At 58.8% G+C, this 68,695-nt stretch overlaps 1 protein-coding gene across 9 annotated transcripts; it reads left to right on the top strand.

The window, feature by feature from the left end:
* The first annotated feature begins 9,518 nt into the window (after positions 1–9,518).
* On the top strand, positions 9,519–44,684 carry BRD1 (bromodomain containing 1). Of its 9 annotated transcripts, none has more exons than XM_049694620.1 (13): positions 9,520–9,858; positions 12,866–14,243; positions 21,834–21,990; positions 26,842–26,973; positions 27,368–27,496; positions 27,833–28,145; positions 29,662–29,865; positions 34,613–35,107; positions 41,166–41,301; positions 41,717–41,844; positions 42,161–42,270; positions 42,457–42,611; positions 43,244–44,684. In XM_049694620.1, exons 2-13 carry the CDS (start codon positions 12,880–12,882, stop codon positions 43,425–43,427), a joined length of 3,507 nt encoding a protein of 1,168 aa, XP_049550577.1. In that variant the 5' UTR covers positions 9,520–9,858; positions 12,866–12,879; the 3' UTR covers positions 43,428–44,684. The 9 variants fall into 9 exon arrangements, 8 of the variants coding, with proteins under 8 accessions (XP_049550577.1, XP_049550576.1, XP_049550579.1 ...); XM_049694619.1 differs by having other exon boundaries at positions 29,662–29,922; XM_049694622.1 differs by having other exon boundaries at positions 9,521–9,858; positions 35,003–35,107.
* The last annotated feature ends 24,011 nt before the right edge of the window (positions 44,685–68,695 follow it).

The following is a 68,695-nucleotide window of genomic DNA, read 5'->3' as shown; positions in this document are numbered from 1 at the left end:
ATTTGTTTTTTTAATGACTTGTTTCTATGCACTAAGATTTTCTATTTTTCTGCTGTTTCAAGATAATTTGTAACTGGTTGTTGAGACATTTTTGTGGTGGCTGCTTTACAATCTCTGTCAGATGATTCCAGGATCTGATTCATCTCACCATTGGCATCTGTTGATGGTTTTTCCTCTCATTTAAATTCTTGGTTTGACAAGTGGTTTCCAAATTGTAATCTAAACAGTTTGGAAGTTATGTTGGGAGCCTCTGGGTCCTATTGAAACATTCTATCTTAGCAGGCAGTCATCCTGCTTGTGTTCAGGTGCAGCACATCCTGGCCTCCTTTTGTGGGTTGTGGTTCCAATGATAATTTAGTTTTCAGAGCCCTTGCATTTCTGTTCTGGTATGTTCTGTTCATCTGTGCCACTGGAGCTTCCACTTAATTCAGCTGGTGCTGCCTGTGGGAACAGAGATTCTCCAGGCTGCCTAGAGCCAGTGGGTGGGGAGTGGGAGAGGCTGCACCCATGGGATGGAGGTGCTTCTGAGACCTGGTACCTCCAGGGCTCCTGCTCCATCTCCGTTGACTTCCCCATGGGAGGATAGATGGACTTCTCCTAGCTGCTGGGTGGGAGGGTGGGGAGACACTGGGCCTGGGCTGCTTTCAGCCACTGGTTGGCCAGGAGTTGCTGGACCTGGGCAGCCTTATACTCCTGGGGGGTGGGGGGATGGGAGACTCCAGGCTGCAGTGTTTTTCCTCAATCCGAGGTCTTCAGCCAGCCTACCTTTCTTTTCCTACCAGAGGTCTATGATTGGTCTCTTGTATTATTTCCCTGTTTTTAAAGTTATATTTAATTGGAGGAGCAGGAAGAGATGAGTCTACATTATCTACTCTCTGGTGTTATTTTTAATTTTTTAATTTATGTAATTATTTATTCAATGTATTTTAAAAACAGGTTTAATGAGATATAATTCACATACCCTACAGTACACTCATTTAAAATGTACAATTCAAGGGACCCTGGCGGTCCAGTTTCTAGGACTCAGCGCTTTCCCTGCTGTGGCCTGGGTTCAATCCCTGGTCAAGGAACTAAGATGCCACAAGCCATGTGGTGTGGCCAAAAAAACAAACAAACAAACAAACAAAAACTAAAATTCAATAGTTTTTAGTATATGCACAGGGTTGTGCAACTCTTACCACAGTCAATTTTAGAACATTTTCCTCATCCCCCAAGAAACCCCACACCCACTTGCAGTCACTCCGCATTCCCTCCCGCTGCCCCAGGATGAAAGCCCACACCCACTTGCAGTCACTCCCCGTTCCCTCCCGCTGCCCCAGGCCCTGGCAACCACTAACCTGCTTTCTGTCTCCATGGATTTTCCTGCTTTGGGCATTTCATATAAATGGCATCATATGATATGTGACCTTTGTCTCCTTCACTTGGCAGGACGTTTTTCAAGATTCATCCCTGTGGTAGCACATTTCAGTACTTCATTTCTTTTTATTGCCAAATAATATTCCATTTATGAATAGACCACATTTTATTTATCCATTGATCAGTCGATGGACATTTGGTTTGTTTTCACCTCTTGGCTATTATGAGCAATACTGCTATGAATGTTCATGTACAAGTTCTGTGTGGACGTGTGTTTTCCTTTCTCTTGGGCACATATCTAGGAGTGGAATTGCTGGGTCACGTGGTTTGCATTTTGAGGGACTGTTCAACTGTTTTCTGAGGCAGCTATACATTTTTCATTCTCACCAGCAATGCAAGAAAGTTCCAGTTTCTCTACATCCTTACCAATACTTGTTATTATCTGACTTTTTTTGGCTGCACTACTTGCCTTGCAAGATCCTAGTTCCCTGACCAGGGATCGAACCCACACCCCAGCATTGGAGTCCTAACCACTGGACCGCCAGGGAATTCCCCTGACTTTTTGATTGTAGGCATCCTAGAGGGTGTGAGGTGATATCTCACTGTGGTTTTGATTTGCATTTCCACGATGGCTGATGATGTCGGGCACCTTTCCCCGTGCTTATTGGCCATCTGTATGTCTTCTTTGGAGAAGTGTTTATTCAAGTCCTTTGCCCATTCTTTAATTTGGTTATTTTTGGGTTATTGAGTTGAGGACTTTGGCTTTTATTCTGAGAGAGATGGGGAGCCATTGGGAGATTCCAAGCACAGGAGTGATAGTATCACGTGGGTTGCTCTGCAGAGAAAAGCTACAGAGATGCCAGGGGGAAGCAGACAGACCAGTCTGGACACCTAGATAATCTAGGTGAGGGATGACAGTGATTGGCCCTGGGGTAGTAACAGGAGGTGGTGACAGAGGGCTGGTTCTGGACATGTTTTGAAGGGGGAGCTATCAGGCTTTGCCGATGGATCAGATGTGAACAGTAGGACTGCCTCTCACTCAGGAAGCATGGCATCACCATTAGCTGAGAAGGTGGGTACCCTGGGAGCCGTGACAAAGTGCCACAGACCCGGCGGCTTCAACCCCAGAGGCGCGTTGTCTCCCAGTCCTGGGGGCTGGATGTCTGAGATCAAGGTGTCGGCAGGGCTGCCTCCCCCTGAAGCCTGTCGGGGAGCATCCTTCCTGCCTCTTCTGGCTCTGGTGGCTGTCACTCTTGGCGTTCCTGGGCTGGCAGCTGCGTCCCTCCAGCCTCTGCCTCTGTTTGTCACATGGCCTTCTCCCTGGAGCCTGTGTCCGAAGTTCCCTCTACTTATAGGGACACCAGCCACTGGGTCAGGGCCCACCCCAGTGAGTTCTTAACCTGCTCACCTGCAGGGACTCTATTTCCAAGTAGGGTCACGTTCACAGGCACCGGGGATTAGGATGCCAACCTGTCTTTTTTTGGGGGGGACACAATTCAACCCGTAACAGATGGGGAAGACAACAGGGGGGCAGTTTGGGGATGGAGGCCAAGAGCTGAGCATCAGACATGTTAAGTTTGGGATGTCCGTCAGCCATCACAGCGGAGATGCTGAGGAGGCAGCGAGATGCAGGAGCTGCCAAAGCATGATTTTCAAAAGCTAAAAATATGGCTGTACGGCTCTAAAGTGAGGATGTGTCCAAGGTTTATTGAAATCATTAACAAGGAAACCAGCGTAATGGTGAGGCTGGTTGAAAACACTGGGGAGAGGGAAGGATTCGTAGTGGCTGAAGAAAAGCTTGCTTGAGTAAGTTCACCAATGTAGATTAAAAGCTGGTTAATGTTCTACAGGGCCGTAAAACTGCAACCTCTTCCAACTAATCTTTTCTACAGAGATAATTTTTGTCACTTACCGCTGGGCAAAGTTCATTTGCATTGCTATCAGACAAGAATCACATTGCCTAGCCATCCATTTTCTACAAGTTAAAATCTACCCTTACCGTGTTATTAAAAATCATAATCAGTAGTAAGTAGGCAGTAAAACAGACGCACACCCTAGAGAATCAAAAAGTGCCCGTGGTGGGTCTGCTGGACCACACTCAGCCTCCCACCGAAAGGACCCACCGCCATCCTCTTACCCATTCACGTTTTGGAAAATTTTTATGAGTCCCCCCACACAGACACACCTTGGGACGAAGGTTGTTCTTCACAGAAAGCTGGTCTTACTGTGTTTGGACCTGATTCATCTACACAGGTGCTGAAAGAAGTGGCAATTAGCACGTCTGAGCCTCCTTGTTGGGCCGGTACAACTAAGCCACGTGGGGTTTCCCAAGGACCAAGGCCGCAAAATCCACTTCTGTCTGGAGACGTCATCATGAGGAATGTACGGCTGAGCCGCTCGCATGTCTGAGGTTCACATTGCTCTTGCCTGCAGCACCTGTGCGTGTAGGTGAGTTTCTCTTTTCACAAGGACCTAGGTGTCTGCCACAGTTCCTGTCTGCCTGACTACTTGTGAAGCTGAGACCTGATACAACGTCGTTCGGGCACTGGTGTGGGTCTGTGGGCACCAGGTCAACGCAGAGGTTACAATCCTTGCTCCGAAGGTGGGTATGTCACCCTGAATCACAGGAGACGTGCTCTCAAATATGACACCCGCTTAAGGCCGCAGCGGCACAATCATTTTGTCTAATTATATACTGGTAAAAAAGAGGATTTCTATTGAACCTATGCAAATAACTAGATTTCTATTAAAATTGAATAGTCAGTAAAAACGATTTTTCCTGAATTCCGAAGTAAGAAAGTACCATTTAAAAACTGTTTCATTTGGGCTTCCCTGGTGGCGCAGTGGTTGAGAATCTGCCTGCCAATGCGGGGGACACGGGTTTGAGCCCTGGTCTGGGAAGATCCCACATGCTGCGGAGCAACTAGGCCCGTGAGCCCCAATTACTGAGCCTGCGTGTCTGGAGCCTGTGCTCCGCAACAAGAGAAGCCGCGATAGTGAGAGGCCCGCGCACCGCGATGATGGGTGGCCCCCACTTGCCGCAACAAGAGAAAGCCCTCGCACAGAAACGAAGACCCAACACAGCCATAAATAAATAAATAAAAAACAGAACTGCAAAAAAAAAAAAAGTTTCATTTGTTTGCAAAAGCACAGTCTACTAAATGTAAGGTTAGAGATAGAAGAAAGAAGGATTTTATCTTACTTCTGCCAGAAAATAGAAACTTACGAAAAAGCACCAATACCTGTGTCCTTGCCTTTGTCAGGCCCAAGCTTTCCGCTGCAGATATAATGGGGTGGGGGTGGGGTTGGGAGGGCTACGGAGCCAGAGGAGGCAGGGACGTCCCCAGAGCTGAGCTCTGGGCTGATGTCTCTAACTGAGGGCCGCGTTGCTTGATGCGTCTGGGGCCAACTGTCTGGCTGCTATAGCCCGACAGACAATCGGGCTGGAGCTACCAGGTGAAAGCATAGAGGCTTCTCCCTGTTGAGTTATAAACATAGAAAGGGGGAAGGACAGAATGAGATCTGTCATGTTAGAACTGAAGCTATCAGTATGAGCTCAAGGCTTGTTTATAGATACCGGAAAAGATACAGGTGTGTGTTTGCGTGTGCCCACACTTATGCACTCCGAGCTCTCTCTGCTGAGTGCAAACGGAATCACACTTTGTATTATCGTTATGACATTATATTTCTCCTGTCCAGCATCACACGTCTGAGATTCAGCCACGTGGATCCAAGTGGTGCAATTCATTCATTTCTATCGCTGCGTGCTAGTCCACTGTGTAGACGTATCTCACTTCATTCATTTTATTGTCCACATACACTTAAGGGTTCCCCCCCAGTAGTTTTGCTATTAAAGACAGCGCTGCTTTGAACGTTGACAGGTCTCCTGATGGGTCAGTGCAGGTTTCTCTGGCATGCAGTAGGCAGAGGATGTACCTAGGAATGTATGTTGGCTTAGCCCTAGAGCTGGGAACAGGTGTGCACATCGAGGCAGCTTGCATTTTCCCAAACGGCCACGGTCACTTCTCCCTGCCACGTGCTCCTCTTAAAATGTGACTCTGACACTTCTTTCCACAGGAACTAGGGGTTGTTGTCCCCCTAGCTACTGAATCTGGACAGGTTTGTGCACAAGTGATGCTACATGATGTCTGAGGCTGTGATATAAAAAGTCATACTGGGCCCACCTGGTTCTCTTGGGACTCTTGCTCTTGGAACCTGGCCACCCTCCCTCGAGGACGTCCCCCAGGCCCTTAGCCCACAGCCTGAAACAGCTTGCCAGCCACATGGGTGCACCATCTTGGATGTGGCCTGTCCAGCCCCCAGTGGAGATGCCCCAGCGGTTGCAGCGTGGAGTAGAGCAGCTGTGCTGCTGAATCTTCCCCAAATAGCAGATCCATGAGTGAAAGAAGTGATTGCTGTGGTTTCGAGCTACAAAGTTTGGGGGGTGGTTTGTTATGCAGCGACAGCTAACTGATGCACACACCCGATTTCTTTGGAGAATGCCATATTGTTTACAAGATAATTGTACCACCTGATGCTCTGGCTAGCAGGGTACGTGTCCAACTTTAACGGTTGTGCTCATTCAGTGTGGTTTTAGTTTGCATTTCCAAAACTGCTAGTGAGGTTATTGGCCCTTTCCGTGTTCTTCTCTGCAAGGAGACTGATTACAGGATTTGTCCATCATTCTTTTGGCGTGTTTGTCTTTTTCCAATGGATTTGGAAGGGTTCTTTATATATCCTGGATACTAATCATTTGCAAGGTGTATGTGTTGCAAATACTTCCTAGCTTTTGGTTCTTCATTCTCTTTATGGTCTTCTGAGGAACATAAGTTGTATGACACATACTTTCCATCCACAGTTTTAGGCGTGTTTCTCGTATTTAACAGTATTTACATTCTAATTAGAGAGTCTCTGTCTTTTTTTTTTTTTTTTTCTTTTTTGTGGTATGTGGGCCTCTCACTGTTGTGGCCTCTCCCGTTGCAGAGCACAGGCTCAGGACGCGCAGGCTCGGTGGCCATGGCTCACGGGCCCAGCTGCTCCGCAGCATGTGGGATCTTCCCAGACCGGGGCACGAACCCACGTCCCCTGCATCGGCAGGCGGACTCTCAAGCACTGCGTCACCAAGGAAGCCCGAGTCTCTGCTTTTAATAGATGAATTTTTAATTCCATCATGTCTCTGATTACTCAAACGTTTGAATTTACTCCTGTCACCTCATGCTGTGTTCTTCATTTATCATGTATTTTTCTTTCTCTCTTTTCTGCTTTTTGTTGGCACTGTCAATCTTTCTTCATTTCAGTTTTCTCCCAGCTGTTTTGAAATCTGTAAATTCTGTTTCCATTTTTCTCATGGAAACTTGGGTATTTCAGACTTCTTTTCTATCGATTCTAAAATCCTCTAGCTATACAAGAACTTCCGTGCGCCTTTCCTTCCTGCTCCTCCTTCCCCTTGCCATACGCCATGTTGAGCTCATGCGGGATTTTCTCTCAAGTTGTTATTTGACTTTCTTTGAGCAGTCTAAGCTAGTTTCTTTGTTGGCGTCCAGGTCTTTCTCTTGGGTTCGCGTCTCATTTTGCTTGGGAATGTCTTTCAGTCCTCTTTGAGACTTAGTGTGTGGGTGTTTTCAGGTTGTGAAGACACCTTTATTTTGTTGTCTCACTTGAATGCTAGTTTCACTGTGTATGGAATTGTAGGTTCAATTCTTTTAGGATGGGCTTCCCTGTTGGCGCAGTGGTTAGGAATCCACCTGCCAATGCAGGGGACATGGGTTCGAGCCCTGGTCTGGGAAGATCCCACATGCAGCGGAGCAACTAAGCCCGTAAGCCACAACTACTGAGCCTGCACTCTAGAGCCCGCAAGCCACAACTACTGAGTCCACGTGCCACAACTACTGAAGCCCGTGTGCATAGAACCCGTGCTCCGCAACAAGAGAAGTCACTGCAATTAGAAGCCCGTGCACTGCAACGAAGAGTAGCCCCGCTCACCGCAACTAGAGAAAGCCAGCGCAGCAATGAAGACCCAACACAGGCAAAAAAAAAAAAATTCTCTTAGGATTTTGACAGTTTCACCCCTTTGCCAACTGACAATCAGGTTCAGTCTGATTAAAGAAGATCCTTCCTCTCTGAAGGGTTTTTAGAAAATAACTTTACTCTTCTTTCCAATTTAATTTTTTTAATTAAAAAATTTATTCATTCATTTGGCTGCACCAGGTCTTAGTTGCAGCGTGTAGGATCTTTTTTTTTTTCCAGTTGCAGCATGCATGTGGGATTAAACCCTGGCCCTCTGCATGGCAGCGCAGAGCCTTACCCACTGGACCACCAGAGAAGTCCCTCTCTGGCGGTTTTTGGGCTAGTCTCTTCATCCTTGGAATTCCAGAAGGCCACTATGGCATGCCGTCGCTGCCCCTGGGCGTCCCCTCGGCTGGTGGAGGAGCCACCCTCTCCGCCTCTCTCCTGTCTCCTGTCTCTCTTCCTTCACAACACGGCCTGCAGCTTCCTGGTTTGCATCTGCCTTGCCTGGGGTGGAGAAGGGTGCAGGCCCCGTGTGCTTGCTCTCCACTGACTCAGACAGCAGACATCTGGAAGAGCGGAGGACATACTTGCGGCTCCTGCCTCTGGTGCAGACGTGGTCGGGGCCCACTGCTGGGCCTGCCTCACCTTGGCTCCAGGGTGTGTCTGGAGGTGGGACCTTGCTCAGGAACTTGACCACTGGGTGACCTTGGCTGAGTGACCCTCCAAGCCGTCACTTTCCTACTTGTACACTGGATGCAATGGGGCACAAGTTCTGGTCAGCAAAGGGCCCCCAGCTAGGACACTTGGGTGGACGTTGCCAGCCTGCTCTCGATAGCGCGTTTGCTGGAAGAGCCTAAGCAGCGGAGCCCGCCCTGCCTGCCCACGCGGGGTAAGGTCTCACCGGCTCAGAAGGACCCAGCCTCTGCCTGGGGGGCATGTTCCTCCTACTGAGGGGCCTCCCCTGCTTGTCGGGGAGGGGGGCACCTGCTGCTCCTTTTCCCCAGGGCTGGGCTCCTTCACGGCCACTGCACTAACCTCAAATCCTCACGGAAACCAAGGAAACATCTAGGTTTCTCCCTCCTCCCAAAGCCCTTCGGGACTAATCTCGGGATGAAAACTGTCATGAAACCTCTGAATTTTGGCGTTGAAGCAAAGGCCACAGTGGAAGCAGCCAGTGGCAGCGACCAAGACTCAGGTCTCTAAACTACTGCTGCGCAGGGGCCCTTTCTGTTCTACCTGGAGCCCAAGCGGGTGGTCCGGACCTATAGGCCCCATCCTAGGCCTGTAACTCCTGCAGGAGGGCCAGCTGGGCCGCCCTGCAGCCCCCATTCCCCACTGTGCCCCGCTGCTTCCCCCACCCCTACCAGCACCCGCTTCCTCTCCACCAGCGAATAATCCTGCCCAGCATGGGCCCCTCGGGCTCCCCCCAATCCCCTGCCTGGCCCAGCCCGACCCCATGGGGCGCCCACTCGGGTCTCCACCACGCTGTGGTCTGGGCTCCCTTTGCCCCACGCCCGGCACTCCCCCAGGTCCCCCGAACACTCAGCCGGGCCTGACCCATCCAGTGCCCCCTTCTCCCGCTCTGGCCCCCACCTCTTCATCCCCTCCCCAGAGGCCTCCCCTCACGCCCTTCCCCCGCCTGGCACCCCCTCAGATGCCTCCAGACCCGGTGTGCGGCACCCCTCCCTCAAATCCCGCGCCCCCTCAGGCGCGCCCCAGCCCCTCTGCCCAGCGCCGGCTGGCCTCTCCCTTGAACGCCGCGCCCCCTCAGGCCTCCAAGCCCCCGTGTCCGGCGCCCCCTTAGATAACCCCCCCAGCCCCGGTGCCGGCGAACCCATCGCCCGCCCGGCGCCCCTCTCCCTTGAACCCCGCGCCACCTCCGATGATCCCCCAGCCCCGGGGTCCGACGCCCCATCGCCCGGCCGGTGGCCCCTCTGGCCGGTCGCCCCTCCCCACCTCTGCCCGTTCGCCCCTCCCCCCAGGCCCTCCCCCCTCCGCTCCGCTCCCCTCCCCTCCCCTCCGCTCCGCTCCCCTCCGCTCCCGTCCCCTCCCCCCGGCCCCGGCGGCGGCCGCGCGTCATGGCGGCGGCGGGCGGGGCGCGTTTCGCACGCAGCGCGCCGGGCGGAGCGCTCGCCGCATTGTTTGCTTCGCTGGGGAGCAAGCGAGCCGGCCCGGGCGTCCGAGCAGCCCCGCGCCAGCGCCCCGTCGCCGCCGCCGTCGCCGCCGCCGCCGCCGCCGCCGCCGCCGCCCGCCGGCCGGGCCCCCGCGCCGGGCCTCCGTCCGGCCCCACCGCCCGCGCGAGCCGCCGCCCGAGAGCCTGCGGCCGCCGAGCCGAGCCGGGCCGGGCCACCGCCGCCAGGAGCCCGCGCCCAGAGCGGCGGCGGGCCGGGCCTGCGCGGCCGTTGGCGGAGGAGCCGCGGGCGCCATTAGCGCCGCCTCGGCCGCGCCGGCCCCCGCGCCCGCCGCCCGGCTCCCGCGGCCGCGGCCCCGAAGGTGAGTGCGCCGGACGGGCCGGGGCCGCCGCCTTGCCCGCCTCTCCCGCGGGCCGCCGCCGCCGGCCTCTCGGTGCTGGTGCCGCCGCCATGTTTGGCGGCCGCCGTGGCGGCGCATTGTCCGCGGGCGGCGGGCGGCGGGGCCGAGGGAGGCCGCGGTGTCAGGGCGGCGGCGGGGAGGCCGGGGAACCGGAAAGGAGAGAGGCCGGCCGAAGGGGAGGCCGGGCTGTCGAGGCGGGGAGGCCGGACCGGGAGGCTGGAAGGCCGGGCCGGGCGGCCGGGTCGGGTTGGGAGGCTGGGCGGCCGGGAAGGAGGGAGGCCGGCCGGTGGGGAGGCCTGGAGGCCGGGCAGGGAGGCTGGAAGGCCGGGGAGGGAGGCCGGACCGGGAGGCTGGGCGGCCGGGGAGGCCGACGGGGAGGGAGGCTAGGCTGGCAGGCGGGAAGCCGGACGGGGAGGGAGTGCGGGCTGTCTGGGCGCTGGGGCCCGTCCCGCCCGCCGCGCCTTCCGCCCGGCCGCCCGGCGAGAAGGGAGCGGGCCTGGGTCTCGGGTCCGCCGGCCGAGCGTTTGCCCGAGGGTCGCGTTATGTAACGGACGCTCTGGGCACGTTGAGCCCGGACGGGAAACTCCCCGTTCCAGGGCCGCGTTTGAAAGACTCGAGGGGCGCGCGGACCCGGGCCGCCGCCCCCTCCTCCCCCAATCCCGCGCTGAGAGCCGGTGGTGGACTCAGCGGCCTCCGGGGCCCTTTGGAAGAAGTAACTTGATTGAGGTGTAATTTACGGAGGATGCGCGCGCTGCGGGTGCGCAGTGGAGTTTTGACGAAAGGCCGCGCCCCCGTGGAGAAGGCGCCCCCGTGGAGAAGGCGCCCACCGCCCGGGAAGGGTCGTGGGTGGAGGGCGCTGCGTGCACTCACCTGCCTGCAGTCCCGTCCCTGCACGAGGGTGTAAGTGGCTTGTCCGAAGCCAGGCGGGAAAGGCACTGATTGAGAAGGTGAGCCGGCCCTGGGTGCCGACTGCCTCTCTTACGGCCACATGGTTTTTCAAGGTGCATCTATCAGTAGGGTCTGGAGAGGCTGCTGATCGCCTTCTCGTGGGTACGCTTGTCCCCGCGCGGAAGGGTCAAGTGTGGGTGGAGCCCGAGGGCCAGAGATCGGGAAGTGATGGCCGGGTGAGGTAGTCTGCAGAGTGACCCGCGCCTCCTTTCGCTGTCACCATCTAGCTTTCAAGTTGCGGAGCTGCACGACCGTTAAGTGCTGTTCTCCGGGTACTAAGTGTCCAGAGCTTCAGTGCCCTCTGGGAGAGCGTGGGTTTTGAAGGGCCGATTTTGCTTAGTACTGTTGGTTCTCTGCTTCCGAGGAGAAAATTACACGTTCGCTTTGCATCTGCTGAGTAACCGACTGCCGCTTCTGCCCCACCCCAGTAAGGACCCCTGAAGCTGTGCGCTGTGCCCTGGCGCACCGGCGTCCCCTCCGTGCAGGCTGCGGTGCTGACAGTGGGGGGGCCGTGCCCCTCTCCCCCAGAAGGGATGGCGGGGCCAGGGCTAGCTGGGCAGCGGCTTGGCTGACCGCACAACAGGAGTCCAGGGCTGCGTGGGCCCCTGGAGACCCCCGAGATGCAGGTGAGCGGCGGGTCGGCTGCTCGTGCTGTTTTCCGTGCCTGTCAAATTGCACGTAAAACGTGGATTTCTGTTTGACAGAAGAGAAAACCACAATCGGAAGGGTCTCTCTTAAAAAGTGCATTTTTAGGGTCCGCTGGGGTTTCTGCTCGGGTTTGAGACAGCGAAGCTGGCCCTGGGAGGGCTTTTCCTGGAGGCCAGGTGGGTCGCTGTGCGGAGGCGCCCCGTGCCGGCTCCTCGGGGCTCCATCCCGTGGTGGGCCTTGGGCTCCACCTTGGAATGTTGTCAGCCAGTCTCTTAAATGTTACTCTGCTTCCTGTTAGTAAAATGTGGTCGTTTGGAGGGAGGAGGGGTCCTTGTCATCAGTTCCTGAGGTGCCACCCTGCTTGGCGGGCAGTGGTCCAGAGTCAGGAGTCATCACACGAGTGAGTCCTGTAGTAGATGCGGTTGGTGGCAGACGGCGGACGTCTGAAAAGAGCAAATGCTCATAAGTCTCTGTGGCCCAGATTTCGGGCACCTGAGCCTGTGCTGGCACCTGAGAATGGGGGGGCTGGGGGCGCCTCTGCGGGCGGCGCAGGGGGTCTTGGGGTGGCCCTTGCTGTGGCAGGAGGCGGGCCCGGCACTGTGGTCAAGCCAGCAGCTGAGAAGTGCTCTGAGGGGCAGGGCAGGTGGCTGGCCCGTGGGGGCTTTTCGTGGTTGCCACTCCTGAGCCCTGTAGAGGCTGGGTGGAGGCCTTCCAGGGGTGAAGCCTGCCCCCAGGCCAGTACGGGGCTTCCCTCTTGAGCCCCGGAGTGGCTGGTGGCCCTGTGCCCTAACACGGTTGTGGAGGACACGTTCCTCGAGAGGATGGACGGGGCTGTGGTCAGGCTGCTGAGGCTTCCAGGCTCCCTAGGGGTGCTGACGGGACCTCCACTTCGGGGCTCAGGGCTCTCTCCTGGGCAGCAGTAGTAGGGGAGCCAGGGGCCAGAGCCTGCCGGGGTCCAGCCCTGTGTGTGTGCTGTCCTGAGCTCAGGGCTGCGACCCCTGCTTGTGAGGGATGTGGCCGTCGGCTCGGTGACCTGTGGATCCAAGAAGGTGACTGGTGAGCAGTGGGCGTCAGCATCCTGGAAGGACTTGTCATCGCGTGTGCCTCTGGGAGCCCCTCTTCACCGCCTGCCCTCTCCTCTGGTCCCGGGAGTCCCTGGGGAGGGGCAGCCTCGGGGCAACGGGCTGTTGAAGGTTGTTGAGATACCATTGTGAGTCCCGGGATGAGTGATTTTGGAAACCTCAGAGATAGGTTTACCGGGAGTTTTGTTTCGATTTAGCACGAGTTGCTTAGGTCTGCCCAAGCGTACCTGGTGGCTTTCGCCTCTCGTGTCCTCTGTGTGGAGTTAACGTGTCCTCTGCGTCCGTTTCAGGGAGTCAGTACCAAATGAGGAGGAAAGGCCGAGGTCATCGCGCTGCAGCGAGGCACCCTTCCTCCCCCGGCAGCACTAAGCACTCCCCCACGCGAGAGACGCTGACCTACGCGCAAGCGCAGAGGATGGTGGAGATCGAGATCGAGGGCCGCCTGCACAGGATCAGTATTTTCGACCCTCTGGAGATCATATTAGAAGATGACCTCACTGCTCAGGAGATGAGCGAGTGCAACAGCAACAAAGAAAACAGCGAGAGGCCGCCCGTGTGCCTGAGAACTAAGCGGCACAAGAACAACAGGGTCAAGAAGAAAAGCGAAGCCCCGCCCAGCGCGCACGGCGCCCCCACCCCGGCCAGCGCGCTCCCCGAGCCCAAGGTGCGCGTGGTGGAGTACAGCCCCCCGGCGGCGCCCCGGCGGCCCCCCGTGTACTACAAGTTCGTGGAGAAGTCAGCCGAGGAGCTGGACGACGAGGTGGAGTACGACATGGACGAGGAGGACTACGCCTGGCTGGAGATCGTCAACGAGAAGCGCAGGGGCGACTGCGTGGCGGCTGTGTCGCAGGGCGCGTTCGAGTTCCTGATGGACCGCTTCGAGAAGGCGTCGCACTGCGAGAAGCAGAAGCAAGGGGAGCAGCAGTGCCTGATTGATGAGGACGCCGTGTGCTGCGTGTGCATGGACGGCGAGTGCCAGAACAGCAACGCCATCCTCTTCTGCGACATGTGCAACCTGGCGGTGCACCAGGAGTGCTACGGCGTGCCGTACATCCCCGAGGGCCAGTGGCTCTGCCGCCACTGCCTGCAGTCCCGGGCCCGGCCGGCTGACTGCGTGCTGTGCCCCAACAAGGGCGGCGCCTTCAAGAAGACGGACGACGACCGCTGGGGCCACGTGGTGTGTGCCCTGTGGATCCCCGAGGTCGGCTTCGCCAACACGGTGTTCATCGAGCCCATCGACGGCGTGCGGAACATTCCCCCCGCCCGCTGGAAGCTGACGTGCTACCTCTGCAAGCAGAAGGGCGTGGGCGCCTGCATCCAGTGCCACAAGGCCAACTGCTACACCGCCTTCCACGTGACGTGCGCCCAGCGGGCCGGCCTCTACATGAAGATGGAGCCCGTGAAGGAGCTGGCCGGCGGCGCGGCCACCTTCTCCGTCAGGAAGACCGCGTACTGTGATGTCCACACGCCCCCGGGCTGCACCCGGCGGCCCCTGAACATTTATGGGGACGTCGAGGTGAAAAACGGCGTCTGCCGGAAGGAGAGCTCAGCCAAAACGGTCAGGTCCACGTCCAAGGTCAGGAAGAAAGCGAAGAAGGCCAAGAAGACGCTCCGCGAGCCCTGTGCGGCCCTGCCGCCTGTGTGCGCGCCCTACATTCCCCCTCAGAGGTAAGCGTGGCGGGCCCGGGCCTGCTGGGAGGGCGCGCAGGGTCTGACCGCGTGCTGTCTGTGCGGCCCTGACGGTCCTCTCCAAGGTGGCCTCCTTCAGTCTCCGCTTCACGGGAGCATGGATGTTGCAAAAGACTTGAGTCTGTGAGACGGGGAAGTCTGTCTGGTTTCCTCGATGCCCGCGCGCGCCCGCGGCCACACCGACTGCAGCCACCCCGGCCTGGGGCCCCGCGGCGCCCCAGGAGTTGTTGTCATTGACGCGACAGAACACCGTTCCTCACCCTGCTCCCTCCCCAAAATTTGGGAATCTTGTGGGATTTTTAAATTTGCTGGAAACTTAAGCAGCGTGGCTGGGTAAGGCTGACCCTGGGGCAAAGATCAGAGTGGGGCGACAGGAGCCGCGAGGCGGGAGGTGCTGGCCTCCTTCCTGTCGTGGGACAGGCTTTCTGGTTTTCCTGGTTGTTCTCTCTTGGTATCGGCATTGCCTGGGCAGTGTTGGGTTCTTTGCCTAGAGCTGTGCGCGGTGGTGGGGTCAGGACCCCGCTGGCCACCCCCATCCCTGGACTTGTTTCCTCCTCTGCTGGTTCTCCTTGGTACTGACTTGTGCTTTTTATCTTGTTGTGCCTGAGAACGCTCTTGTTTGGAGTACGAGGTAAGTGGCTCGATGAACTTCTCTCCGCGTGTGGTTTGGGAGAGACGCAGACACTTGCTTGAGCTTTGAGGAAGTGAAGCCCTGTATGGGAGGGCATGGGTCTCTAGAACAGTCTGGTTAAGAAAACAAAGCATCAGCATGATGAAGGGAAGATGTAAGTGGGTGTCTGCTCCCGAGAGCGGTTCTGGGATGTTGTCAGGTCGTGAGATGTGGTGGGAACTGCTACTGAAGAAGTGTGACCTTTTTCCCAGAATGACATTTTTTTGTCTTTACGGAACAGTACCTCTGTTACAGAATCGGTAAATTCAAAGCGAATACAAAGTGCTTATAATCCCTTTTATCCAGAGAAGCCTTCTGTTAAAATCAAGGTGTCTCTTTGCAAATAAGCCAGTCTCACTTTTAAAAGACAGTTTCACTTGGATTTCTACCTGTAGGTCAAAAAGTATAGGATTTGTATCAAGAGCTTCTATCTAAGAGCCCTAAATTTTCAGCTTTACTGAAATTGAAGTAAATGAAACAAAAAATGTGATCTAGTAAATTGAAAACCCAGAAGTCTGAGGTGCTGCCTTGTCTGTCCAGCCCTGCCTGGTTCCCGGCCCCAGGGTCTGCCAGCCCGTCCGCAGGAGAAAGCATCTGCGGTTGGGAAACATGGGTACCTGGAGTCTGAGATGACCCGGTCTGGTGGAGAGGACGACTTGCTTTGGAGTAAACACTTAAGCTCAGGTGACGGAGCTGATCCACGTGCTGGAGGAGTAGCTGGGCCATGCTCCGTCTTGTCCTTTCCTAATTTAGGAACAAACTGTGACTTCGGTTTGGAGCAGACGTAAACGGCACGCCTGGATGAGTGCTCGCGGCCACAGGCTTTGCTGTCAGTGTTGCCCAGAGTTTCCGGGAGACCCTGACATCAGACCACCCTGTGGCGTGTCGGGGCAGGTGCTGGGAGGCCCAGGCTCACAGCCACTGCTCTCGTCCCGAAGCTGTGGCCTGAGCTGCGGCTGGGCTGCTGGTCCCGTTCTTAGGACCCAGGCACAGTGGCGTGTAGATGGGAGTAAAGCTCCATGCTCTCCACGGCCTCTGGCTCAGGACCCGTCTAGAGCTGCCACCAGGGTGGTGGGCGTTCTGAGCAAGCTTGGGAGCTGGCCCGGGGCAGGGGGGCTGGAGGAGGGGCTCTGGAGATCTAAGAAGAGGAGGATCCCCCTTATTCCCTGCAGAGAGGAAGGAGGGTTGGCTGTGAGAAGGCTGGGGGTGTGGCAGGAACTGTAAGTGATTTTGTGACTTGAGGGGTTTAAAAGCTTTCAAGTAAGAAAGATAACTCAGACCAACTAATTTTGAGATCATAGTCTGTTCTCAACAAGAGGGAGATGGTCGGTTTAATTTGTTTTATCGTTTAGTGTTTCTGAGCTACAAAGATTACTTTTCTTGTCTCTCAATAATAGACTCCGGAACAAAGATGCGGGTGTTCTGAGGCTTCGCCCACCTGTTCGAGGACTCCGAGCCTGTGGTCAGGCCGGCTGGCTGGGGCGGTCGAGGCCTTGCAGGCTGCCGCATGGCCAGGAGTGGCGCGGGCGCGTTGATGGGATGCTGTGCTCTGCCCTGGGCGGGTGGGTTGGGTCCGGCGGGGTCCTCGTGGCCGCTCGGTCCCTTTGCCTGTGAGGGTCCAGCCTTCAGCGAGGATGAGCTGCTCCTGAGCAGTTGTCCCAGTGGCGTGGAGCTGTGCCCGCCTGTCTGTGTCTCTCCTCCTGCACCTGTTCTCAAACCAGAATAATGCTTTTCCCAGCCCAGAAGCAGCATATTTAAAGTTGGGGGAGATACGAAAAGCCAGGGCTGAAGAAGGGAGAACAGGCGCGTGTTCTCCGTTTTCTGGCCTGCGCTGGTGCTGTGCTCTTTCTTTGTTAAGTGTTGCCTTTTCCTCGAGTAGCCGCTCTTCTGATTGGATCCTCTCTGCTTCTTCGTCCGTTTCGTCTGCTTCGTGAGGGGAAGGGCGGGGCCAATGGAGGTGGGCACCGGGGAGGGGCCAGGCCAGGTGAAGGGACTCATGGAGTTGGAGCCACCTGGGTCCCTTGGGGTAATTAACCTGGTCACTGTGCTCTCTCTGGTTGTGCTATGGGTGTCCCAGTGTATCTGGGGAGGAGGGGCCTCGAGGGAGGAGCATCCGGCCATACGCGTGTTCCTGCGTAATGAGCTGTAACCGGAAGTGCGTGATGAGCATGGAGGATCCGGGTCACGGCTCTGTCCCCTTGAGGGCGCCGCTGGGACACCAGGTGAGGACGGCTGGAGAGCGGGTGCTTGGGAGCCGTTGGGCAGACAAATTTAATGCCTGTTGAACTTAACAGCAAGAAGTTTGCACTTGAGTTTTGTATGTCTTTTTTCATGTTTCTGGCAGTTAAGTTTATTACGTGTTATGGAAGTTCTCATGGGTTGTGGCCTGGGGAAATGGGAGAAGCCTGTCAGCCCCTGCAGGTGGGAGCCTGGCTCTGGGCGCCCCGTGCATGTGGGTGCCACCTCTGCTCTGTGGGCGCCGCTGGGCAGCCCTCCCGGGCAGCCCTCCTGCCCGCCTGCCCGGGTCCTCGGGGAAGGGCTGTTTAAGGAGCGACTCCTGGAGAGAAGCCCTGCAAACCCAGCCAGAAGTCAGAAGTGCGGGTCGTGAAACGCACGCGGTGTGGAGAAGCCGGGCCGCGTGTCCCGCTCCTGCAGGTGTCCCTGCTGGTCACGTCGGGCGAGCCCAGCGGAGGCGGCCTTGGCGGCTCGTGCCGCCTGATGTGGGGCCGAGCAGTGTGTCTCCGCAGAGCTGCTCTGAGTGTTCTAGTTCCGACCCTCCTGTGGCTTCGTTGCTTTCCTTGGTTTTGAACTGGGGGCTGGGGGACTGGCGTCACCCCGGGCAGGTCCCCCATCCCGGCTGCCAGCTCCGGCCTCTGCACCTGCGAGGGCCCTCCTGGGGCGGGGCGGGGAGCGTGGGAGCGCAGGGGAGGACTCTGGATGCTTCGCCACGTGTCTCCACTGCGTTGCGGGCTCTCCTGACGCGTGTCAGCCTCGGGGATTCCTGTGTGCGTAGGACTGAAGCGAGTGCTGAGCGTGGTGCCATGGGCCGCGCCCCGTGTCCTTCAGGCGTGCGGCCCCCTGGCTGGTGCCCTGCTCGCTTTACCCCCGCCCCCCTCCTCCTGGTGGTCTCTGCTGGGCCCGGCCCTGGCGTCACCGCCGCTCAGCAGGCCTGCTGTGCTCACTCGTCCCGCAGCCGGGCATCCGGGCGCACAGAGCAGGCCCGGCCCACGGGGAGGGTCTGCCGAGGTCGTGGGATCCGGCAGTTTCTGGTCGCGTTCACCGTATCTGCTTCCGCAGAGATGGGGCGGACGTGCATTGAAGTTCTCTTCCATCCTAGAGCTTGGAGTCGCTGCCTGGAGTGGATGGCGGGATGGGCCTTGGTGCCTTGGGCACCCTCCCCCTCCAAGGCACAGAGACCGGCATTGCATCTCGTCTTGTCTTCATTTCAGTTTCAGTTTTTTGTTCAGAAATAACTTCAAATTTATAAAATGTTGCAAAAGTCGAAAAAAAACCCCACCCAAACGCTCTTTACCCAGAGTCCCCTCTTGCCAATAACCCGTTTACCCTCTTGGGGGTGGTTTCCACGCGCCCCTGCATGTCTCCCAGGGTGGGGCCGGCCTCCCCTGGAGGCTTCCTGCCTCCAGCCGGGACCAGTCCCACTCAGCCTCCTTTGATTTGGGCATCCCCAGACCTCTGTGTCCCCTGCGACAGGCCTTCGCGGCTCACAGAGGTGTGCCTGGGACTGCGGGGCCCTGCGTCCCCGCCCGAAGGGAGTGGCGTCCCCTGCCCCTTGGTGACCGAGGTGTCACCAGTGCCTCTACCGGACGATTTCTGCTCTTGGTTTTTCTGGCGTCGGATCCGGGGTCCGGGGCCCTGGAGGCGACGGCTCCTCTCCACGTGGCCTGTCGCTCTTGTCTTCCTGGCCTTCCTCCCCGCGAGGGCTGGAAGGGAGCATCCCGTCAGCAGGGTCCTTCTCTCCCCGCCGGCGTGGACTGGGAGGTGTGGGTGTCAGAGGGGTCTGCCCTGTGGGCCCGGGCACTGAGGTGGGCAGCTCGAGAGGGGTTTCTCGGGAAAGGAGGCTCTGCCCAGCTGACTGTCACTGTCAACCTGCTTAGTGGTCGAGGGGAGGCCCCCGGGGCGGTCGGCCACCTGGCCTTGGCTGTGTGGCTGTGGCCGTGGCCATGGGTGCTGGTGAGGTCTGGCTGGGAGGTGTGGATGCGGTCCTGGGGCTCCTGCCTATGGTCCATGCGGTCGGGCGGGGGGCACCCCGGAGCCAGTGTGGCCCAGAACCTCTTCCCTCCAGAGGCCGACTCCAGGCTCCTCGGGTCTGGCGGGTGGACTTCACTCATGTGCCCCGACCTCCCAGCTGGCTGAGCAGGTGTTGAGAAGGGAGGGTGGACCCCGCTCCCTGCAGACGCCGGCGGGGTGGCCCAGGTGCTCCTCCAGTGTCTGTGTGTGTCAGGTGGGGATGGCTTTTAATGCCATTTGTGCCTGTTTGTCGTGACTTTTATATAAAGATTTTAAAAACTAGATGGTTACGTTGTTTATCAAATGTAGCCAAAAAAAGAAACAAACGTTAAATGGCCACTCACTTTTGGGACCCCTCCTGTCGCATCAGCCCACCACTCGTCACAGCAACCACTCGTTGTAAATGGGGGTGGGTTCCTCTGGTTTTCCTGCCCTGGGGGCTTGCAGTCTGGGGTGGGCTTGGGCGATGCCCTTGGATGCAGTGCCAGCACACCAGAGTCAGTCCCAGCTCTCCCAGTGGTGGGTCTCTCTCTTCCCGGGCTCAGCTTGTGGGTGGCAGGTTGTTTGGCTGTGCTCATCACGTGTTTTTCCTCAGCTTATCTTCTCATTCTTTTTTTTTGGCTGCATTGGGTCTTCGCTGCTGCGCAGGCTCTCTCTAGTTGCGACGAGCGGGGGCTACTCTTCGTTGCAGTGCGCAGGCTTCTCACTGTGGTGGCTTCACTTGTTGTAGAGCACAGGCCCTAGGCGTGTGGGCTTCAGTAATTGTGGCACGTGGGCTCAGTAGTTGTGGCTCACAGGCTCTAGAGCGTAGGCTCAGTAGCTGTGGCACACGGGCCTAGTTGCTCTGCGGCATGTGGGATCTTCCCGGACCAGGGCTCGAACCCGTGTCCCCTGCACTGGCAGGCGGATTCCTAGCCACTGCGCCACCAGGGAAGCCCCCATTTGTTTCTTTACTAGTCTTTTTAGAGAGCACGGTTCTGGTCTTGTTGAGACTTTCTTGTGTGTTGTTTCCCGTTTCATGATTTTTTGCTGTTTGTCTTTCTTTCCTTCGCTTTATTGAGATTTAATTGACACATAACATTGTAAGTGCGATGATTCGAATCACTTATATGTTGTGAGTGTTTGCAGGATGAGGTCGGTTCGCTCATCCTTCACCTGCCGTACTGTTGCTGTGGTGGGGAGAAAATGGAAGCTCCCCTCAGCAGCCTTCCAGGGCGCTGCGCGGCCTTCGGGCAGTTGCCGCCACCTGTGTGCGGTCCTGGGACCTTCCTGTCTTGTCTTTTCCTGACTTCTTCAGTGGGGTGCTCAGCACATGACGAGTCAGCCTTGTATCTGTGCTGCCCCATTTGACTGTTGCAATAACTGAGTGCGTGTTAGAACACGCGTCTGCGTGTGTAGAGACCCCCGAGCTCTGTGCGTTAAGATGCATGCACTTTGCTGCCCCTCCGTCAAGCCGCTGTCAAAAAGGTGAAAACAGCCCCCAACGGAAGGGCGACTCCGGGGTGCCCAAGGTGAACACAGCCCCGTCCGCAGACGAGGAGCCCTGGGGTCCCCGGTGCCCTCTGCTAGAGCCATCATGGGACAGCGGAGATGCTCTGGCCGCTGCTGGCAGGCATTCCAGCCTTGCCTCTGGTAGCAACGCGTGACCAGGTGTCCCGAGCGGGTGGGCCTGTGGGCACGCTGGGGCTTGGGCTCTGCGTCTGCCTGGCTGCTCTCGCTGACCCCTGGCCTGTGCTTGGTGTGGAGCTGCCCCTTTGGTGGATCTCCCCCGGGCACCCTGGGCAGGGCTGCCCTGTGTGGCGCGTGGCCTTCGGCACCGAGGCTCGAGCCGCATCCACTGCTTGAAGGAGGAGGACCGTCGTGGGTCTGGACGCGGCAGAGCCGAGGGTGTCGGCACAGTTCTGTGCAGCTCAGGATCGTGCTTTTCAAAAAATGTGCTCTTGAAATTCCTTAATTTCTGACCTGAAATGTTGATGTTTGGTGCACAGTGGGGAAGCCTCCTTGTCCTGTCGAGGTTCAGTTCTCGGCTGCCCCGCTCGTCTTCCTGAGGATGTTTCAGCAGCAGGGTGACGGCAGGGACCAGGAAGCTGTCCTGCTGGCTTCCAAGGGTTTTACGCCGTTTTCGCGTCCCCTCGTGCAAGTGTTGTTACAAATCCTTCACGCTTTGCAGTCCTTGAAAGGGTGGAGTGTCGCAGGCAGCTTGGGGACGCTCACGGTCGTTTTGGGGAAGGGTAGCTGCCCCCCTCCGCTGCTTCTGCCTCCATTTATGCCATTGCTTTCCCTCTTGAGGGGACCAGGGCGCCACGGCCCCGAGCCCCGTGAGAGTGGGTGACTCTGCAGGGTCGGCCACACCTGGTGGAGGTCGGTGCGTGTGGATGTGCGACTCAGAGGAAGCGGAAACACCCAGGGCTCCACCCGTTTTTCTTCTTAGACGTGTGCTCCAAGGGCCGCTGGAGTGACCACGGGTGGACGCAGCCTGCGGGTAGGCGGAGAACCAGGGAGGCGGTGGTGGCCGTGAGGGCACCGCCGCTGAGAGGTGCGGTGGGATGCACGCGGTGTGTTAACAGTAACGCTGTGGTTTCTCGTTTCCGTGATGAGAGCGCACCCATGTCTTGCTTTACAGCTAAACTCTGAGTTTTTCCGTGTTCTAGATTAAATAGGATTGCGAATCAGGTGGCCATTCAGCGGAAGAAGCAGTTTGTTGAGCGCGCCCACAGCTACTGGCTCCTCAAAAGGCTGTCGAGGAACGGAGCCCCCCTGCTGCGCAGACTCCAGTCCAGCCTGCAGTCCCACAGAAACACGCAGCAGGTACGTGCCCGCGCCCCTGGTGTCCCTCAGCCTCCAGTGCCTCCGAGGAGCTCGGAGGAGGCAGGCTCAGGTGTGTGGCCGGCCTCTTGGGCCAGGGGACCGCGTGCCGGCGTTAGCCCGGGGGGTGCAGGCAGTGCCTCCGTCTGCCTCTTTCCCGACTCTGCACGCTGGGATGCCTGCCGGGGGTGGAGCGGCAGGGGACAGGGGGCGCCGTGCGGGAGCGATGTAACTTGGGGGCCATGCCGAGGGCGACGAGGGCCAAGACAAGTGAGGGGGGGAGCAAAGAACAAAACCAGACTAGCGCTTACGTCTTAGCGGTTGATCTGCGTTCATAGACCCATCTGGTGTTGTAGAGCGTTTCTCTGAAAGGATGGATTTAGAAAGGAAGGGGTCGACTCTGTGCGATGCCCCAAAACAAGCAAGAGTCGTCTGCCCGTGTGTGCTGAGGGTGCAGCCTTCTAGACTCGGGCGCACAGCGGGGGCCCCCCCAACCGGTTCCCGTTGGATCGCTTTGGCTCCCGCCGCGCCCTGAAGGCTCTGCCGTCTGTCCCTGTGCATCATCAGTCAGAGGGGCCCGGGCGCTGTGTCCGGCATCTGGGTTCCTGGCGTGAAGGGAGCTCCCTCCGCTGAGTTCTGGTCGGGGCAGAACTGCCTGGCAGCTGTGAGGGTCCCCATCCCTGGGGTCCCCACGTTGAGGGAATCAGCCGCTGTTTTCATCCCGGTGTTTCGGGAGTTGCTGCTTCCCGACTGCTGTCGCTTCTCCTTGGTCCCGGCATGAGGCCCGGGCTGAGCGCTGCCCTCTCCACCTCGCCAGCGGCGACGTCCTTGCTAGGGAGCCCCTTCTCTCGATCTTCCCAGTCCTGTCGTGCTCACAGCGTAGGTCATTGAACGTTACTAACACACTTAGACGCTCAGTTTGACGTCTTAAGGCTTTCTGGAATCCAGAGGAACCGTTAAGATCCTGGGCCTCTGTGGGGTGGGCCGTGTCCCCGACCCTCCTCCATCCCTAGGAAAGGAGGCACCGCAAGGCTACAGGGTGTGCTTCTCAGATCCGCTGCCCCCGAGGGTGTGCTGTTGGGGCCGTCTCTCCCCTGGGGGTCCTGGTGCCCGCAGTGCCATCTGAGTCCCCTCCCCCGAGACGTGGCACAGGCCTCTGTGCAGACGCAGTGCTGCCGCCCTTGTTTGCTCGGGTGGACCTTGCACACCAAGCGGCTCCCTGAGCCCTGGGCTGCGGCTACGGTGGACGTGCGCACAGAGGGGCCGGGAGGTGCCGCGTCCTGAGCCCTGCTGGCCTGCCGGGTGCTCAGCTGTCCCGCGCCCGCCTGCCCCCTCCATCCAGCGTCAGGACCGCTGACTGCTTGTGTTGGTCGTGCTGCCGACCCTGCGGGCCGGGGGCGCCCGTGCTCACCGGTGGGGGCCTGGCCCCTGGGGCTCACCCTCAGCCTTCCGTCAGACCCGGGCCTTAGTTAGTGGCGCCCTGCGCGCTCCTCCCTCCTCTGCATCGGGCCTGGAGTTCGGGTCTCGGTCAGGGCTGTGTCGGAACACGTGCCCGTGGGCCGGGAGGGCCAGCTGTGGGCTGGGGGCCGTTCAGGAGGCCGCAGGGCTGGAACCATGGGGACTGAGGTCAGCTGGCTTGCTTGGGTGCTGTCTCGGGAGCTCCAGGAAAGGGGGGCGGGGGCGGGGGCCCAGAGTCTGCAGGCCTCTGGGGTGGCGGGTAAGCAGGTGTCGCAAGATCGGGGCAGCGAGGCAGGACGGAGGGCTTCGTCCTCGCCTGGGTGACGGCAGAGAAATGGGAGACGTGGAGAATGCAGCCCCAGGAGTCTCGTCTCGGGGCCCTGGGGGGGCGCAGGGTGAACTGCGCTGGGAGTGGCGGCCCGGGGCCTATGTGGTTGCCGGTGGGACCTGGGCTGGGTTTGGGGGCAGGAAGCTGGGGGGTTGGAGGCGTGTGCACGCGAGGGGCCTGCCTGCACCTCAGGGGAGCGGGGTGGGGGGTCACTCCTGGTGGAGCATGTGCTCTCAGGAGGCCGGCACGAGGGTTCGAGACCAGTCGTGTTGTATTCCCATCCTGCCCCACACGAGGTAGATTTGTAACGATGGGAGGATTCACCCACAGGAAACGGGAAAGGGAAGCGTCAGCTCTCTTGGCAGAAGGAATTGGGAGGAACCACAGAGATCTGGGTCCTTATGACTTACACTGAGCCCTGAGGTGTACCTTGGCTTGGCCAGGAGAGGGCTCTGACTGGGTCTTACAGAGCCCAGCTGTGTGGCCTGTGTGGGCAGGGACACGGACGCGGGGCGGCCTGCCACCCGCCACGCTGGGGGCGTGAGCTCCCGCTTCGTGGGAAGGACAGGAGGCGGACGGGTGGAAGGGCGGCACCCAGCTCCTTCTTCCATCGCGTTCTAGCAAAGGTTGACTTGTGCGGACGTCCGAAACATTAATGTTCCACACGGGACGTTCAGGGCTTGGTGTGATTTTTGATGTTCTTTGAAACCTTAAAATTACTTGGTATTAGAGGTTAAGCTGACTTATTTAGCCCTGAGCCGGGCTCTGGAAGAGGGCACGTGCAGCCCTTCCCTCCCGTGGCCGCCTTCTGGTTGGGGACAGACAGACAGATGGAATGAGCTGGCCTGGGGCAGACGAGGCGCCTCGGGTTGTTGGGTGCTGCCTCCTCGGTGGTCTGTTGAGAGCGGGTCCCCTTGGCGGTGACCCTCCCTGGAGCCTGTCCTCCGCCATCCTGCAGAGCCTGCTGGGGGTGAGGGCCTGCAGCGAGTGCTGGGGTGGGGTGTGGCTCCTGTCCCTCCTGTCCTGCCTTTGAGTGAGCATGCCCGCCCACTCACCCCAATGCGCCCCCTGGCGGGAGAGCGTCCCCTGTCCGCTCTCTGGTGGCTTTGGGACAACACGGTTGTCCTGCTCTGCTGGGGCAGGGCCACTCGCTGTCTGCCTTGCTGCCGCTGGCGTCAGCTTCAGGGGCCGGGGTGGCTGTCCCTCAGGGTCTTTAGGCCCTTGGTGATGTCTGGGGAGTCGGGTGCGTGTGCCAGGGCCTCACCCCGCAGAGCTGGCCTGCCCTGTGCCTCCAGCACAGGGTTGTGATCCGACCTAGGTGGTCCTGACCCTGGGGGGGGTCTTGGCGTCTCCCTTCCAGGCGGTGGGTGTCCTCCCCTCCTGTGTTGGGTGGACCTCGGCTCAACTGCAAGCCGTCCTCTAAGATCCTCTTTCCTGAGAGTTTTTTGGAACCAGAAATGGCTTCATTACCGCCCCAGTTTATGGAACTTCCCAGGGTTGGTTTTAGGTGAAGTAAGACCACTTGAGCAGAGTCAGAAACTCAGGCCCTTTTGTGCAGAAGAGGCGTGGGCCTCAGTCAGGTCCTGCCAGTGGTTCCTGCGTGGTGGGGCCGTGGTACGCGGGGAGAGCCGCCCTTGGCGGCCCTTCAGCCCTGCAGCCGGGTGGTAGCGGGCAGTGCGCACAGCAGATGGGCACCAGGGGCTTGTTGGGGCTTACCTGCCTTCCTCTCCCTCATTATCAGCTAAACATCCTTTTAGCTGATATTTTCAGTGTCTGTTTCAGACTAACGGACAAGGTGATTTTCAGATGCTCTTGGGGAATTTGGTTTTCTAAGCCCACCTTTCAATGTATTTATTTACTGGCTTTGTTCATACAGCCGATGTTACTGTTAACTCCTGGTTGATGCCTGAGAATTTCAGATAACGTAAAAACAAGCCCAGTGATTGGAATCTGGTGGAGCCTGGAGGACGCCTGGCGGAGAGGAGGCCCAGGGCCAGCCCATGTCCCCGCACCCGGCCTCCTGGGCCTCGCTCTGCTGCGTTTCCCCGTAGAGCGAGAAGAGAGGGCCTTGCAGCTCGTCATTGGTTCTTTGCCTTCAGACTCCAAGGTCCTAGAGGGCAGTGTCAACCCCTGTGTGGTGGCCTCAGGGTTGATCCTCACCGTTTCCGCCCTCGGGGCAGAGCGCCCCCTGCTGCCAGGTTCAGGCTTCGGACTGGGATAGGACTGCGATAAGCGTCGGGGGCCGGACCCCGCCTGCTGGCTGTGCTGTTTCCGCTCTGTCTGGATGGGGGTGGAAACCCGAGGGGCAGAAGGGACCGGGGAGAGAAGAGGGCCTGAGAGTTGTGCCGCGTGTTCCGGCAACAGTGCCGGCGCTGCTGCCTTAGCTGAGGCTGGAGGTGCGTGTGTCCACGACGGCAACAGGGAAGGGGAGCCCCGTGCATGAAGTCGGGCGGGGCTCCGGGACTGCTGCAATCGGGAGGGCCCCGGACACCCGCCGGGAGCTTAGCGGGGCTGGTGTGGGAGGGCGAGGAGCCCGACTGCCCCTTCCTCCCGGAGCTGTGGTCAGGCAAGCCTTCAGCTGAGATGCCGGCACAGGGTGCGCTGAGCCTGGGCACGTGGGCTTCCTGGTGGTGTTGGGCGCAGGCGGTAGAGGGTGGGCGCCTGGGGCTGGGGACGGGCAGCAGTCCTGACCCTCCGGGAGGAGCGCGCTGAGGGCCCGAGCGCCTGCGCAGCGCTGGGGCGGGAAGGAAGTGAGGACGTGTGCGTGGGAGGGCTGGGCGGCCTGGCTGGGCGAGGGTCTTGGGAGCACCTAGCCGAGGCTGCCCGGAGGGCGCGCCGCCCGGGCGGCCAGGTCTCTCCACCGGCGTGCCCTGGTCCCCAGCCCTCGCTGCTCAGCCCCATCCCTCCCCACCAGCGCTGGCCTGGAGATGGGCTGGCAGGGTGCGCACGCGTGTCCCCAGGAAGGACGTGCGCGGGGCCGAGACGCTGGGGAGGTGGCGCCTGGGCCGTGGAGCCCTTCCTCGGCGGGTCTGTGCGGGGGACGAGGCCGACTCCATTCCTCTCTTCAGAGAGAAAACGACGAGGAGATTCAAGCTGCCAAAGAGAAGCTGAAGTACTGGCAGCGGCTGCGGCACGACCTGGAGCGCGCGCGCCTGCTCATTGAGCTCCTGCGCAAGCGCGAGAAGCTCAAGAGGGAGCAGGTGAGGCCGCGGGGGCGGGGCGTCCGGGGGCGGGGCGGGGCGTCCGGGGGCGGGGCGGGGCGTGCAGCTGCTGTCCCCTGGGCCCGCAGTCCTCGCCCCCCTGCCTCCTCCAAGCCGTCCTCCCTGGTGAGGGGTGCAGGCCGGGTGACCGTCGCCCTGGGTGCCAGTGGCTTTGGGGGGGTGGCACTGACCTGTCTTGAAGGAGGCTGGCTGGCCTGGGGTGGTGTGGTGTCCATTGCGGTCCCGGGAAGCACGGGCAGGAAGGGGCGCCGTGTGTGCCCGTAAAGTGGGCCCCGTCGGCCACAGGGCGGTGTTGAGCGCTTGAGGCAGGAATAAGTGGCTTCTCAGTGGGAGGGTCCCCTCGGGCCCTGAGACCGCGTGTGCTGGCCCCCAGGTGAAGCTGGAGCAGGTGGCCCTGGAGCTGCGGCTGACCCCGCTCACCGTGCTGCTGCGCTCCGTGCTGGACCAGCTGCAGGAGAAGGACCCGGCCCGGATATTTGCCCAGCCAGTGAGCCTGAAGGAGGTGGGTGTCCTCGCCCTCGCGTTCCCCGTCCTTCCTCATGTCTGCGGTGACCAAAGGGATGAAGAAAGAGCCCTTCCCAGTGCGTGTCTGCCCGGCCAGGGGACGGGTTCCTGCGTTTGTGCTTTAGGGGCCTTGGCTGGGAGGGTCCTTGGAAGGACCCAGGCTTCAGTTTGGTGTGTCTCACTGCTGCCGCTCGGTACTGTGTGAGCATTGCGTGTGTGCGTGTTCATGTGTGTATGTGCACATGGGGCTGCCTTACGTGGCAGCTGTGCTGGTTACGTAGCACGGATGAATCCTGTTTTGTCTGTAAACGGCTGTTTTCTTCCCTGGAATCAGGTTCCGGATTATCTGGATCACATTAAACACCCTATGGACTTTGCCACGATGCGGAAACGGTTAGAAGCGCAAGGGTACCGGACTCTCAGGGAGTTGGAGGAGGACTTTGACCTCATCGTGGACAACTGCATGAAGTACAACGCCAAGGACACGGTGTTCTACCGGGCGGCCGTGCGGCTGCGTGACCAGGGTGGCGTGGTGCTCAGGCAGGCCAGGCGCCAGGCCGACAGCGTCGGCTTCGAGGAGGCCTCAGGGATGCACCTGCCCGAGCGGCCCCCCGCGGCCCCCCGGCGGCCTTTCTCCTGGGACGATGGTAAGCGCGGCTGTCCGGGAACAGGCGGGAGGGTGCTCCCCCCGCAGACGCCGTGCGGGTAGGCCCAGGAGAAAGGGGGTGGGAGCCACACACTGACTTGAGGCTTCCTAGTAGCCTCATGAAAAAGCGGAAAACAGGCGAAACTTATTTTAGTGACGTGTTTTTAACCCACCGTGTCTCGTGGCGATTTTAACGTGTAAATGACATAAAGATTACGGAGGGTCGCCTCCACTGGCTTCCCATTTCCTCTTTGCTGCGTGGTGTGTATTTCACAGTCAGTGCATCTCTGTTCAGGGCAGCCACGTTTCAGGGTCCCACTTGAGAGAGACGCGTGGCCTGTGGCCCCGAGCAGGACGGCCTGGGTCGGCCTGATACAGACCAGGAAGCAGTGTAGCCGGGGCCTTGGGCCCATGTGGGCCCTACGGACTTGGGAGGGCGTCTGTGGCCAGAGCAAGGCTGTCGCTGTGCTTCGAAGTTAGCAGGGCACAGCCACGGGGCCCTCTCCCCGGCGGTGCACTCCTTGCGCCGTGGCCTTGGGGGGCCTGCCGTCCGCTGACTCGTCCGACCCTTGGAAGCTGCTGCCTTGCTGCACGGCTCTGCCCCCACAGGAGCCCTGGGCGGGCAGGGGCGCGGGGCTGCGGAGGTCGGGCCTTGCAGGAAACAGCCGGGCGAGCCACCACAAGTGCTTGCGTATGCTTCCGCACCCAGGTTTCACTGAGGATAGAATTAGGGATGCAAAGTCTAACTCGCCCCTCCTTCAGCATTGGGGTGCACGAGGGTGGGCCAGACGCTGTGGTGAGCTCCTCAAGCGACGTGCCTTCTGTTTCCGTGAACCTTCTTATCTGCGGGCTTTTGTCGGGATGCCTTCTGCTGTGTTTCCCTATGCCGTCGTCTCGTTCCCTTCGTGGACGAGGTGGCGCTTTAGTAACAGGTTTGCCTGTGGCGGAGGTGTGTTCCTTTGTCTGGGAGGCAGGTTTGCCTGTGGCGGAGGTGTGTTCCTTTGTCTGGACAGCCGCGCGCTGCCGTTTTTGTCCCAGTTTTATCTGCAGGGGCTTCTGTAGACTTGTTTTGTTTCTTGCCCGCTTCTCACTGATTTAAGATAATCTGTGCTTTATGAATTTTGGTGTTTGGCTGAAATGGAAATTGCTAGCGGTTTTTGTAGTAAATGTGCCCCAAACTCCAAATTATCTGTGAATTTTGCAGCCCAGTTTTAGAAAAGCCAGACGGCAGCCTGGGTCTGAGACTTGAGGTCAGACACCAGTCGCGATGCGCAGACGCCCCACGCTGGCGCCCTCGGGGAGTCCACACCTCCCTTGGGCCCTTTCTCGGAGTCCTCGCTTGGCCTGGGCGGCTGGTCTCAGCAGGAGGGCTCGGCGTCCCTGGGCGCCGCCCCTGCTCCAGTGTACGCCCCTGGCGGCGGCCCTCGTGGGCGCCACGCGCAGATGGGGGCCCGGGGCTCCCCGGTGGGGCCGGCCGGGTGGTCTGAGGCTTCTGATGGCCGTGCCTCTGCTTCCAGTGGACAGGTTGCTGAGCCCGGCCAGTAGGGCCCACATGGTCCTGGAGGAGCAGCTGCGGGAGCTGCTGGACATGCTGGACCTTACGTGCTCCATGAAGTCCAGCGGGTCGCGGAGCAAGCGGGCCAAGTTGCTGAAGAAGGAGATCGCCGCCCTTCGGAGCCAGCTGAGCCAGCAGCACAGCCAGCCCCCGGCCGCCGAGTCAGGTACTGCAGGCTTTGAAGAGGACGGTGCTCAGCTGGGGCAGGAGACCGGGGAGGAAGGTAAGCACGCTCGGGGGCGCGGGCCAGGAGCGCTCGGAAACCTCCGGGCACACGCCGGGCCGTCCGTGCCGTCCGCGCCGCGTTTGGGCACTAACGACAGTCTGGGGCATGGAATGAGACTTTTTTCTCAGCTTGGTTCCGGAAAACTATTTCAGGAGCACCGTCTCTGTCGTCCGCAGCCTTGCCAGGGTGGTTGGAGAGTGACGGGGGGCACGACTGTGTGTCGGGTCAGGATAGTGGAGCAGAGTCGTTGCACTGGGTGCCTGGTGACCTGCGCGGGGTGCGCTCAGCCCTCACTGACTCGCTTCTGGGAGGGCGGAGGGCCTGGGGGGTGCGAAGGTCCCTCCCGTGCTCCGTCGTGGGCCGAGCGTGTGGGGCACAGGGCTGGGCCGGACGCGCTCCCAGAGGAGCCCCCTCCCCGGCAGGACGGGCCGTGGACGCCAGTTCAGCCTGGGCTCTGGGAGGTGCCCTCCGGGGGCTGGAGCTCTAGGACGGGCCGAGGGCCCCCCCCATGCTCTCCTTGCCTCACCTGAGGGTCAGCACGTTTCAGGCAGCGACACGTGGAGTCAGACTCCCTGCGAGCACAGCAGTTGGCCGCTGTTTTACGGTCTTTCTGATTTTTTTCCCCACCGCGTCCAGATAAGAATAACAAAGACGTTAATCAAACCAGACGCCAAGTTGTTCTACAGCTTATCTTTTTAAAAGAACTGTGGTGTGCTGTGGACGGGTGCCAGCCTTGTGGACCTGCCACGTCCTGGCGGTGACCGCGTGTGCCTCTGCATGGGCGCCCATGAGTGGGCTGGCGCTGGGCGTCCCTCTGGCGGAGCAGTGTCCTGCGTGTCCCCCTCCTTTTTTATCCAGTTGCCTGAGGCAGCAGTGGGGCAGGAAGGACCTGGAACCCTGAGCTCTCTTCCCTTAGAGAGCGACCCTGAGTCACTCCTGCAGACTTTTCCTCGCGATGGCCTCTCTGTGTGCATGGCTGCGCTGTCAGCTGCAGGCTCTGCAGCTTCTCCTGGGTTCTGGGAGTTACGTTAGGTCCGTAGAGTCTGGGGGAGCCTCCCTGCCACCACCTGCGCCGGCCCTGCCTCTTGGGGCTCTGGTTCTGAGGAGCTCTTGCCCAAGGGGACCTTCGACAGCCGGGCCTACCTGGGTTCCCGGGCTGTGCCCCCTTCTGTGCCTTCAGGGGTCCTCGGGGTGCAGGGTGGGCCTGGAGCGTGGGTTCTGGCATGGGCACCTGCTTGCCTGCCAGCTGGCCCCTTCCCGCTGCCCGAGCTGCCCCTCTGGCTGAGGGCATGCGTTTCTCTTCTTGTGCAAAAGAGTGGGTTGGGGGGAGAATGTGTCGACAGGTTGGTCCGCCATCAGCTTCTGAGCTCTCCTGCTGGGCAGGCGTCCCTGGCGGCCCCTCTCGCTGTTCCGTGGGGCTGGCCCACATCGGAGGAAGCAGGTGGAGGCGCGGCCGGCAGATGTGAGCAGGGAGGCCTGGAGCCGTGCTGGTTAGGAGCGACACGTGGAAGGAGAGGTGTGGGTGGAGAGGAGAAACAGCCGGGCTTGTCAGGGAGGGTGGGGGGCGCCCCCCGTGAAGAAGCGGCGTGGCCTCCAGACATTGGGGCTGGAGTCGTGTGGCTGACACAGAGGTAGGTGGAGGCGGCGGAAGCAGCCGTTTGTGAGCGAGTGTAGAAACGTGTTCTTGGGATCACCGTCCCGGGGCAAAACTCAAGAATCTTCTGAAAGACTCAGGACCACAATATCGATCCGTCGCGCTTGAAAGAGTGGTGATTTCTCAACATCAAACGCGGTCTTAGTTGTGATTTAATGTTCACGGGTTTCTGTTGGAAACCTGAGCAGGGAGGAGACGCTGGCGTCAGGCGCCAGGCAGGGGCGGCGGGCGTGGGGCTCCGTGCACCTTGGGGCGGGCGCCCGCGGACTCTGCCCGTCTGTGCGGTGCTGGTCTGGGGCCGTCAGCCGGGGAGCCTCGTGCCCGGGTCGTCGGTTTCACACACGGTGAGGTTTCCGTCGAGCAGCTGGGGGGTGCGGGCAGGGCAGTGAGGACGGCATGGCCGAGGCCGTGGGCCTGGGTCGCTGAGGGGCCTCTGCCTCTAGCTGTCGGGGCTTTGGTCCAGTGTCGGGTTCGAGCCCTGTCTCCGCTGTTTTAAGCCTGCGCCCGTCTCTTTCCCTGGAGGCTCCAGAGGGGCTGCCAGGGTCAGCTGGAGGCTCGAGTGAGGACAGGGGCCCCTGACTCGGGAGGGTCGGTGGCACGGCGTCCAGACAGGTGCCTCGCTGGGTCCCCGGGCCGTTTGTGGCTTTGCTTTGGAAGCGTCTCTTGGGCGGGTTGGCGCCACGGGTGTGGACGGTGGAGAAGCTGCCCTGCAGATGCCCCGAAGCAGTGGGGCAGGTGGGGTGCCCCGAGTGGAGCCGCCGGGCTGTTCTGTGTGTGATGAGCTCCTGTGAACAGGATTTCAGGTGCTCTGCATTCGTTTATGCCACGAACGAAGAGCGTTTGTTCTAGAAGTTAATCGAGCGCTTTTCACGAGCGTTTAAGCGGCGTGATTGTTCGCAGCCAGTGACTGTACAGGGACTTGTGCTCTCATGTCGGCTCCGTGTGCACCCCCACGCCCCCCCCCCAGGGCTCTGCTTGGCACCTGCTCTGAGCGTGGCGAGCGCGGCGGGGTCATTGGTCACTGTGCTGTCTGTCCTCGTCTGACGGACGAGGGCACGGAGGCTTGGGGCCAGTGGCCTGCGAGGGTCCCGCAGCTGGTGGTGGGGGTGGTTTGCACCGGGTCACCTGAGCAGCTTCTGTCCTTGACGCCCACTCTGCATCTGCGCGGCCCTCAGAGGCCTGGGACATGCCTCTGTGAGCCGCCCCGGCAGACTGCAGGGCCCTGTGCCATAGCGTAGCCTTCAGGGAGGGTCGGGTCGGGTGGCCCCTCTGAAGAGCCCCCCCGTTCCCCGCGGCTGGCACAGGCTGGGTGTGGGCGCAGCCCGCTGTGGACCACGTGGTCCGGGGCCTCGTGTGTGGGCGGCCAGGGCCGTGGGCGCCTGCGGGGGGCTGCGGGGCGGCGGCTGCCCCAGCAGGAGCGGCCAAGCCTGGGGGTGGGGCCTGAGGTCGCCTAGCCCGCTTGCTGAGTGGGGGGGCCTGGGGGGGGGCGGCACTGCCACCCCTGCGTCCCCCTGCCTGCCGAGGCTGCGGCAGATGCTGACACCTTGTTGTCAGGTCAGCACGAAGAGCCCCTGTGGGTCTGGGGGCGGGTGGGGGAAAGGGAGGGAGGAGGGCCCCACCCCTGGGAAGATGCCCTTGGTGTTCCTAGTGAAGCCTCCCAGCGGTCACTCTGCATGTCCCTAGTTCCCACCTGGTCAGTGTTCCCCACGTGGTCACGAGCAGCGGGCGGGGGAGGTTCCTCACCAGCTGCATGCCAGCAGTGGGCCTCAGGCCCTAGCGTTTCCACACATGCGCGAGATGAGTCAGTGTCTCCTGAAACTGACGCTTCTAACAGCTTGTGGTCCAGGAGAGGCGCTCTGCTCATTTTCTGCGTCGCTGTCACGTGCCTTAACAGGCTTTGAGCGGCGGTTGAAAGCGAAGGCCCCTCTGGGGCAGAGCCTGACCACAGCTGCCTGGGCAGAGCGCTCCTGCAGTTCCGTGCCACCCTCCTGGGCTCCGAGCCTGGCAGGCTCTCCTCACCATAAGTTGGGAGAATTCTCGAAACATTTGCTCAGAGACGTAAACGAACGTTAGAAGTTGTGTAGCTTTTCATTTTCAGAATGACTTTGGATTTAAAATATTAACCTTATGTGTTCTAGACGGTTTTGGGGAGATGTGCAGGTTTCATAAAATAGAAACTGTACTTTGTGATGATACGTACTACTTAGTGTCTTCTGGTTTATGTCATACGTCCTGAAGCCAGTATCCGCCTTGCCTGGAGAGCAGCCTCGGTGGCTTTATCCCAGAGGGTGTGCGCGCCCCGGCCAGCCCTCCCTGGGGAGGCTCCTCCAGCCTCTGGGGCCCGGGGCTGACGGGCCGGCTCTCAGGCGTCTTGTTCCCATGTTAGTAACTTTTAAAGCCTTTTTCTTAAGAGGTTAAAACAGTCTTTGTCCAGAGGTTGTGTTTTTATATTTAAAGTCAGACTTAGGAGAAAGAACTTAGGTTGTAATGTCTCTGGAGGTGGCACAGAAGTTAGTGTATCTGAGAACAGAGTGGGAAGTGTTCCTGCTCTCCTGGATCGTTCGCAGCCACTCACCACTCCCTGGTTTTGACACGACTTAGAGTGCCCTGGTCAGAAGTCAGGTCTACGTGCTGTTTCCTCTGTCTGCTAACCTTGTGGACCAGGTCAGGACTGTGGGAATGCCCGCTTAGAGCCCCTTAGTTACGTGAAATATTTTTCTTCCTCAAGGTAAGTGGATGTTGATTGCAGAAACTGTCATGAACTCGAATGATGACTTGACGCTGGCGCACGTGCGGTGGTCCTCAGGGTCGTCTTCAGAGGGTAGCTCTGGACACCTGGGCGCCAGGCGCCGCGGCCTCGGTGTCAGGGAAGCGCACACAGGGTAACCCGCGGCTGCTTGCAGACAGTTGTGTGTGATGCTGTGTTTCCTTGATTGAATTAGTATTTTGGTGGACTTCACATTTATAGTAAGTTTTATAATAGATTTTATAATTATCAGTTTTCAAAAATCACTTTATTTATAATTTTTTCAGGAGATAAATCTCCCCCTAAACTTGAACCATCAGATGCATTACCTCTTCCTTCAAACTCGGAGACTAATTCAGAACCACCAACCCTCAAACCAGTAGAACTCAACCCAGAGCAGAGTAAACTATTCAAAAGAGTCACATTTGGTAATGAATCACATAGCACTTGCACTCAGAGCGCACTGGTAATCGGACACCCTCCAGAGCCCACCCTCGCCAGTAGTGGCGATGCGCCGGCGGCGGCCTCCGCGGTGGCGGAGCCATCAAGCGATGTAAACAGACGCACTTCTGTTCTCTTCTGCAAATCGAAAAGTGTAAGCCCCCCAAAGTCTGCCAAGAACACTGAAACCCAGCCAACTTCTCCTCAGCTAGGGACCAAAACCTTTTTGTCTGTAGTCCTTCCGAGGTTGGAGACTCTTCTGCAGCCAAGAAAAAGGTCGCGAAGCACCTGCGGCGACTCCGAGGTGGAGGAGGGGTCCCCGGGAAAGCGCCTGGACACAGGTAAATGCCGCGCCGGCCGCGTTCTGTCTCGGGGCGGGGCGGGAGTGGGCGGCGGGGGTGGGGGGTGGGGTGTGCCAGCAGCTTCGGTGTTTTGCACTTTGTTGTCCACGTAAGAAGACAGATGGTGTTTTGCTTTGAGAAGCCCTGAATCATAAGTCTGAGGTGGCGCCACCTTGGGGGGCCTGGGGGCTGGGGGCCCTGCTTGTCCCTCCCCTTGGAGAGCCTGGACCCAGGCCGCCTTCTGAGCGTGGCTGGCGCTTGGCTGTGCTGTCCGTGTGGTTGGGTCCAGGTGCAGCAGGTGACGGCGGGCGTCCCGCAGGCCTCCCTTCTGAGGCCCACAGGGTCTGGGCTAAATGCGGCGTGTCACCCACTTGCTTAAAGCGTCCTTTGACATTTTCTCGCTGTCCTGTGTGGCTTGGTTGGTACACCCACGATGGGTTATCTCCTGCTGAGATAACACTTGAAAGTGTTTCTCATTTGCTACTAAGCTTTTACGGCTTAATCGTCTAACTCACTCACCCAGACACCCCTGTGCTGGCCCTGCGCCAGGAATTTCCCTCCGGCTTTGTTTGCCGAGGTACCTTCCCGCTCTCTCAGAGCCAGTTTCCAGCCGTGCCGCCAGGAGGCGAGGGGTGTCTGTGCTGGTCGCCTAGCCGGTTGCCGTCCGCGCCCCTCCATGGCGGCGGGCCCGCGGGGCTGTCTCCTGGGGGCGGTCTGAGCTCCCTTTGGTCCCGGACGTGGACCAGAGCCGGCTCGTGTCCGCTGCTGCTCTGTCTGCCGCATCCAGGCAGAGAAGTGCGTCGCCTCCTCCGGCGGTTGACTCAGTTTGAGCCACGGGTTCGTGGGGCCGGCTGGGTGCCTCGGTCCCGGGCGTCCACCCCGGAGGGGCGGGCGGTTGCAGCCCGGCAAGCGGGGAGGTGTGTCGCCTGGCTGGCTGTCCTTCCACAGTAAACTTTTGCACGCGTGATTAGGGTTATTGAAACGTTACATTTTGTGCTTTTAGTTCGATGGATCAATATCAAGTTGGTGTTTTTTGATAATTTGTTAAAACTTTATTTCTGAGTGCTGCCAGCTGCTTGAGTGTGTCCAGGGTACAGATACAGTGGAGCCTGTGTCAGTGCTCGGGGCTCCTTAACTAGCCTGGGGCCTTTCTCGGCCGAATTTAGCGAAAGAGCCTCGGCTTGGTTTTCAAGCGCACTGGAGGGTCCCGGCATCTGCACCGGGAGGCGAGTCAGGGCGTCGTGTTCTGGTGCACCGTTCGCAGGGCACTGCGGTCAGGGGCCCCTGGCGAAGCTGGTGTCCGGGGGGTGGGCTGCCAGGCCCCGACGTGGCCCTCGCCGCCCGGCTGTTCTTCTGGAACCGTTGCCCCCCATGGGCCTTCAACCGCCGGGCTTTCGGGGCCCTGTTGGACTCCCTCACCAAAGGTCCCTTGTAGAAAATCACGTCCGCTCCTTCCGGTTTCCGTGTGTAGAAAGTCACGTCCGCTCCTCCCGGTTTCCGTGTGTAGAAAATCACGTCCGCTCCTCCCGGTTTCCGTGTGTAGAAAATCACGTCCGCTCCTTCCGGTTTCCGTGTGTAGAAAATCACGTCCGCTCCTTCCGGTTTCCGTGTGTAGAAAATCACGTCCGCTCCTTCCGGTTTCCGTGTGTAGAAAATCACGTCCGCTCCTCCCGGTTTCCGTGTGTAGAAAATTACGTCCGCTTCTCCCGGTTTCCGTGTGTAGACAATTACGTCCGCTCCTTCTGGTTTCCGTGTGTAGAAAATCACGTCCGCTCCTTCCGGTTTTCGCGGCTGAGCCGAGGATCTTGCAGGTGTTCAGTGGTGATGGTTGAGGCCGGGAGTTTCCCGCAGGCTTTGCATGAGGGCCGGGGCGCGTCCAAGGTGTCGACCCCTATGGCCTGGCTCAGACGGAGCCCTTTGCTTCCCATTCCAGAACGGCGGTGCCTGCAGTGGTGTGCGGTGAGTCCTCAGTGTCTGCTCGGCCCTCGGCTGGCCCGTCGCCCGGGCGTCTCGTGGGCTCCGCGGCCGGGTCCCTTGCCCCGAGCGGCAGTCTTTGCAGTCTCGGGATTTGGGGTATTCCGAACCTTCTGTTTTTCAAGGGTCCGTCTGCGTGCTCTGCCTCGTAGGGAGCCCGCGGGTGTCCACAGTGTGCTGCAAGGCCTCCAGGTTAGGGTGAACCCCGCCTTGTTCGTTCCGGGCACTCAGGCCTCTCCTCGGAAGCGCCCGCGGGCGGCGTCGGCACGCTGGCTGCTGCTCCTGGAGCCGTGCCGCCAGGCCCTGCGTGGTCTCCCGGCTTCTTTCTGTGACCGCTGGCTCGTGGGCCCCAGGCCAGGACACCGTGCTGCCCGTCTCCTCGCCTGAGATGCCTGCGCGCGGCTCCCGTCGTGCGCGTGGCGGGCCGTGTGCGCTTGCGTCTGTCGCCGTGTCTGCAGGCTGCTCGGGCAGGAGGCTGCTCTGCGGGGCCTGCGTTCCGACTGAACGGCTTTTTCGCTGGTTTCCAGGTTCTCGTTTTAACTACTAACACGCTGGGTAGTTCACTCTTTGAATCCTAATTATTTTCTCTTACCTTGGACTGGAGTTGTGCTACGCGGTCATTTTGGAAGGCAGAAGGATCCCTGCACCCTTGCATTTCACCCAGTTCTTGTGGATGACATTGGAAGCATCCGTTCAGCCGCCCTCCAAACAAAAACACAAACAGCAGCCCTCGGAGGAGCCGTGCCCCACCCCCCCGCCCCTCTGTAAGTCAGCCAGAAGCCCGCAGGTGCCGGGGCGGCGCCCGTCCTCCAGCTGTCTGGGACCTGGCTGGGACGTCGCTCGGCCTCCCCGTGGATAGGGTGACGATGCAGAAGGAAGCCTTGGGCCGAGGTGCCTGGAGAGCGTGCTGCGTCCACAGATGACTCGCGTGGATAGAGCTTCTGACCCGCCCTCGGCCGGCACAGGACCGGTCTGAGATGACCAGGGGCTCTGGGTTGGGCGCTGGGCTCGGGAAGGACTGTGCAGGCCACACACGGTGCCGGACCACGTGGCATCAGCCCCGTGTCCCCTCGCTGTCTGCTGTTAGCGCCTCCTGGCTCCCGCCGGGCCCGCCCGCCCTCGCTTGTCTCTCCTCTGGCTTCTTCTCCCGCTCGTCCCGGGGCTCTCGGGGAGGCACAGTTCTGTCTCTGGTCGCCACGAGCGGACGTCTTGGCTGCGGGCCTGGGGGCATCCCGTGCTGGGCGTCCTGGCGAGCCTTGCACGCTGCTGCGTCTTCTTGGAGCCGGTCTGGGCAAAAGCAGGGTGTTGGGATCTTACTTGATGTGCTTCTGTGTTTTTATTGAAAGGTGGAAAAACGCATAAAAAATGCAATTCTGTTGCCAACAGTAAAAATAAAATCTTGGAGCCAAAATAACAGGCATGCCCCCTGCTCCGACAGGCCGGCTGCAGTCCCTGTGCCCACTGGCCCTGGCACTGTGTCGTGTGAGGGGACCCCTTGCGTCCACACCGTGTGGTGGCAGGGGGCGCAGCCGCTCCTGTCGCTGTGCCTCTTGCTGGGCTGCCGTCCAGGAGGTCTTCACGGCCCGGCGAGGGCGTGGTGGGGTGGACCTCGGGTGCCCGGCACCCCTGTGGGAGCACCTGGAGGCTTCTTGCCACCCGGCAGGTGCGAGGCGTTCAGGATGGAGGTCGCTGCAGCCACTAATGACCCGCGTCTCGGGAGGCCTGGGGGCGCCTGGACGGCCTTGAGCTGCAGCTGGGCTGGGGCTCCCCGCTCGGCATGCCCTCCTTTGGGGCAGAGAAGGGAGTTTCGACTCCGGGGTGCCTCCTCTATCGCCCGAGGCGTCAGCCCTGATCCCCAGGGGCTCTGGGGGTGCAGCTCATGTCTGGGGGGCGTTGGCCGGTCCCTGAAGGCACTTTTCACCCGGCACTAACCTGGCTCTCGGAGGCACTGCGGGGGCACCTGTGTCTGCCTGTGGCTCTGGGCCCACTTCTGTGCAGACCTGTGACCCTGCCCTACTGAGTGGCATTTCAGGTCCCTGCAGGTCTCTGGGTGGCGTGGGGTGGCTTGCGGAGGCTGGCCCTGCTCTGGCCACGCGGCCTCGTGCCCTTGGGCTTGTCTGCTGCTCAGTGCGTGACACGGGGAAAACCATACGTGACTAGCTGGTCACCCTGGAGGCGTGTGTCCTCTTGTTTCCCAGCTGAGGACTCCCCACTTCTGGGTCTTCTCCCCTGGTGTCACTTGTCACCATGCGTGCCATGTGGGTGATGCCTGTGCCGTCTCCCGGGGACGACATGAGTGCAGGCTTGCTCGGTGCCCTGGAGCCAGGGCCGCTTTCCCCTCTCCTTTCTCCGTAGTCAGGAGGCCTGTCCTTCGTCTGACCTTCACCACGCGTGTTCTGTGACGGGCGCGCTGCCCTTCCTTTCGCCATTCCTGGCTGCCGCCTCCTGCCTTGGGATGGGGGGGGTCGCGGATGGCAGGCCCCATGCACTGCTCGCCCCAGCTCTTCCCAGGCGCCGGGTACCTGTCACAGGCGGTGAGACTCCCCGTCACCTTCTAGGGTCCCTCTTCCTGCTCTGCCAGGAGAGGCGGATGGGCAGCCCGCTTTGCCGGCGGGAGGTTGGGCGCAGGGGGAGGCCGTCCACGCTGGCTGTGCTTGGAGCAGCTTGGTGGCTGCGTGACCTTGACCCCTGGGCTGTCGCCACACGGTGCGTCTGGACCTGGCCCAGTGTCGGGTGCTGTCCTGGGCCCTCCCCGAGGGGTACAGGTGGGATCTTGTAGCAGCGCTGGTGCTGGGCTTGCGCCTGCGTGAGCGTGGCCCCTCCTGGTCGACCTGGGCCCCACGGGCTGGGACCACCAGAAGCGGCCATGGTTCAGCCCCGCAGCCTTGGCCCAGCCGCTCTGTTTCATGGGCCTGCCTTCCTGAGGTGGTTTGGTCCAAGTTCTGAAAATGAGTGCAGCACCCGCCATTGCCTGCAGGTACAATGTGAATTAGGTTTGAAACGGAAAACGCTAAGCTTTTCCTGTAGCTAGTGGTGTCAGGTCTGACGGAGATGGAGCAGGACGTCTGACTGGCTCGCTTAGGGAGAGTCGGGGGCTCTGTTCTCTTCGGGAGCAGCAGAGCGCGCTCTGTTCCTGCATTTGTACTTGCCCGCGGATGTCTGTCTAGGTTTACTCACCTCCCTTTGTTTGCAGGAAAGTAACGTGAAGCAGATGAGAATCCCCTGTAATCTGGCTTAACTACTTCAAAAATTTTTTGAAAAAATGGATTTAAAAAATTTTGAAGCACGAGGAGTGGGATTCTTTTCTGGGGAAAAAACACGCCTTCCCTGCAGCCGCCGCACCCAGAGGGGCCGGGCTGGGCCTGGCAGCGCTGGACAAAGGCGGCAGCTCGCGGCCCCTTCTGACCTGGGGTGTCCTTCCTGCCTCCTGCTGGCGTCAGACTTTTTGGGGGCAGGATGTGTGGTTTGGCTTTGAGATTTGCCTCGATTGGAACACTTCTCAGGTGCTAAGGTGAAGCCGTTGGCTTGTTGGGCTGCTGGGGGGTTCTGGCCCCCTGGTGGCGCGTCCTCACCCGTGTGCCTTGGTGCTGGTGGTCTCGGTGGCGTCTGGACACAGGGCGCCCACGTGAACGAGACGCTTGTCTTGGATTTCAGGAGGTCGTGAGCATTTTTGGGGGCTCCTGCTAGTGCTTTGTTTTGAAAGAAGGTTTTCCTTAGACATGGACGTGCTGATCCCCCAGAAGCCCGTGGCTCCCCTCCCCCCACCCCCCGGGGGCCCCCGCCCAGACTTGGGGCCTCTGTCGGCGGGCGTTGACCGTCCAGGAAGGAGTCGCAGGAGGCCCTCCTTGCCTTTGTGGGGCCTGTTTTTAAGAGCACCTTCTGGAGACCAGTGTGCCCTGACTTCGCCGTGCCTTGTCATCTCCGTTCGGTGCCCCCTGTGCCCCTGTCCCCGTGTTCTGAGCGTGCTGGGTGCTGGGGTGGGCAGGGCGCGATTGTCTGGCGTTGTCCCCGGTTTAGAGATGGTGGTGGTGCGGGCACCTGCCGCGGGGAGCTGAGCTCAGGGCCGCGTGCGCCTGTGTTGCAGGGCTCACCAATGGCTTTGGGGCCGCGAGGGGCGAGCAGGAGCTGGGCGGCGCCCCGGGGAGAACGGCCGCGCCCCGCCGCCGCTGCGCCTCCGAGTCCAGCGTCTCCTCCAGCAGCAGCCCGCTCTGCGACTCCAGGTGGGCCCCGCCCCGAGCCGCCCTCCCGCCCGCCCTCCCTCCCTCCCTCCGTCCCTCCCTCGGGGGCAGTGTCTCTTCCGCAGTGATCTGCTTTGTAGAGTTTCACCAGAAGTGGGAGGGCAAACCCCATAGAAGTCTAACTTGAGTGACGTCTATACTTCGTGTTTTCCTGCCGAGTCTTGCCTTTACCAAGTTGGTGGCTGGGAATTCCCTGGTGTCCAGTGGTTAGGACTCTCACTGCCGGGCCCGGGAGTGATCCCGGGTCGGGGAATTAAGATCCCACACAGTGGGGCCCAAAAAAAAAAAAGGTGGCCAGCACGGCCCTGCCGTCTCCCTTCCCTCCTGACCCCTCCCCGCCTCGCCTCGTGCAGGGCCCGCGGCCGGGCTCTGATGGGCCCCTCTTTCCCTCCTGAAGCTTTAGCGCGCCCCCGTGCGGCCGGGGCAAGCCCGCCCTGGTCCGCAGGCACACGCTGGAGGACCGCAGCGCGCTGATCTCCTGCATCGAGAACGGGAACTACGCCAAGGCAGCCCGGATCGCGGCCGGTGCGTCCGCGCCAGCCACCGTCTTGTGCGCGGAGTGGGAGATGCTGGGGACCTGGGGGCCGGAGGCCTTAGAGCTGGGGGAGGGGTGGGGTGCAGGGCGACTCGGAGTCGCGGCTTGAGGGCGGGTGCAGAGGCCCTAAGCACCACTGTGGGCGCTGGGCCGGCCTTCTGCCTCCCCCGGGCTCTCGCGCCCTCAGGCCGGGCCGGTCGCACCCCCAAGGCCCGTCTTGCCACCCTGGGGCGGCCTCAGCTGTGCAGCGTGTTGGGTCCCGGGGGCCCTGCCCTTCTGACTCCTTTCTCTCCCTCTTCTCCTCAGAAGTTGGTCAGAACAGCATGTGGATTTCAACTGACGCCGCGGCCTCCGTCCTCGAGCCCCTGAAGGTCGTGTGGGCCAAGTGCAGCGGCTACCCCTCGTACCCGGCCCTGGTGAGCCACGTGGCCGTGTCCCCGGGCCCTGGGGACAGGTGTCCTGTGACCACCTGCCGGGAGACGCACACGGGGGTGTCGGGGTGTGGGCAGAGTTCCTTGAGACCCCCCTCTCGTTGGGCCCTGGCCTGCTCCAGGGCACGGGGTGCGAGGGCTGCGCCGCGACCCCGTGTCCTCCCTCGGCAGATCATCGACCCCAAGATGCCGCGTGTGCCTGGCCACCACAACGGGGTCACCATCCCGGCGCCGCCGCTGGACGTGCTGAAGGTCGGCGAGCACATGCAGACCAAGGCGGACGAAAAGCTCTTCCTCGTCCTGTTCTTCGACAACAAGAGAAGCTGGTGAGTGCCCGCCGGGCCCTGGGTGGGTCCGTGTGGTCCCGACGGGCCTCCCACGGGCTCCCAGACCCCTGTGCTCTGCCAGCGGATGCCCCTGCCTTGGCCCCCGACGGGCCGCGGTCCAGACCCTGACCTGAGTGCCCGCGGGAACTGCCCCCCCGCCCTTCTGGCGCCGGGCTCGTCTGTCCTCCGCACTGTGGCCCTTTCTGTGCCCGAGGCTGCTCGGTGGGGAGCCGGCCGCAGTGTCCCGTGCGGCTGCATTGGGCTTGTGTGTCTTGCTGCCCCCTGACCCGGGCAACCCCCTTGCTGCATTCCCTGTGGCTCAGTGGGTCTTCCGGACCCGTGGCCCTGCCCTCCACTCCTTGCCGTGTGAGTGCACGTGTCCTGCGTGTGTCTGTGTGTGTGCGTGTGCCCCGTGGTGGCCACTCAGGTGTGGCGTGGACGGCCGAGGGCTGCAGCGGCCCCCCGGGAAGTGACGCTGATAGAGGAGGTGACCACTGATCCCGTGCTCGGGCGCTTTCCGCGATGCCGCTTGGCCTGAAGTGCCCGATGGCGTGGAGGCTGGGTGTGTGTGCGGCGGCCGAGGGGCAGGTTGACGCTTGCGCATCCTCACAGTGCATTCTCTTTCTTCAAAGGCAGTGGCTCCCGAAGTCCAAGATGGTTCCCCTTGGCATTGACGAGACGATAGACAAGTTGAAGATGATGGAGGGGAGGAACTCCAGCATCCGGAAGGCGGTGAGGATCGCCTTCGACCGCGCCATGAACCACCTGAGCCGCGTGCACGGGGAGCCGGCCAGTGACCTCAGCGACATAGACTGACGCGGCTGTGGCCTTGTCCATAGTGTCGATACGCTGTACATACTGTATATTGTTCACCACTTAACTTATTCTGATTTTTAGGTGTAGTTTAATTCTTTCTCCCAGGGAGGGGGAGGTTTTATTTCCCAGTTTTCTATGAAATCATCCCCGTCTGGGCGCTCTGTGAATGGCGTGGGCGCGTCCCCCGAGTGCAGCTCTGTGCCCCTCACGGGTCGCTCCAGAGGGCGCTGCCGGCCTCACTTTCTTTGATCTGCAGCTGTTTTTTGTTTTTTTTTTTTTAAAGACTTTTGAATGTTTAATAATTTTGTAAATCATGCTCTTTACACAGAGTACCACTTATTTAATAGATGGGATGTAAATTTACAATGACAAATGTGTATTTTAAGAAAGAAAATGACATTATTTTGAATGGTACTTTGTGGAAAGAGGTGGAGAATAAACTTATGCCGCGCGCATCACTTGCAAATCACCAAAAACACTCCGCCGCCCCCGTGAGGGCTGGGGCAGCGCCTCCTCTGGGCCTCGCCAGCCTCGACCACGCGCCAGCCTCCGCCTGTGCGCTCCAGCCTCCCACGGGCGTGCCTCCCAGCGGATTATTTATTGTAGAAAGTGTATCATTTGCTTTATAACGAGAGATAAATCGGCAGAAGTATATTGATATGCGTTTTATACAGGACATAAAATCCAACTTGCTTCGGGAGCAGGATGTGTTGGTTGTACAAATGACTCTGGCTGTGTTCTTTGATTTTGTAACTTGTAATCTTTTGTTTACAATGAGGGGCTTTCTGTAACTTGTTTTAATTTAGAACACTTTGGTAGCAATAGAAACTTTGGATACATTTTTGTATGGTACACGTGATGTATATAGAATTAGTACTTTATTTTTTATTTTTAAGAGGTAAAGCATTATGTTAGGGGAAAAGGTAGGGTGGGTTTCCAAAATGGCATTTTTTATATTAAAAAATAAAGTCAAGATTTGGACGGTGTGTCCCTTTCATTCCTACACCATTAGAATGCCGGGTGGGCGTGCAGCCTGGCAGCCGGGCCGGGCCGGGGCCGGGCGAGGGTCCCTGCAGCCGAGGCACGCGACACACCTTCATCTCAAAGTGTCGCGGGACGTCATTATTTATTATTTTACCTAATCATATTTTTATTTTAAAATGGTAGCTTAAAATTTTTAAATGTTTTTTTTTCTTTTAAGTCTGCATCGTTTGTAACATCTCCATAGAAACTTGAAAATAAAACATCTTCCTTTGATAGTTTTGTCCCGTGTCTGACGGACGCTTTCTCTCTGCTGTGGTTCTGGGGTCCTCGAGGAAGGCCTGTTGGGGCCACGTCACCGCGGGCGAGGCCCCCGGCTGTGGTCGGAGAAGGGACGGGAGGGATGGAGGGACGGGGTCTTCACGCCGGAGCCTGGAGCTGCACCTGGGGCCTCCTCTGCCCCCACTGTCCCAAGTCACGGTCACGCTGAAGGTCGCGAGGGGCTGCCGCGGCCTGAGCTCTGCTGGCGGCGTCCTCTGGCGCCGAGTCCTGCTGCTGTGGTTTCCACGGAGCCCCGCCATCCTGGCCGCCAGGACGTGTCCGGGCTTGTTGGTGGGGCCTCCTGCGCGCTCAGCTCAGCCCGCCCTGCTGGAGCTGGCCCTTGCCGCCGCTCGGGCCCACTGGGCGGGCGTCCAGCCTGTCCCCGTTCGCCTGGGGCTTTGTGGTGTCAGCACCGAAGTCAGTGTCCCGGGAGCTTCTCACCCGTACCTGGGGCCCCTGCCAGTCCGGGGCAGCCCCAAGGAGCCCCCGTCTCAGAAGCTCACTCGACCCAGCACTGGCCGCCCGACCCCACCCAGGGCGTGGCTGTGCTGCGGCCCCAACCCCGAGCAGGGGCCTGGCAGGTGGGGCTGAGGGCGCCCCGCGTCCTTAGCAGGACCTCCTGGGTCCCACTGCCCTCTTGGATCCAGCCCCGGGGGTCCTGGGGCTCCTGGCTGTGGCTTCCTTCTTTCTTGGAGGGCCTCTGGGCAGGTGGGCAGAAGGGGCAGCTTCAGAGCGCAGGGGGGTCTGTAAGGGCAGCTGGGGGCGAGGACCCAGCAGGGACACTGGGGCGCCTCAGGCTGGAGCCCAGCCCCCCGGGAGGCCGGTGGTCTCTCCTCGAGACCTGCAGTTAGTCCCGTGTGACCCGCTGCCTGGGGCCCTGGCCCTGCAGACTTGAGGCCGCAGGGCTGGGGACTCTGGGGGACACTGGGGTCTTGTGGTCTGAGCAGTGGGGCCCAAGCCTCCGGAGTGCCCACATGGCAGGCCTGCGTGGCCCCGGCATCCAGCTCCCAGCGCAGGGGCAGAACTACAGCCTGGCGCTGGGGCGTTTCGTGTCCAAGGCAGTGTAGACGGTGCTCATCGTGTGACTGGGGCTCCCGGCCCTGTCCCCCCAGGCAGGGTCCAACCACACGGTGTGGCCTCCTCCCCAGTTCTGTGGGCGGCACTCAGGGTTTCCCCGAAGCAGACAGGGATCCTCACGTACCCCCAACAAGCCCTCTCTGGGGTCCCCCACCCCAGACGTGTCCTCTCGGTGTCCCCCTTCCAGGCGTGCTCTGCGGGTAGGGCAGACTCCCCACTCCTGGACCAGGTGGGTTTGGCTTCTTGGGGGATGGGGGGCAGAGGTCTCCCCCAAACCCTTTCCCCCAAACCAGGGGCTGGCCCCAGGCTGGGGAGGGACTGTCCACACACCCCTGCACCCCACAGACTTGTGGGGTCAGATCTTGCCACCCTTGCTCGGACCCCGGCCCCTCCTGGGACCCCCAGGGGAGCTCCCTTGCAGTGAGGTGAGGCCAGGAGACAAGATGAATGGGAAGTACCTGGGAGCATCACTTCCAGGAAATGTCCTCCATGTGGGAGGAGTGTCCTCCTGCTGGCTGGAATGTGGATGTGGCGGCTGGAACTGGAGCAGCCATTTTGGACCATGTGGAAGGCGGCAGAGCCACAGGCTTGATGGGGCTTGGGCCTTTGACGTAAGCACAGAGCTTTCCTGTTGTGAAATGCAATTCATATTTTATGGCAAGACAAAAAAAATTTAAACAATGTTTTTCTGCCCTTTGGCCCCCTCTCTCCCCCTTGCTGCGAGTTGTGTATCTGCATGTTGCATCGACCACACCTTCCCCACTGGCAGAAATGCCTGCTCAACCATAAAGAGCAGTATTCTCCCAGCATCAACAAGACAACTCCTTAAAGATAAATTTCCTTCTCCATCTCCTAAGGGCCCGATGACGCTTGGATCGGGATTGTGTAAATTGTCAATAATACGTCATTTGATGTACAGCCCTCTGTCTCAAAAACCTTATATAACTGTGCCTTGACTTCTAGTGGGTGGAGCAGTTCTCAGAGCTTTCTGAGATGCTCCTCCCCAGGTTATAATCCTCAAATTTGGCTCGAATAAAATGTTCCATTTCTTTTGTAGATCGATTAATTTTTCTTTATTTATTTACTTTTAATTTAATTTAATAATTTTGGCTGCATTGTGTCTTAGTTGCGGCGCGCAGGATCTTCACTGAGGCAGGCGGGATCTTTTCATTGTGGCACGCGGGGCTCTTCGCGGTGATGCGCGGGCTTCTCTCTAGTTGCAGCGCGTGGGCTCCAGGTTGCGTGGGCTCTGCAGTTGTGGCACGTGGGCTCTCTTGTTGTGGCGCGCGAGCTCAGTAGTTGTGGCGTGCAGGCTCAGTTGCCCCGCGGCATGTGGGATCTTAGTTCCCCGACCAGGGACCGAGCCTGCGTCCCCTGCATTGGCGGGCGGATTCTTATCCACTGCGCCACCAAGGAAGCCCTCGACTGATTAATTTTTTTGTCGACACTACCAGGCCTGAAGATTTTTTTATGTGATGGGAACGTTACCTTTTAAAGCCACAGCTGTTTTCCTTAGAGCAGGTAAATCTCATATCGGTCAAAATGAAATCATTAAAATTACAGAAAAAATCGTGGAGTGATTATTTACTACCATGGAGTGAAGATGATCTTTTAAAATACGACACAGCCTCCAGAAACCACAAAAGAAAGTATCAACGTATTTAACAATGTAAACTTAAAAAGTTCATGTGGGCGTGGTCAAAAACATCCCATCACTCACAAGGTCAAAAGACCGATTCAGAAGAATATTTGCAACTCAAACCACAGAAAGAGGGCTCATTTCCTTAAGAAATAAAAGTCCTACAAATCAGTTTTAAAAAGACCACCAATAGGATAGAAAAAAATGGGCCAACAATGGACTCATTTCCCAGAAAAGTGAATACAAATGATTCTAAACATATTAAAAAATGCTTCATTTCACTCATAGTAATAGAAATGCAAAGTAAAACTGCTCCCTAGAGGCCATTTTTAAATTGTCAGGTTGGCAAAGAAAACAAAACCACAGGAAACGTCCAAGGGAGGGGGACGAGCCTTCTCAGACGCTGCTGGTGGGTGAGCGGCTGAGCTGATCCCCCTGGGGAGGAATCCACACCAGTCCTCAGACTAACGCCCTTTGACCCAGTGCTTCTACCTCTGGGCATTGATCCTTCAGTTATATTCTCACCAGCGTGACGTGACTCTGTCAGGTGGCAGCATTTTGGTAAAAGTGAAAGGTTAGAAACAACCTACATGTCTGTCCACAGGGGACTGCCAAGATCAACGGAGACACAGCACGCGGTGGAGTCCCCGGCAGCTGTCGCAGAGTGAGGAAGGGCTGTATAAACTGATGCGGAAAATCTTCGAAATAAAGTGTAAGAAGCAGAGCGGGGAAGAATGGGCAGGCTATGCCGCTGTTTGTGTCCAAGAGGGGACTTGCTTGCATTTGTGGGAACTGAGTGTGCCCAGAGCCAGGTGGCTGAGAGGGTCCCTCCAAGTGAGGCTGGCGGGGCCCAGCCTGGGGTCCCATGAAGGCTGTCGTGCAGCCGCGCCTGGTCTCCGTGTAAAAGGATGGGGATGCCGAGTGGACAGATGTGCTCCCCTGGGTGGCTGGGCAGCAGGGGCTGCAGGGAATCGGCCTCGGGTCGGGGGACACTGGGATGGCCCGGAGGGGCCTGGGCTGACTGGGGGCGGGGGGGAACTCCTCGGGGCACATCATGTTGCCTCCTCTACTCTCCCATACCAGCTGTTTATAACCCAGACGCTCACTTTACAAATGCATCATTTCAATAAAAACAAACTCGGCTGTGGTGTGGTCAAAACACTGACTGCTGCTGACTTACAGGGCTCAGCGTGGGCGCAATTTCATGGTTATCTCCGCCAGTTCACACACGAGACTTGTATTTAAAAATAAATGCTTTGATATCCTGGTGGAGTTATTTTCTTTGGTCTTAAAAAGCAATATACACAAAGATATTGAAAATTAAAAATTCATCAGTGCTCTGAGACTCCATCTGTGGCTCACCGAGACACAAGTGGTGATTTGTCAAGCTTGGGTGGGGGACTTGGCCCTTTGCTGCAGATTTGGGGAGAAACTACAGAGAGAGAGGCTCCCTGGGAAATCCATCTGACTGCGACCAGGCACCTGGGAGGGCTGGGCTCCCGTTCCCAGGACACAGAGTGGTGCTTCAGGCCCCAAGCAGGAAGCGGGTGCCCCGGCCCCTGGCTGCCTGCTGGCTGGTGTGGACAGACACGGGGCCGTTATGCGCTTAAAATGTTCTTCTTGTCACTTTTAACGGGGTTCTGTTACCTTATTTCATTACAGTACTTCTGTTGCACATGAAGAGCATCTCTTGTGGTACCAGCTCCCAACCTGAAGCCCCAGACGCTCCAGGCCCACATACCTCCCTCCACCTGCTTGACCAGAAGAGGCCCCCCAGGGTGGAGGGAGACAGAGGTCCGAGGTCTGTGGCTACGTCCAGGGTGGTGGGGGGACCCTGTGCAAAGGGCCCTGGGCCGGGGGAGGGGCTGGCGGGGGCGGGAGGCCCAGGCCCTCCTGCCGGTATTAACAAAACAGCCCAAGTGGGAAAGTGGCGCTGCACCCCTCCCCCTGCCCCTCCGCCTCCACGCTGGCTCTGTGACCCCCCAGCCTCCGTGACCTGTCCCTGCGGTGGGTGTGGGGTCTCCGTCGGGTGACGGGCAAGGTCTGTGGACAGGCCGGTCCGTGCTGACCGCTCAGCCCCCAGAGTCAAGCCAGGAGTCAAAGCACCTCCGCGCCGCGCCCGGCTCAGCAGCAGAAGCTGCCTGAACCTTCGTCTCCCTCGAGGACTGCATTTCTGGCCTTTAAGTGATGGTTTGATGAATAAATAATAGTCACATCTAAACATAAATATATACGCACACCAGTGTTGACTGTGTGTGTGTGTGTGTGTGTGTGTCGGTGAACTCGAGCCTGGCGTCTGGGCTTCTGCTCAGCCCTGTCGGCAGGGCTGAGGCTGCGGCCCTGGGGTGGGGACTGCAGGACGGACCTCTGCGCCCGGTTAGCACCGCTGGTGAGGGGCAGCCTGGCCCGTGGCTCCTGGGCAGTGGCGTCTTCCTGGCGTTTGCTGACGACTCTGCGCTCGGCGGGAAGCTTTCTGCACATAAATCACCCTGTGTGATGTGCTGGCCGTGCCTGTTACAGCCGAGCGTCCTTAGAGAAGCAGCAGATTTGTTTCAATTGATACGTACAGATGCTCCGACTTCGCTGGCTCACCCGGTGAATCGCGGCCCCTGTGCATATTAAACAGGCCGGAGCCAGGAAGGCGCTCCGAGCTGTGGGTGCGCCCGCCGGAGCTGGGCTCCCCGGGGCTGGGGGCTGCTGTGGACCCGGGGGCTTGGCACCGTGGGCTGGGGAGCGGCTGCTGGTTCCCTGCTTGGCTTCCCACCCCCGTTGGAAGCCTGACGTGCGCCTGTGCCCCAGGCCCCGGGTGCCCCCTGAGCAAGTCCTCCCCCACCGGGGCCTCCCCAGAGGCCTGCGAGCCCCACACCTGCCGCCCTCAGGGACGCCTGGCCAGGAGGGCTCCGCAGGGGAAGATGGACGGGCTCTGTGGACAGTGCTGGGAGGAGGGGGCCCTGGGGAGCCGGTGGCCTTCTGGGAGGGAGATGCGTCTGGCTTGCAGGCGCTAGGGGCCCCACCATGGTCCCCTCAGACCCGCCACCAGACCTCCTCTGTCCTTTCCCCAGAGACAGACCTCACTGCACGTCCCCGGTTGGGCGCCGCTGGGCGTCAGCAGCCCTGCTGGGCACCACCCAGCTGCCCCTCCACTCCTGCCTGCCAGCCATGCCCCAGGGCCCCCTGGGGAAGCCCCCCGGCCCGGCCTCACTGGCCTCCTTGCTTTGCCTCCCTTCTCCCTTCAGCCTCCACCCCTGGCTCTTTCTCGAGCTTCCTGGCTGCCTCCCCTCCCCTCCCCTCCTCAGTGCCGTCCATTCCCTAGGGCCTTCCTTCATGCGTCCGCCTGGGTCCACAGATGTTTCCTGGGACCTGCTGTGTGCCAGGCTCTGTGTCGGACAAGAGATGGGTGAGAGCCTGCTGACTCCCGCCCACCCCCCCACCCCCAAGGCAGGAGGTGGGCAGCGCCCAGAACAAGGGTGAGGAGTCACAGGTATGCTGGGCAGGCTGCCTGGAGGAGGTGTCTCATAGCACCACCTAGGATGGGGCACTCCTGGGTGCACGGCAGGGAGGGGTCAGGAAGTGGACCAGGTCAAGGGGGGCGGAGGGGCTGGGGTGGGTGGGGGAACCCCTCAGAGAGGCCCAGCAGGGCGGGAAGGCCACCTGGACAGGCAGGTGGGCCACCGTGCCAGCCGGGCAGTTGTGCATGTCAGGTGAAGCGGAGGCCGTGACGTGGCTGAACTGAGCTGTAGAGGAGGCCAGTCTGAGGCACCGGGCTGCAGACACAGTCCTGCCCCATGGGCTTCCCGGGCACAGGGGCTCAGAGGACACGCGGGTCGGGGCGGGGCAGGCGTCCCGAAGCCTTTGTTGTTTTTGAACAAGGGGCCTTTCCGTCTTGCAGGCTCTGCATGTTACGTGGCCAGTCCTCGGTGGAGGTCAGGCAAGTGCAGAGACCTGGGCACCTGGCAAGGGGCCATGGGGCTGGGGCAGATGAAGAGGGGGAGGTGCTGGGCGTCCGTGCTCCAAGAGCTGGGATGCACCCAGTGGGGTGACATCATCCGAGTTATGGAAGCCCCAGGGGCTACGGCTCTAAAGGGCAGGGGCTTGGGGTGCCCAGGGCGGCTGCACCCGAGGGGTGCACAGGGCGGCCTCTGAGAGCCGGTCAGTCTTCTGTGGCCGTGCTGAGCGCAGGTGCGAGATCAGAGGGGACCTGGGGCACAGGGAAGGTCTTGTCCAGAGGGACCCGGGGACAGGCCACGGGAAGCAACAGCCCACCGCAGGCCCCCATCGGATGCCCCTGGGACGTGGGGTCAGGAGCCACGGGACCGCTGGCCCCTCAGACTGCTTTGCTTCCGGTCTTGCTGGGGGGCCGGGAGGCCAGAGACCTGCCTGAGAGCACCGCCTGCGTTCTGAGAGCTGGCCCTCCTGTGTGGGCGGCCAGGGCCCGTGTCCTGCCAGGGAGGTCCACGAGCGCCTTGTGGACCTTGGTTAGACGTGGTGATGGGGACCCTCCTTCACTCTCCTGTGCCCACAGCAGCCCCGACCCAGACAGTGGGGTTGGTGCAGCCCCCTCGGCTGACCTGGGCAGGCGGGCAGGAGGCCAGGCCCACCCTTGATGACCCCTGGCAGCTCCTGGCATTTTGAGAAATTGGATTGTGAATGGTGAGGTTCTGCTGGCTGGCTCCCGATAGATTCCTGAAAGTTAATTGAAAATAAAATGCACGATCTTTTCTTTTGATGAGAAAAAGCAGATTTAGCTGGAACTAATCAGCAATGGGGCTGGAGAAACTTGGAGACTGGAGAGGGAAAATAAAAGTTTGAAGGCACGTGAAAAACATGGCAATTCTCACCAAACCACGTGCATTGTGAGTATTCATACCCGGGCTGCGAGGCACTGCCCCTCTCCAACGCTGCCAGTTCCGGGGTCCGTTGTCATCACAACTCGTTACCGTGCCGTTTGCTTTTCCACTTATACTGACCGTCCCCAGGAAATTGGACTGGGAGCCTGGAGCTGGAGCCATTGGCCGGCTGGGGCGGGGGCCATGCACCCCAGCCTCGCAGGACCCCCACTGGCCCTGCTGCCCACCCACGCCTGTTGCTCTGCTCACAAGGATGGTCCTGACCCACTTCCTTCCCAAGAGGTCTCAGAACCGAGCTCGGCCCCCGGTGCTGTGGGCACGGTGCCACTGGTGATGTTGTCCCCTGGGCATTAGAGCCCCGGCCTGGGGGCCAGCTGTGCCAGCTGTCGTGCTATTGTGTCCTGCTGTGGAGCAAACCACCACAGCTCAGACCCCACACGTTTATTGTCATCCACAGTTTGTGCGGGAAGAGGTTGGCACGGCTGGGCACTCGGCTCAGGGCCCGCGCGGCCGCAGTGCTTCACGCCAGTCAAGCAGTTGGCACTGTCCAGCTTCTTTTCTGGCTGTGGGACTGTGGCTTCCTTTCCTGCTGGCTGTTGGCCAGAGGCCACTCTTGGGTCCTGGTGTGCAGTGGTCGTAATGCAGCTGCTTTGCCCCCTGATCCATCAGGATGGGGTTACCGTCCCACGTAAGGAAGTCATGTGCCCGTGGTCATGGGCACCCTCACTCGTATCAAGTGCTCCTGCTCGGAAGCAAGTCATGGGTCCCGCCCACACTCACGGGGAGGGGACCACGCAAAGGGTGGACACCTGGACGTGGGAGGCCCAGGACCAGCCAGCGGCTGTCTGCCGGGACTCCGCAGGGGTCTGAGCCCCACAGCACATGCTGTGCGTGCTTCCTGGGGAAGGGAAGTCTAGGCACCCCTCGCGGGGTTTGCCAAACTGGCCGGGACCTCGCCTCCCTCGCCTCTGTCCGGCCCCTTTTCCCTGACCTCCCAGACTCCCTGGGCCTTTGCTCTCCCCTCCTTGTCCCTGACCGTCTGGGCAAATGCAGATGTGTCTGCACCCAACAACAGAGCATCAAAACGGTGTGGCAAAAATCAATAGAAATGCAAGGAGAAATGGCCACATCCACAGATGTGATGGTAGGACATTGGGCTCCTGTCAGCAGTGGGCAGCTCCGGCCGGCAGACAATTATAAAGATAGAGCTGAGCTCAACAGCGCCATCCATCGACTGCATCGAATTGACACCTACAGACCGCTCCGTCCAACAAAGCAGGATACACATTCTTCTCAAGCTCACATGGAACGTTCACCAAGATAGACCACATTCTGGGCCATAAAACACACCTTAACAAATTCAAAAGCCTAGAAATCAGATAAGGTATGCTCTCAGACCACAGTGGAATTAAACTAGAAATCAATAAGAGAAAGATAGCTGGATGGTTGCAAAATATCTGGAGAAGAAACAAGGCACAGGTCAAAGAAAAATCTCAAAAGAAATAGAAAAATAGTATGAATTAAATGAAAATGAAAATATAAGTTATCAAAATTGGTAGGATGCAGTGAAAGTCGTGCTTACAGGGAAATTTACAGAAGAATGCATGCATACATTAGAAAAGAAGAAAAATCTGGAACCAATAATTAAGCTCTCACTTTAGGAAACTAGAAAAAGAAGAGCAAATTAAATACCTATTAAAGAAATCGAATTAACAATTAATAACCTTCCCGAACAGAGAGCACCAGGCCCAGATGGCTTCACTGGTGAATTCTACCAAGCACTGAAGGGAGAAATTATACCAATTCTCTACAAGCTGTTTCAGAAAATAGAAACAGAGGGAACATCTCGTAACTTATTCTATGAAGATGCATCACTCTTAATACCAAGACAAAGACATTAATTACAAGAAAAGGAAACTACAGACCAATATTTCCCATGAACATAAGATGCAAAAATTCTCAACAAAACATTAGCAAGTTGAATCCAACAGTGTATAAAAAGAATACACTGGGGCGACAAACAAGTGGGAGTTGTTTCAGGTGTGCAATGTTGGCTCAACATTAAAAAATCAATTAACGTAACCCATCACACCAACAGGCTAAAGAACAAAAACCACACAATTATATCAATAGATGCAAAAAAAGCATTCGATAAATACAATACCCGTTCCTGATAACAATTCTCAGCAAAATAGGAATAGAGGGGACCTTCTTCAACTTGAACATCTACAAAAACCCTTACAGGGAACATCATACTCAATGGTGAAACACTAGATGCTTTCCCACTCATTTTTGATGGCTCAGTGAAGAGGCACCTCCTCCAGGCAGCCTTCTGGACTCCTCCCTCCCTCTCCTGACTGAGGGGCCTCTTCGCTGGGGTCCACAGCTCCTGGTGCAATCTCGACTTGCCCCTCCACGTGTCTGCTGCTCCTCTACCTGTGAGCTCCTTGAGGGAAGGCTCACTGTTCCCAAGTCTGGCTGAGGGGCTGCATGGGTGAGCTGAAGCCAGGATGAAACAACACAGGTGGGGTGAGTAAATTCTGCAGTGACAGCCATCACTCCAGGAGCTTTTGGAGGGAGGAGCTGAATCTGGGTTAGGGACACAGTTCAGAAGTTGGTCGACGGGTGTGGGGTGGGTGACTGAGAGCGTGATTGATAGCTGAGGTATGTGCAGAACCCAGGCCAGTGACTGACAGCCGGTCCCCAGTGGCTGTCACCTCCACTGTGTGGGCAACTGTGTGTGATGGACGGGTGGGTGGGACCACACCTCAGGGAGCTGGTGATCGACTCTTACAGTGAGTTCTCAGAGGTGAGTGAGCAGTTACTTGGGAGTGTTTATGGCCCACCTGCCAGGCTAGAGCAGGCTTAGAACTCAGCAGGGTCATAATGAGCTCTGGGCAATCTCTGGTGATGTTGACTGTCAACTCTCTTTCCCTCCGTTTGTCCATCCGTTTACCCATCCATCTACCGACCCACCCACTCACCCAGCCATCCATCCATCCATCCATCCATCCGTCCATCCACTTGTCTAAGAAGCTCAATAAACTCCAAGCACGTGAAGAAAATGACACCAGGTACGTTGCTTAAAACAAGTGCTAAGAGAAACTCCTAAATGCAGGCTGAGGAACAAAGATAAAAACGACAGCCGGTTTAGCCTCAGAAACTATGCAAGCCAGGAGGCGGTAGGTCAACATCGTTAAAGTATTGGAATAAAATACTGGAACTGAGAACTCTACAGGGAAAATACCTTACAAAATTGAAGGCAAAATAAAGACTCCCGGACGTACAAACCCGAGAGAATTTATCACCAGAAGACGCAAAGCAGCAGCGCGGTCTGCTTACTTTGCTTCTGCTGCAGCTCAGACCAGGATCGTGGTGTCCAGCTGTGGCCGGTTGGAGACAGAGGGGCACGCTGGCCTACGGTTACCCTCCTGAGCTACGGAGACCCTCCTCTGGGCCACACGGAGCCTGGCTGGTCAGAAATAGGGCCCCTTCTTGGGGGAGCCAAGCTGGACACAGGGAGGATCCTTAGAGCGTCCATTCTCTGACCCCCATCCTGACACTGGCAGACCGTGAGGTGTCAGTGGGAGCTGTCTGGATCGACCCTCCTCCCACCAGGGCCACCAGGCTTGCTGGCTGGCTGCTGCCTCCTGGTCATGTCCCTCCCGTCTTCCTGAGTACCCAGCCGCCCACCACCCAGGACCCAGGCAGCCAGCTGGTCCTAACATTCCCAGCATCTCGGCTGCCTTCACGTGTGCCAGGCATGCTCTGTGCCTGTGCTTTCCGGGTTCTGGGGACGATCTGGGGTGCAAGCCAGTTAGCCATCTCTGGGCCAGGGGCACCGTGTGGAGCCCCTCCGCACCCCAGGGGCAGCCCTTTCGGGTTCAGAGGTTGCGGCTTCACCTGAGGACTTCGTCTCGATTCTTCTGCTTCTCGGTGTGAAACCCACCAGGTGAGCTTTGGGGCGAAATCTGAGGAGTGCTTGAGTGCCCGAGTCCCATCTGCTCCTCCAAGGACCTCCTGCCCACTCAGCTACGGGGTCCGTGTTTGTGCCCGGCCCGCGTGGGGTACGCACGGTCCGGGGTGGTGAGACAGGAGGACGTCGGCAAGGCTCCTTGGGCACCAGCTTTATGGACGGTTTCCTTCTGGAGCCCTGATCACCACCCATCATCTCCGTTGCTAGTCGGAAGCCAATGCTACCTGTCACGCTAAAAGCCCAAATGTGCAACCTTCACATTTAGAATAGTCCAATAAGACCCTGGCTCTCAGGCCTTCCAAGATACACACTTAATCTGTGGACCTTAATCTCCGAGGATGTGGTGACATTTGCATCTCTTCGAGTTCACACCTGTCAGCCCTGCTCCATCACCAGGTGCGGCCTCAGCAGGGGCCCCGGGAGGCGCACTTGCCCAGTAGCTCACTTGTCCCCAGGAAAACGCTTTGAAGGGATTCTAAAACAATGTGTCTGACTCCATTTTAAATTAAAGCCCAATCAGTGGTCCCCATCCAACTTTGTAGACAAGCCTTTGTTTCTGTTTCTCGACACCTGTACAGCGATCACAGGTACATAACGGTGCTCAGCCGTCCTTGTCTGAAAACTTAAATTGCCCCCTTCAAACACACTGTCATTCTAAGTGACCCAGCCGTGCTGGGGGCGGCCCGAGGGAAGCTGGGGGGCTCAGCAGCTGTGCTCACTGCTCAGCAGGCTTGTGTGTGTGGGGGAGGCTCCCACAGCCCACTCAGGGCCACGTGGCATCATGGGGTCCTTCTGAGTCCCGCGGCTGGGCCCATTGGTGGGGGTCCTCTAGGACCAGGAGGAGGCTCAGCCCTGTGGGGCCTCTGCAGCCGAGCTCCCTCCCCACCCTGTCCCCCGTCCCCTGGGGGCTCCAAGGCCCCCGCCCTCTGGGGCCTCCTCGAGGTCTGTGCAGCCGTCAGAAGCCACCCGCTGTGCAGCCGCTCCCGGGGCCCAGGACAGCCCAGGAGTCCTCGAGGACCGGCCCTTCGAGGGCACTCCCGCCCCACTGCCATCTGCATTCCGCAGACACACCTACTGTGCGAACAGGGCGGAGCGTCTCTGAGCTCTGTTTAGGCCCCCCCGGGATCTGAGAATGTTATTCTGCCGCAAGGGCTGTCTACCATCCCATGTGGGTTTCCTGGAACAAACTAAAATTGCTCAGGGTCTATATATTTAAGGGGGATTTTCTTAATTGCAATGCATATGCAGTGATTTTTATTAATAAAAGTAAATTTTGCTTAAAAGCAAGAAAATACATTAAACAATATTTAGAGTCTTGAATTTATGTGAAGTAGCTGATCTAAAAATAAATGAGAGAAGAAAGTCGGGGTGAATCCTTCAGGGCAGACAGCGTTTTCCCAAGTGGAAAGTTGGGGGGGCCCTCTGCGCCTGGACCCCTTACGTGGGCTGCACACCAGGTGGGCCCTTCTCCTCCCCCGGGTCCCTACAGCTTGATCTGATCCAGTGACCACCTGACCAGGGATCATATCACCTGCTTTCTAGCGCGGCTCCCTCGGGGTCCGCTCTGGCCTCTCAGGCCTGGGGAGGGAAGGGGCCCAGAGGCTGTCCAGAGTGGCACTGCCCTCGTTCTTGCTAGGGGCCTCGCTAGGACCTGGGGGCCTTCAGAGGAGGCTTGGGTGGGGGGCCTCGTGTTCAGCAGGTCGTGGTGGTGGCTGGTGCCCGTGGCCCTGCCCAAGGAGGATCCAAGACCTCTCCCTTGCAGCCCCTTGGCCTGGGGGTCTCCCAGGCATCCCAGGCTCCTCCCTGCATGCCCAGTGCCTGAGCCTGGGGTCCCGTTCTCCTGGATCTGCCCTGTGCCCGCCAGGTTCGGGGGTACAGCAGGGAGGCCGCTGTGGACCGGCTGCAGACTGGGCCCCCAGGCCCCTGGGACAGCGTGGCGGGCAGCGGACATATTCCGCAGCGTCTAAGGCGTCGGTGTTGATTCTCTCGGCCGCTGCCCTGGCGGAGGGGCCCCCGTCTGCGGGGTCCCTGGGTCCCCCGTTGTTGCTGGGAGTCCGCAGCCCTTTCCCTCCGCTGGCGTCATTCCCCATGTGGCCACCGGGTGGCAGGAGCGCTCTTTGCTGGCCGGGCGCCCGGTGCTGGGACCAACCCCAGCCCAAGACTGATTCCTGTGAACCCAAAGTTTGGGAGAAAAGCGTAAAGCGCACACCAGGAAAAGTTTCAGTAATAATTTGGGGCAGAATCTGGACGTTCCCCTGGATTCTGAAGTGGCGCCCCTTGTTAATTAGCGGCGTGTTCAGGAGCAGAAGGACGGGACCTGGGGCGTCAGCGGCCCCGTGGGGGGGGGGGCCGGGGGCAGGGGGCGCCTCACGGGCTCCGTGGGGCTTCATACCCGGGGTGGGGGGCGCGTTCCGTGTGTGATTTCTGATCACCCGGGGGGGGGGGGCGGGACGCTGTGGACCCGGGAGAGTCCCCGTGCTGGGCCGGGGCGGGCGGGGCCCAGACCCCACTGTTGGGGGCCGGCAGGCAGGGCTGCAGAGACCCTGCGGGGCGGTTGGGGGACGCTGGGGCGGGTGGGTCCTCTGGCCCCCAGGCCCCATCTCTGGAGCACACCGAGTCGGGCTGAGAAGGCGCGGATGCAGGGCTCCCCGCCCTGGACCTGGGCCGCAGGAGGCTGACGGCCGGCCCCTCACTACAGCCCCTGGGAAGACCCCTGCACGCCCCCCCCCCAGAGCAACTGCGGGGCCCAGGGGAGGGGGTCACTTCCTGGGTGATGGCTTCTCGTCTCTCCTCCCCCCAGCCTGGGCCCCCAAGGGTGGCACCCGGTGCTGCACCCCCTCCTTCCCCCAGCACATGGCTCAGGGCACAGCTCCGAGCAGGGGCGTCCCCTGTGCTCCACGGTGACCGCAGGAGGCTGGCGTGGCGTGGGGACGGGGGCTGGCGTGGAGGGGCTCACACGGGCGTAGGTGTCTGGGTGCCCGCCGCCGTTGCCCTGAAGGCGGGCGGTGCAGTGCGCTAGTGAAGACGTGGGGCTCAGACCCCCTCGTTCACCATGGTAATGAAACAGGGGCACAAGACGCGGTCTTGTCCATCTTCCCCCTTGAAAGCACATCTGCAGCCTGGCCACTCTTTAGTGGTGGATGAAACCGTGGTGACCTGTGTTTCCCAGACGAGGAGGACAAAGCTCCGGAGCTAGAAGTGAGCTTCACTGGGGTGAGCGGGGAGAGGATGAGGGGGCGGCGGCGCCCGCGCAGGATGCTGGAGGGCCGGCCAGGGGCAGAGGCCCCCTCTCTGTCTGCGTCCCTGTGAGGGTACCAGGGCCTCTGAGGGCAGACGGGGCCAGCGCGGGGCAGGCCACGGTGGGGAGCGGCAGCCCTGGGTCAGCAGAGGCAGGAAGAGGCAGGAGGGACCCTCCCTGGAGCCCAGCCTGCACCCTGATCTCGGGCTCCAGCTCCGGGACTGTGACACGGCCGTCCGCGCCGTCTCGAGCCCCTTCCCTGTTTGTGTGTCGTCACAACAATCCCAGGAAGCCCCTCAGACCCTGAGCCCCTCGTGAGCGAACCACAGGCCCTGCACCTCTCACGGCCACGCGGGGCGGGAAGCGGGGGCCCAGACTCGGCTCGCACGCAGCCAGTTCCCCTCAGGGCTTCCGCCTCCACCGTCCTCCTCCCACCGGCCTGGGCCCCGGGCAGGGTCCGTCCGGCTCCGGGTACAGGGGGTTCCTGGCCATGTGCCTGTGATTCCTCCCCCATTGTGGGGGGGCGATGCCAGGTGACACATGACTGTGGTCACAGGCTCTGTCCTTGAAGATAACGAGGCCTGGGGCTGCCCCCCATGACCCCGCCCCCCGCGGAGCCCAAACGTGGCCCCGGAACACCTGTGTGTGCAACCTCAGGCCCACCCTGGTTCCCTCCAACCTGACGCTGGGCCCCCTTCATCCCCTCCTCCATCCCCACCCCTGCGCTTTCTCAGCACACGTCAGAGGATGCCTCGGTGCTGAAACTCTTCCCTTCTGCAGGTTCCTGGCTCTGGCCCCACCCCCCCACCACAGGAACTGCTTCTATCCCAGACCCTCCGTCCAGTTTGCTGTTTTTCCTCCCCTGCTGCTGCTTGGCCGGAAATGACCTTGTTGAGATGGAGGGCGAGCTGTGCTGGCCTGAGCTGGTCCCAGGGGGCCGGGCCTCCCTGTCCGGGAGGGAAGGGCTCTGAGAGCTCCGGGCGCCCTGGCCTTCCCTTGGGCTCCTCCCCTGGGTGCTGGGGGCAGGCCCTGCCCTCCTGGCCCACCTCCCATGGTGGGAGAACCATCCGCCCAGGGCTGTGCTGGGCCAGTCCGGGTGCCCCAGTGCCATGGGGGCTGCAGGACGGGGGGGCACTGACAGGGCTGCAGGGACGTCATGTGTCTGGGGTCCAGGGCTGCTTATTCCCGGCAAACCGACGGAGAAACCGACAGGTGGGAAGGAGGGACGGAGGAGGCGTCCCGGCCTCACGTGCTCAGCCTCCGTGCTCCTGCGGAGCCCTTTGGGTGGCCCCGCATTCGGAAGGTGTTGCATTGCCCTCCACACCTCTGGCACCGGCTCTGGGTGGGTCCTGGGCCTGTGTTGGGGGGGGGCAGCGGGGCCCCGGGCTACCTGGGAGCGCAGGTGAGTTTCTGCCCCAGTGTCCCTGACCCCTGGGCAGCCTGTCCTGGAGAAGCGGCAGCGAAGGGCAGAGCCCAGGGGACCTCGGTGCTGTGTCTGGTCCAAGTTCAGACGCAGCGCAGGGCCCCTGGGGCCTCCGAGGCTCGGCCGGGCTTGGGGTCTCTGGCTTCCTGGGGCAGCGCTGCCCAGCGGGGCCTGAACTGCAGCTGAAGACCTGCCTTCCGGGCTTAGCTTGGCCCCAGAGGGAGTGCCCTGCTCGCTCGGCCTTTGCCCTCCCCGCCTCGGGCTGGGTTTATGATGCCTAGAAAGTCTAAGTGCCTCTGTGCACACACAGGCCTGTTTCCTATCCCCACCGCAAACTCGATAACCTGGCCACAGCCCTTTCTTCTCACCCCGGCGCTGTGCCTCCGCTGACTTTGGGTCACAGCTGGGGCCCCTCTTCCTCCTACAGTCACACCCCCATCTGCCCCGCTGCTCAGGCCAGAGGCCCCAGGGTCTTCACAGCTCCCCGACCAGCACTGCTCACTAGGGCTGACTCCGAACCATCCAGAAACAGCTGCTAGCTACCTCCCAGCTCAAGGGGCACTCTGGCGCCCTCCCCGCATCCATCCTGTCCGTGCAGGACACTCGAGGGGCCTCCCCTCTGCCTAAGTCCTCTGAGACCGCATGCTGCCTGGGACCCTGACGTTCAGGCCCCGTGGCTGGCCCTTGACCCCCACCCAATCCACCTCTGCCTCTCCCTCCCCGTCAGGCCTCGCTGGCCTGCACGTGGGCCCAGCGGGTTCCACTGGTGTATTTCTTTTGGACGGTGTTCCCGGGCTCGCGGCTTGGCTAGCTTTCACTGTTCAGACCTCTGCTTGGATTTCGCCCAGAGCGCTTTGTTACACGGCTTTCTTTTCTTTTTTGTTTTTTTAACATATATATACGTTCTTTTTTAAAATATTCTTTTCCACGATGGGTTATCCCAGGAGACTGGCTCTAGTCCCCTGTGCGGTACAGTAGGACCTTGCTGTTTATCCCTGCTGCATGTAATAGTTTGCAGCTGCTGACCCCAAACTCCCAGTGCATCCCGCCCCCCTCCCCCCACCCCCCGGCAACCACAAGTCTGACCTCTTTGTCTCGTTACACGACTTTCTTCTTTTCCTGCACAGAGGTTGTCCTGTTTCCTTGTACGGGGACTTTGAGCTCCAGGAGGTCTGGACGCCGTCCCTCTGGTTTCCTGCTGCATCCGCAGGACTGAGAATGGCCCGGGCACCAGGTGGTCTTCGATACATGGCAACTCTTAGTGAAGACGTTCTTCCTGCAGACCCCAGAAGATACCCGCCACCCAGACACCAAACCCAGGCCGCCCCCCAGGGCCCTCCTGGCAGCAGCTGGGTGCGGTCAGAGGTGGGTAGAGGGCGGTGTGAGGGCTGCAGACAGCCTGGCAGTCAGAGCTCAGGACGTGTGGGAGGTGCTATGGTGAGTTCTGGGTGGGCAGATGTGGCCCTGGTGCCCTGTTCTCTTCGCACAGCCACCTGCCTCTTTTAGAAAGGAACAGATGTCAGTCATTTACACAATAGTATGAATTTATCACCAGTGATAATCTTACATTTCCTTAAAGAAGTTAATGAAATATTTCAGTTATATAGAAAAACAGAGAAAATAATCTGATAGACTCACACGTCCACCAGCCAGATCGGCAGGTGTTAGCGCTTCGTCACGCTGCATCGCTGGCCCCACGCTTCACTTTGACGGAGGTGAGCATTAGAGGCAAGGCCATGGCCCGGCCCTTCCTCAGCTGGTTTCTCCTGCGGTAGCTGCTGTCCCGAATGTTTGCCCTGCTGACGTGGGGCTCAATCCGTCAACGATACCTGATGTCGTCTTGGGTGCTATAAACATTTGCATAAAGGGGATCATATTCTGTGATTCCTTTCTCACCTTTTTCCCTACTCAGCATGATGTTTTGGGATTCATTCACGTTAATAAATGCGTCTCTAGTTGATTCATTTAACTGCTGCACAGAAGAGCAGCTGGTTTGCACGCTCACTCCTGTGCTGAGGTGATTCACGGCTCCCGGCTGCCTGCACCCTTGGGGGCTTCTCCTCAGAGGTGGCTGGCACTCGTCCCAGCATTTCTAGGAACTGGAATTTGGAGCTGGGTGTGGCGTCCTGTCTACCATCTCACCAGAGTGGGAACTCTCCTTCTGACCCTCCAATGTGAAGTTTGTTCCAGAATGTTCTAACTTGAAGGACTTTGCATTGCACTCACCAGATTACGGAGCTCTGATAAGCCCTGGGAAGATGCAGGCAAGTGTCTGGAGGAGGGCTTGCAACCGGTCCACTCCCAGAAGTCGAGGTCAGCCTGGCTTCCTGCAGGAGCTGAGGCAGCAGCTGGCCTCGGTAAGTAAATACAGGTTAAGTTACTGGACGGAGATAACCCGCCGTCCGGGAGAGAGAGGGAGAGGGTCTGCCAGGAGGAGGTGGGGAGGGCTGATGGGGGAGGCTGTGGATGGAGCTTGGAAGGACCCAGCGGGGCGTGAGGACAAAGGGGTGCTGAGGACCCACATTCCTGACGTGGTCCGCTTGGTGGGTGGCGGAGGCTTTACAGACAGCGAGCCTGGGCAGAGAGTTATTTGGGGGTTTACATGGATTTTAAAGAACCAAAGCGGGGGGTGTCCAAGAGGCAGCTACGTGTACAGGCGGGTGGTCTGGGCTAGAGACAGGCGTTCAAAACGCGACAATAATAGGAGTTCCACTTCCAAGGTGGGAGTTCAAGCAGCTCCACAGACTCATAGACTGCCCCCCAGCAGAGCAAGAAAAGCTCGTAAAAACTACTTAAAAAAAACATTTAAAGTCTCTTGAAATTGTCCTCAGGGCCTACAGCAAATGAAGAAATATTTATTCAAGAAAATTTACTAAGACTTGGTAAGAATTCCAAGAGCTGTGGCATCTGAGCCGTGGCTGCCTCGCTTTCTCCCTCCGCCAGCTCAGTCTGATGGAAGCCCCACTCCAGGCAGGTAAAGCCATTCTACACTAACCCTCCCCCCGGCCCCCAAAGGTTACAGCATCTCACCAGCCCCCCAGCATTCCTCACCCACTCCAGGTCCAAGAGGTCCTGCACTGCATTCCTGGTGAGTGTGGCCAGGAGGTCGGAGGTCCCCTTCCCCCCTCAGGTGGAGGCTCTACCCAGGTGTGGTGGGCTGACCCCCGGGGACCTGACCACCCTGGCCCCAGCTCTTTATCAAGCAGAGATGCCCGACCAGGAGAAGTAAGCCCGACGACCACAGGCCACGCCTTGCCCAGAGTGGTGGCTCAGAGACTCTGTCCGGGGCAGAGGTGGTCCCTAGAGAAGAGGGCCCCAAAGGCACCCCTGGGGAACCTACTTCATTTGAAACAGAGTGTGTGGAAGTTCAAGCCTCTGGAAAAAAGCAGTAGCTCTTCTTAATTAACAGCACGCGCTACCCCATGGAACACTAGAAAGAACCGTGGAAATACACAGCTGAGAAGAGCCCCCCTGGGCCACAGCAACCCTCAAAGACCGGCCTGGATTTAGCTGGATTACCTGCTGAGTAACTTAGCTTCCAGCAGTGAAAACAGCAGAACAGCAGCTGGTGATCAGTGGAGCTGAACAGGCTGGGTGTGATGCCAAATGAGTCAGAAGCCTGACGGAGAGACAGGGGAAGATGCAGCAGGTGGGAGCCTGTCATCCAGGTGACTGCACGTCCCCAAGGCTGAGCCACCTGACAGTGACACCAAAGGCTTCACCCGCTGGGAAGCAGACTTCACTAAAGTGACCCAGCCTGCCCATCTGAAAATCAATAGAATAAAAGACAGAAAACACATGATCATCTCAACAGGTGCAGAAGAACATGTGGCAAAATTCAAGCCCCTTCATGATAAAAAGAGTTAAACTAGGAATAAAGGGGAAGTCCTCCAACCCGATAGAGGCGTTTAGGGAAAAGGCAGAGTTTGTGTAACACCTGATGGTGAGAGACTGAATGCTTTCCCCTAAGACGAGGAACAAGACAGGGATGTCCACTCATAGCCTTTCCAACATCACACCGGAGGTTCTAGCCGGGGCATCAGGAAAAGAAAAAAGAAAAGCAAAGGAAAGAAAGGCATCAGTATTGGAAAGGAAGAAGTAAAAGTATTACCATTTGCTGATGACATGATTTTGTATATGAAAATTCAAGGACTCTACTGAAAACTATTGGGCCCGTAAACAAGCTCAGGAAGTTTGCAGGTTACAAGATTCACATACAAAAATACAATGTATTTCTACACAGTAGCACCGAGCAAACTGAAAATGAAATTAGGAAAACGATGACACTTAGCAATAGTGTCAGGCTTCCCTGGTGGCGCAGTGGTTGAGAGTCCGCCTGCCGATGCAGGGGACACGGGTTTGTGCCCCGGTCCGGGAAGATCCCACATGCCGCGGAGCGGCCGGGCCCGTGAGCCATGGCCGCTGAGCCTGCGCGTCCGGAGCCTGTGCTCCGCGACGGGAGAGGCCACAACAGTGAGAGGCCCGCGTACCGCAAAAAAAAAAAAACACCACAAAAAACCAAAAAAACCCAATAGCATCAAAATAATAAAATACTTAGGAACAAGTTTAACAAAAGAAGAGCAAACTTGCCCTCTGAAAACTACAAAACATTGTTGAAAGAAATTAAATTAGATCTAAATAAATGGAAAGAAAGCCATATTCATGGATCAGAAGATTTAATGTTGTTAAGACAGCAATATTCCCCAATTGATCTCCAGATTAACTGTTATCCCGATCAAAATCTAAGCTGACTTCTTTGTAGGAATAGGAAGGTCTTTCTAAAGTTCATATGGAACTCAAGGGACTCTGAACAGGGTAAACCAGTCTTGAAAAAAGATGAACGAAGTTGGAGGACGCATATGTCTTGATTTCAAAACTTACTACAAAGCTGCAGTAATGAAGACAGTGTGGTACTGCCGTAAGGATAGACACATAGATCAGTGGAGTAGACTAGAAAGCCCCCAAATAAAACCTTACACTGGAAGTCAACTGATTTTTTTTTTTTTTTTTTTTTTTTTTTTGCGGTACGCGGGCTTCTCACTGCTGTGGCCTCTCCGGTTGCGGAGCACAGGCTCCAGACACGCAGGCTCAGCAGCCATGGCTCACGGGCCCAGCTGCTCCGCGGCATGTGGGATCTTCCCGAACCCGGGCACGAACCCGTGTCCCCTGCATCGGCAGGCGGACTCTCAACCACTGCGCCACCAGGGAAGCCCTCAACTGATGTTTGACGAGGGCGCTAAGACCATTCGTTTTGGGGGAAAAGAATAGTTTTTTCAACTAATAGGGTTGGAACATCTGGATACGCACATGCAAAAGAATAAATTTAGATCCCTACCTCAGACTACATGCAAAAATTAAATCAAAATGGATCAAGGATCCAGTTATAAGAGCTAAAACTCTACAACTCTCAGAAGGAAACATAGCTATAAATCATCACGACCTTGGATTAGGTAATGGTTTCTTAACTATGACACCAAAAGCACAAGCAACAAAGGAAAAAATAAATAAGTTGGACTTCATCAAACCTGAAAAATGTGGGCATCAAAGGACACTCTCAATAAAACGAAAAGACAACCCAGAGAATTAGAAAAAATATTTGCAAATCATATATCTGCTAATGATTTGTATCCAGAATATGTAAGAATTATAAAAGGTACCATTACAACTCAATAATAAATGATAAATTTAATTGACAGATGAGCAAAGGATCTGAAAGACATTTCTCCAAAGAAGAGATAGAAACGGCCAATGAGCACATGAAAAGGTGCCCCACGTCGTTAGCCATCAGGAAAATGCAAATCCAAACCACAACGAGATACACGTCACACCCAACAGGACGGATAGCGTCTAAAGGACAGAGGATTACAGCTGTTGGTGAGGATGTGGTGAAGTTGGAACCCTCGTGCATTGCGGGTCAGAATGACAAATGGTGCAGCCACTTCGGAAAACAGTTTAGCAGTTCCTCAGAGGGTTAAATGTAGAGCTACCAGATGACTCAGGAGTTCTACTCCTAGGCATATACCCGAGAGAAGTGGAAGCATATGTCCACACAAAAACTTGTACATAAATGCTCATAGCAGCATTGTTTGTCATAGCCCCAGACTGGAAACAACCCAAATGTCTGTCAAAGGTTAAATAAACAAAATGTGGTGTATCCGGATAGTGGAATATTATTCAACCGTAAAAAGTAATGAAACACGGACACAGGCTGCAATATGGAAGAACCTTGAAAATAATAGGCTAAGTAAAAGAAGCCGGTCTCAGAGGACCACGTGTTGTATGATTCCATTTCTATGAACTGTCCAGAGAAGACCCATCGATAGAGATCGAAAGTAGATCACTGGCTGCCAGGGGCTGGGGGAGTGGGGCTTTGGGAGGGATAAAAATACTCTAAAATCGATGGTGGTGGTAGTTGCAGAATTCCATAAATATACTAAAAGGCATTGAATTGTACACTTTAAATGGGTGAGTTGAATAATATGTGAATTTTATTTCGGCAAAGCCATTACATATAAAAAATGGTAACTATCAGAAAGCTCCTTTGTGCAACCACCCCGCTGGGAGGCAGGGCAGGAAGGCACAGATCCGAAGGGGACTCAGACTCTGGGCCCCGGAGATTAAAGGCGGTGCTGATGTCCACGGGCGCCACGCACGTACCAGCTTTCCTGCGCGCGAGCCAAGTTATCATTTTTATGGAGTTGCTTTTCCAATTAGGGCCATATTTATAATTGGTTTGGAAGCCATTAACTGTCTTATTACTCTTCTTCTTTTAGGTCAAAATCCTCTGCTAATTACTAACCATAATTTTAAAGACAGAAGGGCTGAAGTTGGGAGTAGCTGTGCGTCTCTCTCTGCCTCCTGCACATACGTATTGTTGATTTTCATGAGCCTGGCGATGAGGCCGTGCATATGCATGATCTGTGCGTTCTCTTCTCTCCTGGCAGGGATGCTGGCCTCTCACCCCAGGGCCAAAGATAAGAGCGGACAGCCCGGTCCCCATGGGGCTGCTGTGCAGAAGGACCACGGTCTCAGGATTCCCAGGACCATGCGGACTCCAGGGGCTCACGGGTGAGCCTATGACCTCTTGCCTCTGAGCAAAGGGTACGACTCCTTCTGGCCTCAGCCAGGAGAGGTGGGACTCAGGGGCCTACACCTGAGTCACACCTGCACGGTGGGTGCCGCCCTGGGGGCTGGGCACGGCCGGGCGGGGGCTGCCTGGCCCTGATGGAGGGGAGGCCATGGGCATCCTGGCTTGGAGGACAGAAGCCGGGGCCGAGGAGGTCTGTGCCGTCTGTTCTGGGAGGGGCTCCAGGCCTGGAGCTGGCAGTGAGGCTGGGGTGCTGGGCGTGGCTGGGTGAGGGTCTTGGAGAGGGACCAGAACAAGCCCACCTGGACTCTCCCCAACGTTTCTTCCTAATTTAGGCTCCTTTGAGTTATTAAGAAAATATTGAAAGCTGCCCTTAGTGGGCCCGGTCAGAGCCAATTCCTGCTCCTCGGGAGAGGAGGGCCCTGGGTGGGGCGAACTCTCTGTGCAGCGGGTGGGCCCCAGACCCCTCCCCGCCCTGGAACACTGCTTGACGCTCTCCTGACGCACTGCCTTGTGTCATCGGAAGATGCACGAGCGCCCGTCGGCTCCTCAGGAAACTCGGCCATTTTGCTCGGGGACCTAAAACGCTCTATGACTTTGTGCATTTGGCAAAATCATTTTTACGCGAAAAACAAAAGATGGCCCCGTCACTCACTGGGGACTTACTGTCCCCGTGCCA

This window comes from Orcinus orca, chromosome 11 (assembly GCF_937001465.1).
Source record: "Orcinus orca chromosome 11, mOrcOrc1.1, whole genome shotgun sequence".
Lineage (NCBI taxonomy): Eukaryota > Metazoa > Chordata > Mammalia > Artiodactyla > Delphinidae > Orcinus > Orcinus orca.
This window is presented reverse-complemented; position numbering and strand designations above follow the sequence as displayed.

Coding starts and splice junctions, on each gene's coding strand:
- BRD1 (XM_049694619.1), top strand. CDS start 12,880: ATGAGGAGGAAAGGCCGAGGTCATCGCGCTGCAGCGAGGCACCCTTCC. Junction 26,974..27,367: donor AGAAGCTCAAGAGGGAGCAG/GTGAGGCCGCGG, acceptor GCTGGCCCCCAG/GTGAAGCTGGAGCAGGTGGC. Junction 27,497..27,832: donor AGCCAGTGAGCCTGAAGGAG/GTGGGTGTCCTC, acceptor CCCTGGAATCAG/GTTCCGGATTATCTGGATCA.